Source organism: Danio rerio, chromosome 3 (assembly GCF_052040795.2).
Source record: "Danio rerio strain M-AB ecotype USA chromosome 3, GRCz13ab, whole genome shotgun sequence".
NCBI classification, from domain to species: Eukaryota; Metazoa; Chordata; class Actinopteri; order Cypriniformes; family Danionidae; genus Danio; species Danio rerio.
Genome location: NC_141023.1, coordinates 61,632,653 through 61,704,741, shown reverse-complemented (window position 1 = coordinate 61,704,741; position 72,089 = coordinate 61,632,653). Strand labels below are relative to the sequence as shown.

The 72,089-nt window shown below is 35.8% G+C and overlaps 1 protein-coding gene across 4 annotated transcripts; it reads right to left on the bottom strand.

Annotated features, from left to right (window-relative positions):
• Positions 1-12,060: 12,060 nt before the first annotated feature.
• LOC101884593 (5-hydroxytryptamine receptor 3A-like) lies at positions 12,061-29,131 on the bottom strand. Of its 4 annotated transcripts, none has more exons than XR_015481367.1 (11): positions 28,531-28,642; positions 28,395-28,457; positions 28,178-28,311; positions 27,827-27,871; positions 27,560-27,666; positions 22,413-22,582; positions 22,137-22,264; positions 18,972-19,182; positions 14,078-14,227; positions 13,198-13,996; positions 12,061-12,191 (listed from the first exon to the last, which is right to left on the bottom strand). XR_015481367.1 is itself a non-coding variant. In XM_087245301.1 (11 exons), exons 3-11 carry the CDS (start codon positions 28,447-28,449, stop codon positions 13,674-13,676), a joined length of 1,326 nt encoding a protein of 441 aa, XP_087101427.1. In that variant the 5' UTR covers positions 28,450-28,457; positions 28,531-28,643; positions 28,730-28,790; the 3' UTR covers positions 12,061-13,673. The 4 variants fall into 4 exon arrangements, 3 of the variants coding, with proteins under 3 accessions (XP_087101427.1, XP_087101429.1, XP_087101428.1); XM_087245301.1 differs by adding an exon at positions 28,730-28,790 and having other exon boundaries at positions 12,061-13,999; positions 28,531-28,643; XM_087245303.1 differs by adding an exon at positions 28,730-28,789 and having other exon boundaries at positions 12,061-13,996; positions 28,531-28,643.
• Positions 29,132-72,089: the final 42,958 nt, after the last annotated feature.

Below are 72,089 nucleotides of genomic sequence, written 5' to 3'. Positions count from 1 at the left end.
GGCTAGAATCATGCTAGTCACATGCTAATTCATGCTAGAATCATGCTAGTCACATGCTAATTTATACTAGAATCATGCTAACAACATGCTAATTCATGCTAGAATCATGCTATTCACATGCTAATTCATGCTAGAATCATGCTAGTAACATGCTAATTGATGTTAGAATCATGCTAACAACATGCTAATTCATGCTAGAATCATGCTAGTAACATGCTAATTCATGCTAGAATCATGCTAACAACATGCTAATTCATGCTAGAATCATGCTAGTAACATGCTAATTCATGCTAGAATCATGCTAACAACATGCTAATTCATGCTAGAATCATGCTAGTAACATGCTAATTTGTGCTAGAATCATGCTAGTAACATGCTAATTTATGCTAGAATCATGCTAGTAGCATGCTAATTCATGCTAGAATCATGCTAAAAACATGCTAATTTATGCTAGAATCATGCTAGTAACATGCTAATTCATGCTAAAATCATGCTAGTCACATGCTAATTCATGCTAGAATCATGCTAGTCACATGCTATTTATACTAGAATCATGCTAACAACATGCTAATTCAGGCTAGAATCATGCTAGTCACATGCTAATTCATGCTAGAATCATGCTAGTCACATGCTAATTCATGCTAGAATCATGCTAACAACATGCTAATTCATGCTAGAATCATGCTATTCACATGCTAATTCATGCTAGAATCATGCTAACAACATGCTAATTCATGATAGAATCGTGCTAGTAACATGCTAATTCATGCTAGAATCATGCTAGTAACATGCTAATTCATGCTAGAATCGTGCTAACACCATGCTAATTTATGCTAGAATCATGCTAGTTACATGCTAATTCATGCTAGAATCATGCTAGTAACATGCTAATTCATGCTAGAATCATGCTAGTAACATGCTAAATCATGCTAGAATCATGCTAACAACATGCTAATTCATGCTAGAATCATGCTAATTAATGCTAAAATTATGCTTGTAACATGCTAATTCATGCTAGAATCATGCTAGTAACATGCTAATTCATGCTAGAATCATGCTAGTAACATACTAATTCATGCTAGAATCGTGCTAACAACATGCTATATCATGCTAGAATCATGCTAGTAACATGCTAATTCATGCTAGAATCGTGCTAGTCACATGGTAATTCATGCTAGAATCGTGCTAACAACATGCTAATTCATGCTAGAATCGTGCTAACAACATGCTAATTCATGCTAGAAACGTGCTAGTAACATGCTAATTCATGCTAGAATCATGCTAGTAACATGCCAATTCATGCTAAAATCATGCTAACAACATGCTAATTCATGCTAAAATCATGCTAACAACATTCTAATTCATGCTAAAATCATGCTAGTAACATGCTAATTCATGCTAGAATTATGCTAGCAACATGCTTATTTATGCTAGAATCATGCTAACAACATGCTAATTCATGCTAAAAACATGCTAACAACATGGTAATTCACGCTAGAATCATGCTAACAACATGCTAATTCACGTTAGAATCATGCTAATACCATGGTAATCTATCTATCTATCTATCTATCTATCTATCTATCTATCTATCTATCTATCTATCTATCTATCTATCTATCTATCTATCTATCTATCTATCTATCTATCTATCTATCTATCTTTTCATACTTTTAAAAACTGTTTAAACTAAATTAACTATTACCGTCAGGCTTTCACAAGCCAGCCTCAAAGTTTGTTCTCAAACTTTAAGAATCTAGTTTTTCTATATTATTCTTCTTCTGAGACTAAAAATTAAACTCTATCTCCTCTTAGGCCTTTCAAGCTATGACCATCAAACTCGGGTCAGACCTCCGAACTATTCTGACTCGAGTTGCTATATCCTTTCCGACTGATCCGACTTTCGGTTTCCCGAAAAACGTCCCGGGACCGTCGGAAAAATCCCATAGACGTAACATTGGATCAAACTTTGTGACCTCATAACTCCGCATCAGAATGTCACACAGACTTCTAACTGGGCTCATTTAACTCAGACTATCAAACTGCCAATGACTGATCACCTTTAAACTTTCTGGCCACGCCCTAGCAACCACTTTTGGACCCTAGAAACCGTCCCATAGACTTCCATTGCAAAAGACTCTCATTGACTTTACATGGGATCAAACTTTGTGAGCTCATAACTCTGCATCAGACTGTCCTACAGACTAATGGCTAGGCTCATTTAACTCAGTCTAGCCAGCAGCCAATCACCGATGGCCTTTTAACTTTCTAGCCACACCCTAACAACCAGATACTGCACCCTAGCAACTGTCCCATAGACTGCAATTAAAGAGGTTCAGACTGATATTGTCATGCTGCAGTGTGATAGAGACATGGGGGTTGTGTTTAACTGTTCATACTGGCAAGAAGCTTTGATACATCATCAGTCTAAGCTGTCAATCAACTCCATAGCAACAAAACAGACTAACCTAGCAACGATATGGCACCAGCTATATCTCAGCATCAGAACATCGTAGAGAGGCGGGGGTTGGCTTGTTTGACTCATGCTCTTACACCATCTATCTATCTATCTATCTATCTATCTATCTATCTATCTATCTATCTATCTATCTATCTATCTATCTATCTATCTATCTATCTATCTATTTATCTATCTATCTACCTTTATCTATCTACCTCTACCTATCTACCTTTATCTATCTACCTCTACCTATCTATCTATCTATCTATCTATCTATCTATCTATCTATCTATCTATCTATCTATCTATCTGTCTGTCTGTCTGTCTGTCTGTCTGTCTCTATCTATCTATCTATCTATCTATCTATCTATCTATCTATCTATCTATCTATCTATCTATCTATCTATCTATCTATCTATCTATCTACCTACCTACCTACCTACCTACCTACCTATCTATCTATCTATCTATCTATCTATCTATCTATCTATCTATCTATCTATCTATCTATCTATCTATCTATCTATCTATCTATCTATTCATCATGCTAACAACATGCTAATTCATGCTAGAATCATGCTAGTTACATGCTAATTCATGCTAGAATCATGCTAGTCACATGCTAATTCATGCTAGAATCATGCTAGTCACTTGCTAATTCATGCTGGAATCATGCTAACAACATGCTAATTTATGCTAGAATCATGCTAATTTATGCTAAAATCATGCTAGTAACATGCTAATCCATGCTAGAATCATGCTAACAACATGCTAATTCATGCTAGATTCATGCTAGTAACATGCTAATTCATGCTAGAATCATGCTAGTATCATGCTAATTCATGCTAGCATCGAGCTAACAACATCCTAATTCATGCTAGAATCATGCTAATTCATGCTAGAATTAGCTAACAACATGCTAATTCATGCTAGAATCATGCTAGTAACATGCTAATTCATGCTATAATCATGCTAACAACATGCTAATTCATGCTAGAATTATGCTAGTAACATGCTAATTCATGCTAGAATCATGCTAACAACATGCTAATTCATGCTAGAATCATGCTAACAACATGCTAATTCATGCTAGAATCATGCTAGTGAAATGCTAATTCATGCTAGAATCATGCTAACAACATGCTAATTCATGCTAGAATCATGCTAGTAACATGCTAATTCATGTTAGAATCATGCTAACAACATGCTAATTCATGCTAGAATCATGCTAGTAACATGCTAATTCATGCTAGAAGCATGCTAACAACATGCTAATTTATGCTAGAATCATGCTAGTAGCATGCTAATTCATGCTGGAATCTTGCTAGTAACATGCTAAATCATGCTAGAATCATGCTAACAACATGCTAATTCATGCTAGAATCATGCTAACAACATGCTAATTCATGCTAGAATTGTGCTAATTCATGCTAAAATCATGCTAGTAACATGCTAATTCATGCTAGAATCATGCTAGTAACATGCTAATTCATGCTAGAATCGTGCTAACAACATCCTAATTCATGTTAAAATCATGCTAACAACATGCTAATTATTGCTAAAATCATGCTAGTAACATGCTAATTCATGCTAAAATCATGCTAACAACATGCTATTTCACGTTAAAATCATGGTAATAACATGCTAATCTATCTATCTATCTATCTATCTATCTATCTATCTATCTATCTATCTATCTATCTATCTATCTATCTATCTATCTATCTTTTCATACTTTTTAAAACTGTTTAAACTAAATAAACTATTACCGTCAGGCTTTCACAAGCCAGCCTCAAAGTTTGTTCTCAAACTTTAAGAATCTAGTTATTAGGCTGGCTTGTGTAGCAAGCCAGACTACTGTTATCCTATTAAACTTATTATTATTTTTCTATATTATTCTTCTTCTGAGACTAAAAATTAAACTCTATCTCCTCCTAGGCCATTCAAGCTATGACCATCAAACTTGGGTCAGACCTCCGAACTATTCTGACTCGAGTTGCTATATCTTTTCCGACTGATCCGACTTTCGGTTTTCCGAAAAACGTCCCGGGACCGTCGGAAAAATCCCATAGACGTAACATTGGATCAAACTTTGTGACCTCATAACTCTGCATCAGACTGTCACACAGACTTTTAACTGGACTCATTTAACTCAGACTATCAAACTGCCGATGACTGATCACCTTTAAACTTTCTGGCCACGCCCTAGCAACCACTTTTGGACCCTAGAAACCGTCCCATAGACTTCCATTGCAAAAGACTCTCATTGACTTTACATTGGATCAAACTTTGTGAGCTCATAACTCTGCATCAAACTGTCCTACAGACTAATGGCTGAGCTCATTTAACTCAGTCTAGCCAGCAGCCAATTACTGATGGCCTTTTAACTTTCTAGCCACACCCTAACAACCAAATACTGCACCCTAGCAACTGTCCAATAGACTGCCATTAAAGAGGTTCAGACTGATATTGTCATGCTGCAGTGTGATAGAGACATGGGGGTTGTTTTTAACTGTTCATACTGGCAAGAAGCTTTGATACATCATCAGTCTAAGCTGTCAATCAACTCCATAGCAACAAAACAGACTAACCTAGCAACGATATAACAGCAGCTATATCTCAGCATCAGAACATCATAGAGAGGCGGGGGTTGGCTTGTTTGACTCATGCTCGCACACCATCCATCTATCTATCTATCTATCTATCTATCTATCTATCTATCTATCTATCTATCTATCTATCTATCTATCTATCTATCTATCTATCTATCTATCTATCTATCTATCTACCTTTATCTATCTATCTATCTATCTATCTATCTATCTATCTCTTTCTATCTATCTATCCATCATGCTAACAACATGCTAATTCATGCTAGAATCATGCTAGTTACATGCTAATTCATGCTAGAATCATGCTAACAACATGCTAATTCATGCTAGAATCATGCTAACAACATGCTAATTCATGCTACAATCATGCTAGTAACATGCTAATTCATGTTAGAATCATGCTAACAACATGCTAATTCGTGCTAGAATCATGCTAGTAGCATGCTAATTCAGGTTAGAATCATGCTAACAACATGCTAATTCATGCTAGAATCATGCTAGTAACATGCTAATTCATGTTAGAATCATGCTAACAACATGCTAATTCATGCTAGAATCATGCTAGTCACATGCTAATTCATGCTAGAATCATGCTAGTCAAATGCTAATTCATTCTAGAATCATGCTAACAACATGCTAATTCATGCTAGAATCATGCTAGTAACATGCTAATTCATGCTAGAATCATGCTAGTAACATACTAATTCATGCTAGAATCATGCTAACAACATGCTAATTCATGCTAGAATCATGCTAGTAACATGCTAATTCATGCTAGAATCATGCTAACAACATGCTAATTCATGCTAGAATCATGCTAATTCATGCTAAAATCATGCTAGTAACATGCTAATTCATGTTAAAATCATGCTAGGTACATGCTAATTCATGCTAGTAACATGCTAATTCATGCTAGAATCGTGCTAGTAACATGCTAATTCATACTAGAATCATGCTAGTAACATGCTAATTCATGCTAGAATCATGCTAATAACATGCTAAATCATGCTAGAATCATGCTAACAACATGCTAATTCATGCTAGAATCATGCTAACAACATGCTAATTCATGCTAGAATCATGCTAACATTATGCTAATTCATGCTAGAATCATGCTAACAACATCTATCTATCTATCTATCTATCTATCTATCTATCTATCTATCTATCTATCTATCTATCTATCTATCTATCTATCTATCTTTTCATACTTTTTAAAACTGTTTAAATAAACTATTACCGTCAGGCTTTCACAAGCCAGCCTCAAAGTTTGTTCTCAAACTTTAAGAATCTAGTTATATTTTCTTCTTCTGAGACTAAAAATTAAACTCTATCTCGTCCTAGGCCTTTTAAGCTATGACCATCAAACTCGGGTCAGACCTCCGAACTATTCTAACTCGAGTTGCTATATCCTTTCCGACTGATCCGACTTTCGGTTTTCCGAAAAACGTCCCGGGACCGTCGGAAAAATCCCATAGACGTAACATTGGATCAAACTTTGTGACCTCATAACTCCGCATCAGAATGTCACACAGTCTTCTAACTGGGCTCACTTAACTCAGACTATCAAACTGCCAATGACTGATCACCTTTAAACTTTCTAGCCACGCCTTAGCAACCACTTTTGGACCCTAGAAACCGTCCCATAGACTTCCATTGCAAAAGACTCTCATTGACTTTACATGGGATCAAACTTTGTGAGCTCATAACTCTGCATCAGACTGTCCTACAGACTAATGGCTGAGCTTATTTAACTCAGTCTAGCCAGCAGCCAATTACTGATGGCCTTTTAACTTTCTAGCCACGCCCTAACAACCAGATACTGCACCCTAGCAACTGTCCCATAGACTGCCATTAAAGAGGTTCAGACTGATATTGTCATGCTGCAGTGTGATAGAGACATGGGGGTTGTTTTTAACTGTTCATACTGGCAAGAAGCTTTGATACATCATCAGTCTAAGCTGTCAATCAACTCCATAGCAACAAAACAGACTAACCTAGCAACGATATAACAGCAGCTATATCTCAGCATCAGAACATCGTAGAGAGGCGGGGGTTGGCTTGTTTGACCCATGCTAGCACACCATCTGTCTATTTAATTATCTGTCTATCTATCTATCTATCTATCTATCTATCTATCTATCTATCTATCTATCTATCTATCTATCTATCCATCATGCTAACAACATGCTAATTCATGCTAGAATCATGCTAGTTACATGTTACTAGCATGATTCTAGCATGAATTAGCATGTAACTAGCATGATTCTAGCATGAATTAGCATGTTGTTAGCATGATTCTAGCATGAATTAGCATGCTAATTCATGTTAGAATCATGCTAACAACATGCTAATTCGTGCTAGAATCATGCTAGTAGCATGCTAATTCATGTTAGAATCATGCTAACAACATGCTAATTCATGCTAGAATCATGCTAGTTACATGCTAATTCATGCTAGAATCATGCTAGTCACATGCTAATTCAAGCTAGAATCATGCCAGTCACATGCTAATTCATACTAGAATCATGCTAACAACATGCTAATTCATGCTAGAATCATGCTAGTCACATGCTAATTCATGCTAGAATCATACTAACAACATGCTAATTCATGCTAGAATCATGCTAGTAACATGCTAATTCATGTTAGAATAATGCTAACAACATGCTAATTCGTGCTAGAATCATGCTAGTAGCATGCTAATTCATGTCAGAATCATGCTAACAACATGCTAATTCATGCTAGAATCATGCTAGTAACATGCTAATTCATGCTAGAATCATGCTAACAACATGCTAATGCATGCTAGAATCATGCTTGTCACATGCTAATTCATGCTAGAATCATGCTAGTCAAATGCTAATTCATGCTAGAATCGTGCTACCAACATGCTAATTCATGCTGGAATCATGCTAGTAACATGCTAATTCATGCTAGAATCATGCTAGTAACATACTAATTCATGCTAAAATCATGCTAACAACATGATAATTCATGCTAGAATCATGCTAGTTACATACTAATTCATGCTAGAATCATGCTAACAACATGCTAATTCATGCTAGAATCATGCTAGTAACATGCTAATTCATACTAGAATCTTGCTTTTCAAATGCTAATTCATGCTAGAATCGTGCTAACAACATGCTAATTCATGCTAGAATCATGCTATTAACATGCTAATTTATGCTAGAATCATGCTAGTAACATACTAATTCATGCTAGAATCATGCTAACGACATGATAAGTCATGCTAGAATCATGCTAGTAACATGCTAATTCATGCTAGAATCATGCTAACAACATGCTAATTCATGCTAGAATCGTGCTAACAACATGCTAAAATCATGCTAGTAACATGCTAATTTATGTTATAATCATGCTAGGTACTTGCTAATTCATGCTAGAATCATGCTAGTTACATGCTAATTCATGCTAGAATCGTGCTAGTAACATGCTAATTCATACTAGAATCATGCTAGTGACATGCTAATTCATGCTAGAATCGTGCTAACAACATGCTAAATCATGCTAGAATCATGCTAACAACATGCTAAATCATGCTAGAATCATGCTAACAACATGCTAATTCATGCTAGAATCATACTAACATTATGCTATATCATGCTAGAATCATGCTAACAACATCTATCTATCTATCTATCTATCTATCTATCTATCTATCTATCTATCTATCTATCTATCTATCTATCTATCTATCTATCTTTTCATACTTTTTAAAACTGTTTAAATAAACTATTACCGTCAGGCTTTCACAAGCCAGCCTCAAAGTTTGTTCTCAAACTTTAAGAATCTAGTTATTCTTATCAGACTAAAACAACTTACAATAAATAGACAATCTGCCTTAAAGGGATAGGAAACAGACCTCAACATTTACTCACCACCCTTAAGTGGTTCCAACCCTTTATGAATTTCTTTCTTTCTGTTAAACAAACACAGATTTCCTTAGTAGGAAATACATATGGTAACACTTTATTTTGATGGTCCATTTGAGTACTAGTAGACTGTCTGCTTAATATCTATTGATACTGCTCCTTCAACAGACATTTAACTGCCTATTAGAAACAAGTCAACTTGCTAGTGCCCCAACCCCAACCTAACAGTCTACTTATAATCTAATGAGAATTAGTTGACATGTAGATTCAATATAACTTAAATTCAACAAACATAGCATCAAAATAAAGGGTGACTAAACAAATACTTTGGAAGTCAATGGTCAAAGGTTTCCATCTTTCTTTAAAATATCTTATTTTGTGTTCAACACTGGTATGTAACTCAGACAGGTTTGGAAGGGTGGGTAAATGATGACAGAATATCAGTTGTGGTGTAAACAAACCTTTTAATATACAGTTGTGTCACAATAAATAGTGAATAGTAAAAATATTTTAAATAAAAAAAAACTCTTTCGACATTAAACCTAGGTCCTGACTCTTTATGGTCATTAAAAGTCCAATAGAACTTCTCGTAAAAGAGTAGGGGTGTAACCCCGGTGTCCTGGCCAAATTCCCTCCATCGCCCCTTATGCAACATGGCCTCCCAATCATCCCCAACCACCGAATTGGCTCTATCAGTGTCTCTCCACTCCAGCAATAGCTTGTGTAAGCGCAAGGGATGTAACAATATTGTAAATACCTTCATACCGCAATAGTAATTTTTTTCAATATTACCTTATAGGCGCATGACTCAATAAAACTATATTTCTGAGAAAAGTTTGCCTAGGCGAATGAAGCGAAGGGAAGGTAGCGGGAACTACAATTCCCATCAGCCCAGGCGTGGCCATCATCCTTTGCGGTCTGTTGTCACTACAGATCCAGTAATGCGGAAATGAAATGTGTGCTGATAGTAGCGGGGAAGAAAAAGAGCTAGTAATGATCAAACCTAAAGAGAGTTTAAATCGGATGTGTGGAAGCATTTCGGTTTCTTTCTAAAAAGAGACGAAAAAGGAGAAAAGGTGACAAAGAAAAAAGAGGTATGCAGGCACTGCCAGACTGTGGTGAAATATAAGTCGGGGAATACGACTAAAAACAGTCATGGGGACTGCAGAACACAGCACACTTGTTAGATTGATGCAGACATTGACTTGTACCGCAAAGAGACCTCTATCTCACTCATGGCTTGTCCTCTCAAGTGGTGGAAAGACAATGCACAACGTTACCCACTGCGGTCAACCTTGGCTAAATCATATCTCTCTGTCCCAGAAACCTCAGTCCCAAATTAGAGGGGTTTTTTTTCTGTTGCAGGGGACATGCCCAGAGATCCCAGCTTTTACCTGATTATAGTTATATGATCATTTTCCTTAAAAAACCCATCTCTATCTAAGTGAGTGAGTGATTAAATGTTGAATGTGAAGATTTTTCAACAATACTAAATTGAAACTTAATTTTTTTTATATGGTTTAATGGTTTTTTTTTATTAAAATTGAAAAATTGAAGTTCCTGTTTAGAAACTTACAGATAGATGGCTAATTTCTATGTCATTGATATGTTCAGTGCTAAGATAAATAAACACTTTTGGCACTTTTTTTGAGTCTCTTTATTAGTTTTGTTTTTCCGGTAAATTATTCAGTAAATACCTTACTGTGCCATTCATACCGAGGTATTACCGTACCGTGAAATTCTGATACCGTTCCATCCCTAGTGAGCGCACTGGCACTGTTGTCCTGTGGCTGCTGTCACGTCATCCAAGTGGATGCAGCACATTGGTGGTGGTGTGAAGAGACCCCCACCCCCCCACTCCCCACCACCCCCCAACACTTTTTTAAAAACTTTTTTTTGGTTTTGTCTTACCTGCTTTCTGGAACCATTTTTCACCAGACTCAAACCCTGTTGTCGCTGTCAACTCGGTTATGTGTCTCAAGATTGCTGACATACATGTCGAGCTAACGGGCAAACTGGCAACAGTGGAAAAACTGTCCATACGGAGTTGAGCGAGAAAGGTAACGGCATCATACCGCCCCGTAGCATTTGTTTTAAAGTATTTTTGTTGAATTATACCATAAATCAACTCACTGACGTGATCTTGTCCAACTGGTTGTCAATTTTATTGTGTTTATATGCCTCTGACAATATTATTAATGTTTTTTTTATGACCAGACTGCCTGCCAATAAACTTCTTGCTGACAGCTGAGCCAGCCTGATCTCACGAGAAAACGTAAGTATTTTACGTTTTGCCAGTTTAGTGGCTAACTCGTACGAGTTCAGTCATAGGAAATTGTATGATTTTAAAAAGGAGGCGTGGCACCTAACCCCACCCCTAACCCCAACCGTCAATTGCGGAATGAGCAAATCGTACTAAATTGTAAGAATTAGCTTGTACAAACTCATACAAATTAGCCACTAAATCAAAAAGTTACGAATTGCCTTGAGATTGTGTTGGCTAAGCTTAATCAAGAATCACTGATATTTAGATAACTCGTCATTTCATCTTAATACAACCAGTTAACTGAACCTTTAAACTACAGTGCACAATAATAACTCACCAGTAGAGTTTCAAGAGTTCACACTTAGCTGATGATTGATAATAAAGCCTGTTTGGTATGCTGTTCCAGGAGAGAGCCCTGAGCTTATGAGATCCTCGAGCCCTGGGCTCCCTCCCGTTTGCAGGGCGAGAGGGGAGTTTGAGCTCAGGTAGATCTCGATGATTCCCCACGGCTTATTTGTAGCTAAGTAATGGATAAGCATGACTGAGGAGAGGTGTACTTGATGAGTGCTTGCCTATAAATTTTGTGTGTTCAATTTACCTAGGGTGCAGGTTATTTGGACTGTGGGAGGAAACTGGAGAACCCAGGGAAAACTCCCAACAGAAATGTCGTCTGGGGGTTGGGGGAGTATTGAGATAAGAAGACTCATTTATAGTGAGTTAGGAATCATCTGATTGGATAATTGATCACGAGCTCATGCTGGAACAGCTGAGAACAATCATAAGCACGTGATCCTTTCGAAATTTGTTTATAAATAAACTTCATGAAGTAAAATACTTTTATTTAATCAGTTGTTTTACAGTGCATGCTTTACATTCGTTATGTTACATGTTACAAGTTAGCAGACAAGCAATCCCAAGTCAGAGTTTGGAGAATGTGTGTATATTAAAGGGCACTTATGGTAAAAAATCTACTTTTCAAGCTGTTTGGACAGATCTGTGTGTTGGTATAGTGTATAGACCGTCATACTGGGGTGATATGAACACACCCAGTCCTTTTTTTTTCAATTTAACTACAAAAAAAGGGTCGGCCAATTGGAGCTGTTTCCAAATCGACCCGCCCACCGAATTGATTGACAGCTGCGCGCATTAACATGTTCAGGTAGTCGCGTGTATATGTCAACAAGACCAGGCAGACATACGCAAAGCAACCGGGAATAAAAGGTCTGTTCTGTTCCCTAGGATCAGCAATCATCATCAAATGTGATTAAGAGTAAGTTTCACATGTTTAAAGTGTTTTAAAACAGAGTATGTGTGTAATTAATTACAGCGTTTTACTTCAGCTTTACTTCATCAGCACAGCCGTGTGTCAGAACAATTATAAAAGAAGACGCTTCAATCCCGGTTTGTGGAAGTTAAATCAGGTTTATATTTTACATTAGCATAACAGATATCCACACAGTACTTGAGGTTAGCCTTAGCTAAGCTAAGTGCGCTCTGTCTGTCTGTCTGCCTGCGTGCGTGTGTGCTTGTGTGTGTGTGTGTGTCATCTGCGGTGTGCGTGTGTGTATCTGTGTGTGTGTGTGTGTGTGCGCGCGTTAACTTTGTAACGATATTGTGTGTGACTCATCAATGCAACTTCACAATACTGATTAGTAAAGGTTAGTTCTTACTGTAGTATCTCACAAACGCTACGTGAGACCTTCTTCCTTTAAGTCTGTCTGTTGTCTGACGCAGCTGAGGGAGGAGGCATGTAGAAACAGTTGGCGGGAAAGACTAGGCTTAAAGGCGCAGTACGACAAAACCACCCCCTGCTGGAAATCAGTATAAAACAGCATCTTGTAAAAGGTATAATGAAAAATCTGTTGGGTATTTTGATCTGAACTTTATATACACATTCTAGAGACGCAAAAGACTTATATTAAATCTGAAAAAAGTGGTAACTTAGGTGCCCTTTAAGACAGACAGAAAAAAAGTTAAAATGATTAAAATCCCATTATGTTCATGGACATCACATCACATACCCAGATTCAAATCACCAATATGTAGATAAACAAATGATTTCTTCTTTAAACATAATAATTCATTCATTCTCTTCCCTTCGGCTTAGTCCCTTTATTCATCAGGGGTCGCCACAGCAAAATGAACCGCCAACTTATCCAGCATGTTTTACACAGCGGATGCCCTTCCAGCTGCAACCCAGTACTGGGAAACATCCATCCACACACATACATTATGGCCAATTTAGTTTATTCAATTCAACTGTACCGCATGTCTTTGACCCCTGGAGGAAACCAAAGCAACCAGAGGAAACCCACGTAGAATGAGGAGAGCATGCTGACTCCACATTGAAATACCAACGGACCCAGCCGGGGCTTGAACCAGTGACCTTTTTGCTGTAAGGTGACAGTGCTAACCATTGAGCCATCATGTCACCTTTAAACATAATAATCTGTATCATTAATATTATCATCCATATTTATTAGTCCAGGAATAAAGTCAAACAATTCTTCCTTATTCCAGATATTCAACTTTTGGGGTTTGCAAATATTTGTTGTGGTGATAATGACAACACAGATGATGTAAATTATGTCAATGAACAAAAAAAGCAAGAAACAGATTGCGTCCAAGCGGTCAACAAAGGCTTCGTTGCTGTTTGCCTCTTGTTCCTTTTGGTCCACCCTTTCCAGAAACTGCACTATTTTCTGGATGGAATCCATCTCTGTTTCACTTGGGGTTTTTGTCACAATCGCACCAGCATCTGCTAACGGAGACCATATGACTGAACACAATTCCGAAATGTCTGAACTTTTTTGCGTTCGCATTATTGAGTATTCTTTACCTTCATCTTGATCCAGATGGGTATTTTGTCCTTTCTTTCTCTTTAAACATTTAGAATTTAGGATGCTGTCAGCAGTCGTCAGATGTGTCAGCACTACAGACATCACCATGCTCAGCACCAGATTAACCAGACAGAAGCAGAAGTGATAATCTTTAAAGCAAAAGCCAGATTACAACTTAGTATACATTTGTGTGAAAAAACCCTCAGCAGTGCCTCAGGGTTCAGTACTATGCACAAATCTCCACACTTGCATCAGATATTAATGCAATACCATATTTTCACTAGGCCATTGGGAGAAATCATTGATGCTTGTATGGTTATTGGCTTGTATCACGTAAGAGGAACTTATGAGCTGACCGGCTCACAAGATCCTTATCATTTTTAAACATATCAAAAAAGTTTGGTAGCTGTTGGCTTTAATTTGTGAGGTGTGTGCAGTTGCACAAGTCCACCTGTCAATCCATCTGAAACTGACCAATCAGGAGGGCAAACTAACAGAACAGGGAGTGAGTGAGGTGTTATGGATGATGTATCATGCATGATAGAGTCATCAGGCATGAATGAACACCTTTAGCTCTTAAAGGGACACTGACCCAATCTTAAATTTTTTCAAGTGCAATTGTGGACTTGCAGACTTAGGGTGTACTCACACTAGGCAGTTGTCTTGAACCATGCTTAGGCATGATTGTCCCCGCTTAAGTCATTGATGATGGGGCTGTTTAGTTTAAGAGAAGTGCTCTCGCTCAGTACAATGTAGATTACATTAGTTAAAAATTAAAGTCACCATGTTTCACGCTTACTAAAAGTGGCAGCTGTCCTGCAGTGAGGGGTTAGTTTCTTTAAAGGGCACATAGTTTACCCCTTTTTTATGATATAATATTAATATTCTGGTTCTTCTGAGTGTGCCAGTTTAGGTTCAGTTCAACACACAGTTCAGATGTTTTTATTAAAATGTGTTAAAAAGTGTCATGTTGGGGGCGTTTACACAGTTTGCTGTTTTAGGGGCATGTTGCTTCACAGTTTCAGCTTCCCGCCGAATGAAACAAGGGGGCGGAGCCAAGAGCTCCTACGCTCTGCAACCCAAGCTCATTCTGAAAACATAGCACCGCGGACGTTTCTGGAGAACGCGATTTACGTGGCTGGAGGTACGTAAGGCCGCGTTTAGTTTTTTCCGAGCGAATGCTGCGGGGCGGTGTGGCACCGGATCGAGTCCGGGGAACAGCGGTTCCGGAAATCAGGTAAGACGAAAAACGGAATCCAAAAAATAAGGGCGAGAACGCGGCGGGATCTGAAAACGCGGTCGAAATCGAAGACTTTTGCTTTTTTTTTTTTTTTCTGGACGGCTATTGCGAACTTTCACTCGCGTTTAGGGAAGGAGAAGGAGGAGGAAGAGGAGGGCGGCTGAGTCGGCCGATCCGGCGGCTTTTTGCGCGAGAACGGCGTGGGCGCGAACGGCGCGTGCTCCCGAGAGGCGCCCGAGACGCGAAAAAGCGCGCACAGAGGCCTCTCGCGGATCCGCAAAAACAAAAACCGCTCGAATACGTACCTCCCGTGACGTAAATCGCGTTCTGCAGAAACGTCCGCGGGGCTATGTTTCCACAATGGGCCCGGGTTGACGCTCTGTGTTTACAACAGACAGGCTGACAGACAGAGAGAGAAGCTAAGCTATGCTAGGATGAGCATTCAGCCGTACATGTTCGACCCGGACACAGTCCAAGCAGAGAGTACAAAATCATTTGTGTCTTTGAAACATGAAGTGTCCCGAATCGTCGCGCCCCTCCAGAACTCTAAACACAAGCCTCCACCAGGGCAAACACAATGGCGCCATGCCGAGCCGCTGACCCGAAGCTCCGCCGTGTGCACTGCGACAGAAACCCACGCCGCACACAAGCCGCTGACCTGAAGCTCGGCCACGTGCATCACGACAGAAAACCTAGCCGCGCCGCTGACCCAAAGCTCCACCACGTGCACCGCGACAGAAACCCATACAGCGCTGAGCCGCTGACCAGAAGCTCCACCGCGTGCACCCCGACAGAAACCCACGCCCAGAACCCCAAAATGCACGGCGCCACGCAAAAGGTACAAGCAATAAATCCGATTAGATCGAAAATGTGGAGAATATTGATCTTGTGTTGAGCCCAATGAGCTTTTCATCAAAAAAATAGAGCAAGGGTGTTCCTTTAGTGATATCGCTTTGACTCACATGCTAAAAATGGCAGAAGTGCAACAAGTAACTGAGGATATGATCGTGAAGCGAGGCTGTCAATCAATATTGGTGGGCGGGGGGACCGCTCTCCTACGTAAAGTTGCGGTCGGTCTGAAAACCGCTCCAATTGGTCCACCGTTTTTTGTTGTTAAATTGAAAAAAAAAAAGACTTGGTGTGTTTATATCATCCCAATATGACGGTCTATACACTATACTTGCACACATGTCTGTCCAAACAGCTTGAAAAGTAGATTTTTCACCATAGGTGCCCTTTAATAAACTGTGACAGTTCACCATCATTGAAAAGTAAGAATGATTAAAAAAATCCACATGAAACAGTTCCGTAAAAGTTCCGTTGGGTTTTGAGTTTCGCATTTTGCACTTTAACCCCCTGGGGTTGAAGACCGCGTATACGCGTTCTGACAGGTTTTTACCTCATTAAGCTGAAATGAACCTAAATTACACTTTCAGTTTTGATCGTACAGATAAGATCAATACATCAATCAAATCTGTTAGGTGTCTAGTTTTTAATGTGTACACTCAGCACAACAACAAACGTGTGTGCTTTTGCAAAACAAGGATAATAAACAGTGTAGGCAATCTGTCTTTTCTCTCTCTGTGAACTGTTTTTAGAAATGCGTCAGTAAAATGTGCTGAAACTCCGCGAAAACAAAACACCAAGAGATGAGACACATATCTTTAGAAAGCTTGAAGTGTCTACTTTTAAATGCAGCTATGCATGTTGAAAACAAATACTGTTTGATAAAGTAATCAGTATGAAACCAACGCTATGTCTAGTTGCTCAGTCTGAGCTTATTAGAGGTAATGCGACCACGCCCACGAGGCTTTGATACTACAAATAGCCTGCATGAGAAGCGCGCAACAGTAGACTGTGTCAGGAAAAACACGTCATTAAACTGAACTGAAACTCAGCAAACACTCAACAAAGAAATACCAGAGATGTTTCTAAAGAAAGCGTGATGTCTGCTTTTGCATTACCCATTCAAATCGAAAACAAATAATCCCTTTCATGTAATCTGTATAAAGTAAGGATTGGTCTGGATTCTCCTAAACATCGACAAAGAATTTACTTTCTCCTTAGCGGACGAGCACGACTCTGGTGACATGCGCATGCATTTTGAAGGACGTCAAGACCAGGGGTGGGCAAACTCGGTCCTGGAGGGCCGGTGTCCTGCACAGTTTAGCTCCAACCCTAATCAAACACACCTGCTTATAGATTTCTTGTGATCTTAAAGACACATATTAGCATGTTCAGGTGTGTTTGACTAGTGTTAGAACAAAACTCTGCAGGGACACCGGCCCTCGAGGATCAAGTTTGCCCATCCCTTGTCTAGACCCAGCAAAGGACAGAATTCCTGTCGAGTAAGTCTTTTTTTCTAACCTTTATTTTTTATATGAAATATGTCCTTACATAGTTTCATTGCTATACAAAGTGTATCCTATAACATATAATGATAAACATAGGCCTATATAATGAAAAATGTAATTTTATATGAAATAAGCAATCATATACAAGCATAGCACACCTAAGCCTAACCTAACCTCGCTCTGGCACATCTCTTATAACCGGGCCAGGGCCGGCCAACTTAACCACACCTGGGCTTGATTCGGAGCACTCATTCTTGTCAAACAAACTGGGAAAAAGTGGTCACATGTGTCTGGGAATGGTTTGGATAGCCTAGTGTGAGTACACCCTTAGAGTGGTTTCTGTGTGTCACTTAAGTCCATGAAACCATAGAGTGAATATTAATTCAGAATGGTGCCTGTAAGGTCCTGTTTTTGGCTGCTATGCCACCTCAGTGTACACTTCAAATGAGCCCACACTGAGAGCTCAGAGCAGACTTCTAACCAGTCAGTCAAAGCAGCATTGAATCATGAAAATTAGGACTCAAATAAAAACCACAAGAGATTAATGGACCATTTGAGATTGGGTTGTAAAGAGTTTAACTTTAATTAAAGACTTCTGTTCCAGTTAAAAAAAGGTTTTATGAGCGTTTAAAACTTCCAGGAGTGATATTGGTCCCACTTTATATTAAGTGGCCTTAACTAATATGTACTTACATAGGAATTAATAATTTGTTACAATGTACTTATTGTGTAAATACATGCATTTACTGTGTACTTATGCTTGATTAAACACATGTATGTAAATACATCTGTAATTAACTTTTGTAATTACATTTGTAAATAGACTGTGGACCATCCCTTTCACCTTAACCCACCCTTAAACCTACCCATGCCACCAAACCTGTCCATAACCCAACCTCTATCCCAACTCAAAAGCACCACAAGTGTTCTCAAATACATTATAAACACAGTAAGTACATTGTATTTACTTTTTGATGTGAGTACATAGTAGTTAAGGACACTTAATATAAAGTGGGACCTTGATATTATATTTTCTGTAAACCCTACAGACAAAATCCAGAAGCACGTCATCACAGGATGCATTTGAAATGTATATATAGGCTGACATGGATTTAGTAAACAAATAAATAAATAATACACAAAACAAGTGTTGCTGGTTGCGACTTATTTCACAGCAATTTTTAATATGTTCAACTTGTGGTTGACCACTCGTTCAAATTATGTTTAGGTATACATGAAGGTAATGTTTTTCAGTTACCCATGGCAACAGTGAAAGGTGTTGCCTTGTTTTTTACTTACGGAGGAGAGGGCTGCACGCTCCACCGCTGGACAGACGATCATTGAGGATGAGGAGAAACATGGTGAAGCTCAAGACCAAGGTGACCTTGAGGTTGTTGCGTTCTCCTCCTGTAATGGGCAGAGAAAAGCTCACCAGGTCTGCCAGCATTATTAGTATACTGGGAAGGATCAGGGTCACAACAGCACTGAAAGGATTGATGGATAATGTCACCTGTTAACAGATCAGGGAAAGAATATCTTAATTGAACCTACACACAAACACAGATGGATATCTTTACTGAATTAGAAATAATACTTTGTTGTACTATTTTAATAAAAGGCAGCGTATAACCGTACGTTCACACCGAAAGCGGCGAGAGCGTCAAAATAGCCGGAAGTCATTCATTTTCAATGAGAGCCGGCGGCGATAGGCGACGATAAACGGCGAGGAGCAGCGCGGCGCGTCTTCGCCGGCGTGAGCGTCGAGGAGAGTTGAAATGAAGTCAACTTTATGGTAATGAGCTATGACGCGGTTCGGCGGCAAGCAATCAGAATAAAGACGCCCACCGCTTGATAGCAGTTCAGGGAACACAGACCTGTGAACTTTGGTTCCGACCACAGTTGTTCCCAAGGGTTTGATTATTGCGGTCGCCGGATTTCCAATTATTTACAATGTTTTCTTACAGGAACATACATTAAATAAGTTACTGGCGAGTTACTGATGTTCATCAATGTTATGTAAATTTATCTTTAAAAAGCGGGAATCTCACGCGATGTGACAGTACAAAACAGTACTGCTGCTTCAGGATATTTCAGACATATGGACACATATTGGATAAATAGAGCAAAGCCACACCACACGCAACTTGATCTTCCATTGTTATATGAATTTGATAAGAAGTGTGCAACATTTTCACGCTAGAAACATGTTTTATGCAGGAATGTAACTGATAATGCTGCAACGGCTCCTTTAAGTACGAGATCAATGTAGCGAGTTTTGACGCTCTCACCGCCGAAGCTGAAGGCAGACAGCGTTGTCGCCAGGGCGGCCAGAGCGACCTTGGACGCTCTCGCCGCTTTCGGTGTGAACGTACGGTAAGAAACTTCTAGAGTTAAATAACCCAGTTGGGATTCCTTGCGGAAGTGTTTTTAGACATGCCAAAGATGTCACCAGCTGTAGGGGCACCAATGAGTGGACACAAAGCAAGTAACCCTACGATGCAACAAGTGTGCTCTGACTGTGTACCAGTAGTTTTGGTATAGAAAGTGGGTGCTCTTAGGATGCTAAACACAGCAGACTCCAACATCTGAATAGCAGAAATGAGTGTAGGTTTCAAGTGGTTGTTTCGCGCTGCTGTAAAACTATACACACTACACTATAGACATTACTATCCGTGGATGAAAGAGGAGGGGGGGGTTGTTGTTGATGTAACTCTGGGGGCCCCAAAACAACAAGGGCCCTTAAAATCGTGCTAACCTTCCCCTCTCTAGCAGCACTCGTGACTTTGTATATACTAAAGCAGTGGTTCTCAAACTTTTTTTCATCAAGTACCACCTCAGAAAAAAATAGTCTCTCCAAGTACCACCATAATGAGCAGTATTGAAATACGTAGCGTTGTAGACCAAATTAAGCAACTACAGCTCTGCACAGTTCAAAAACGTGTCAGATTAATTACTATTATTAAGAATATTTATTATTGTCAGCCACTTTAAACATTATAAATAGTCTAAACGTTAGGACTTTACTGTGCTTATATGTAAAAAAAACAAAAAGAAAAAGTAAAAACATCAACATTTAAATTAAAATGTGCTTTAAAAAGTTAAAAATGGTAGGTTACTGTTCTTAAAAAGTAAAAAGAAAACAGCTGTACTGAAATGTAAAGTATTAACATATAGTATATTTGGGCTATACGTTGTCATTTTCAAATACAAATCATTTTGATAAATTTTGAAATATATGTAGCATGTACATATGACATATTTGATTCCTCCGCGTGCCACTAGAAGGAAGCTCGCGTACCACTAGTGATACACGTACCACAGTTTGAGAACCACTGTACTAAAGTGAATAAAATAGCCTTGTTGGTGTTTCAGTGAATTTTGTTCTCAAAAAGCAAAAAGCTTCTAAACTTTAAACCCATTTTTTTTTCCAGTTTCCTTATTTTTATTACATACAGAATTATTTAAAGTATAACACATTGTTATTTACAATAACTGTGTGGTTTTAAATCATAGGTATATACATTAGATGTTGCCTACCCTGTAGTTGTCTGTTGGAACGAATGCGTCAATGGAGCCGCCATTTTGGAACAGGGTAGCGCTCCTTTGAAATAAATGAGGGACCAAAGTACCGTGGAGGACTGTGGCCATCCAAAGCCAGAGATATACACTTATACACATATATCTATGATCGTGAGTTTTCCTGGATGTTCGTATGCAATTTTTTTTTTTTTAAATTACGAAAGTTTTAATTTTACATCACTTTTCTACATTGATGGATCAGTGATTGCACGGGCATTCCTGACAAAAAGCTTGTGTTTGTGTGTAAAGAAATGTTCTATCCACCCTCCCTGTTAAATCTGATCTAATCCGTGTCCTGAAACACACCTCCACTCTTGCTTTCACTTCTCATACTGACGGAGGGAGCGATTCGCTTGTGAACGAAAGCCCCGTTATGAACGACTCGTTCACTGGCCGACAATAATACAAGTTTCTGGCACCGCAGCATGTCGTTGTCATATTTCTTTTGCATTGTTTGCTGATTTAATTCAACAAAACTAGCATAAACTGAATATTTAGTGCGAGTTGGAGCTAATTTGCCGTATGGTGAAGGCAGTAAGTGACTGTATTATCATCAATAATGTGACCTGTTGAACACAAAAGTTCAGAACATACAAAAACAGAAAAAAACTTAATATTACCTATGAAATGTTCTGCCTTTGTGCTTTGTTTTCTTTGTTTGCTCGTTTCTACACCTGTCGACAGCGCTAAATTCCCGCATCTTCACGTAATAACACTGTCTTGACTAGTGCGGTTGAATGACACTTGTCCTGGGAGCACTGTACCAATGTGGCGCGCTATTGACGCATGCTCAGGGTCCCTATGCGATATCTACTGTATATATCTATGATTTTAAATAATACTTTATCTCCTAGAAAAAATAAGGGGATCAAAGTCCATAGTTACCGAGAGATATCTGAGGTACTGAAAATCTGAATCTGTAGTTATTTCCACTTTCAAAGCATTCCATTCACCACTCTGAGTATTCCCGGACATAGATATGTTATTTGAGTGTTGAAGTATGAGCCCATAACCTAAATCAACACATACAAGAATATTTAGTGTGTTTTTTTTTACTTTGTTTCATTATTCAAATATCTTTTAAGGATGTCAAGGAAGAACTTCTCTAGATAAAAACAACAACAGTGGAAATCAATTCACAAAACAAAAAGGTCAACTTACTGCTTTTATTCCATCCGTTGATGGCCACAGGACAATCTCCTGTCACAAAGGGGTAAGTGAAAAGGTTGATGTCACAGCTCACTGCTATGAACAAGATAACAGCATGGTCCACAGTTCCTTCCACCGTCACCAGTACATCTTCTGTTTGTGGCTTCATGGTTACATCTATCCTGGTTGTACAAAAAGAAAACACAACATTGCTTATCTTAGGGTGTACTCATACTAGGTACGCTTGCCTTGAACTTTGCAAGGGAGCAATTGTACCCCCTTCCCTCTCTCCCGATGGCCCACACTCGCATTGCATTTTTTACCTTCTGAAGGCTGATTTATAGTTCTGCATCAATCGCACGCGTATCCTCCGGCACAGCCTGTGTGTAGTTGTGTAACGGAGGCCAGCTAGTGAGTGCTGTGCAGGTAAACCTCACTCCTTTGACCTCTAAAGGTGCTCTGGCGACAGATGCTAGAGGCCATGGTCTTTAGCCTCCTTGTTAGAGCAACCGATTCTCAAGCGGAAGGTCGCCGGTTCGAAACCAGCTTGGAGAGGGTTGAGTGGCGTACGACCGGCGGGGTTACATTGGTGCCGTGACCCAGATGGGAGTGAGGTTTAGGGGGTGAGTGTAACGGAGGCCAGCTAGTGTGTGCTGTGCAGGTAAACCTCACTTCTCTGACCTCTAAAGGTGCTCTAGCGACAGACCCTAGGGGCGATGGTCTTTAGCTTCCTTGGTAGAGCAACCGACTCCCATGCGGAAGGTTGCCAGTTTGATAATAGCTCGGAGCGGGTTGGGTGGCATAGGACCGACAGGGTTACATTGGTGCCGTGACCCGGATGAAAGTGAGGTTTGGGGGGGTAAGTGTAACGGAGGCCAGCTAGTGTGAGCTGTGCAGGTAAACCTCACTCCTCTGACCTCTAAAGGTGCTCTAGTGAAAGATGCTAGTGGCCATGGTCTTTAGCCTCCTTGTTAGAGCAACCGACTCGCCGGTTCGATCCCAGCTCGGAGCGGGTTGGGTGGCGTAGAGTCGGCAGGGTTACAGTTGCATAGTTCTCCCCGTGGCGGTCGCTGATGTGCACCTCTCTAAAAATTTAACTACACGTCACAATGACGTGTAATGCAAGCTCTGTGATTAGTCAGCTTGGTAGCCTAGATGAGTGTTGCGTGAGCCCGATGGAGCGAGTGTTTAGAAGTGTGGAGTCCCATTAAGGAGCTCGAGATGGAAACTGTTGCTTTGTGTTTACCTCATGATAAAAGTTGTTGCGCGTCCGCCGGTTCCCGTCTCAAAACAAGGAAGTTTGAAAAACTTCTAAATTAAGGTAGTGTTAAAAAAAAACAAAACACCAGCTAGTGCCACTCACTGCCAGCTAGTGTCTTAGAAGTGTTATTGCAGAACAACACAAACAGCGAGCAGAAGTATAAATGCACGACAACGCGCAAGTTATGCACCGTGGGTTACATCAATCACTCGAAGCAGAAGTATAAACCAGGCTTGAGCCCGAGCATGCTAACGTCATTGATGATGCTTTAGTTCTGTTGTTTTGTATTATTTTGAGTTGTTCAAGATGTGGTGACATGCAGTTTAATATTTTGCTGAACAGATCCAACACTTTTACCCAAGTGGCAACCTCCCACTTTCCCTCGGAAAGCCAATACGGAAGTAACTAAAGCTGCAATTCATCGACTCGCCTTGGGGGGGCTGGCTCCAGGAAATCCATATGATTTCCAACTGCAATAGTAAACTGGCCATTTTTACAGCTCATAAAAACATGTTTACAGCCTGGTACAAAAGAGTGCATAAAGCTTTGATTACCCCTTTTGACAACTGTGAGGGGGTGAATTTTTTTATAACTCATCTGTTTCGTTTTTATTAAGTTTTATCAATGCTGTGACAGCTAGGTCACATCACCACAGCTGATTCTGGCTGTATACCCGCTGAGCTCGGCATATACATCGTGTTTTTGTTTTGTTTAATTTTTTTTTACACAGTCATTTGCCTTTTGGACTTATTTCCTGCAGTTATCAGATACTATAGCATGCTGTGTGCACAAACCGTTCAAATTGCCTCCATTTGAAATTATATACTTATAAACCATATCTATAAATGTATTCATTTTACTAAATGATCATGTATCATTTAGACCTGTAAAGCACTCCAGAATCTGACAGATTGACCAGCTGTAGGCTATAAAACAGTATCTGAAACGTCATACAGTGTTATGCCTGGATTTCAACAACAGTCTTGCATTTGCTAACACAGACTATATTTGAAGTGTCTGGAAATAATTAGCATTTTCCTCCTGTAGAAAAACGTCATAACAACAATGTTTGCTCAATGTATTACAGCAGTGTTTTTAAAAGCCTAAACACTTTATTGATATAGTTTACAACCAAGCACAAGTTGTCAGAACACAAAACGAGTTGCAGGTAATGAAGTCTTTAGCTTTTCTCCCCAAAAAAAAGTCTGTCTAAAACCAGGTCTAAGCAAAATGCCAGAATGTGTCGGTAGCTCCACTCACGGTCAGCCTCTTTGCCCTTTTTTGGTATCCCACGGTCAATGTGAACCTTGCCTGAGTGCGATTTAGATCACTCACACTTGTCAAACGATCTGGGAAATGGGCTCAAATGTGCCACACAGAACTCCACACAGAAACGCAGAGGCTCGAACCAGCGAACTTCTTGCTGTGAGGCGACAGCACTACCTACTGCGCCACAGCGTCACCCCCTTCTATGGATGAAGGCTGAAATTAAACACACTGAATCTCTCAAAATCTCAACAAAGGCTCATTAAACAACTCCACAAACAGAACCAGCAGCTTCACGTATTACTAACCTGTTTGAATTCATATCTAGCAAACCTACAAAAGTACTAAGTGATGTTTTATAAACAAATTTCGTGAGGAGCACGATCAGTCTTTGACGAGGCTAATTCATCACACACACAATCATTGTATTATCCAATTAGCAAATTGTTATTAGTATTAGCAAACCCCTATAAATAGTCAAACACGTCATACCTCCATTTTCTCTCGACTTCAGCGTCCCTTCACCACCCCAACTCCACACTATTAAACCAGTTACCATTTTAATTCTGTGTGTGGGGGGTGGGGGGAAGTGGATTTTATACTCTTTAAAGTGGGACGTTAATCTATATATTCAAATTGTATGTGTATAATCTGCTTGTAGACTTGCATACCATTAAAACAATTAAGGTGTTATGTAGAGTTAGAAAGGGGAAATGGCAGGAGGAAACAACTAAGGGTCACAAAAAAGGGATGAAAAGAGAGTGGTAAAAAGCCTGAGGTGTCTCAGGAAACATGTCAGAGGTGGAATTTGGGGTCAGGGGTTAAAATAGGAGGGATCTTGTGTGACATATGAAGAACAAAGGAAAAAACTGTTGTAAAAGAGTGTTTAAGCAGGCCAGAACATGAGTGAGATTTTTCAGACAGAGATGCTACTGGGGGTCTCCTGAAAATTCTCCTTTGTTGTCGACAATAAAGTATACTCTTCTGATATTCATAACCTCCAGACTGAGTTTGATTTAGTGAGAGAAAAACCAAAAACCACGACACTAGTCACTGCGCTCGGACCCTATCTCTCTTTATCCTGATAATGGGAATAACACGAGTTAGGGTGTCTTCCCGAACTCAGAGCCCTCTCCCCGGACATCACGCCCAATACGTATATTCTATTCAGTCAAATATCTGTGAGTGTGAACTCGTGAAGTCAGTTATTGACAACAAAGCTTGTTACTTTTACTTTTCAGATCACTATATATTTAGTAGTTGTGTTATGGCAAGAAGGAAAACATATAATTATTGCAAACGTTTTAGCAGTTTTACTTCACTGAATGTTGTCAAGGATTTTAATCTTGTACTGCGATCTTAATGTTTGCATTTCACTTAACTGATAATAAAAATAACATTCTGTATATTGAAGGGGCAGCGGTCGTGTGTTAGGAGCACACTGAATGTCTAAATCCCTTTAGAAACACCAATGCAATCTCACGGCAATTCGTAACTTTTTGATTTAGTGGCTAATTCGTATGAATTTGTACGATCTAATTCTTACAGTTCAGTACGATTTGCACATTCAATTCAAATCAATTCAGCTTTATTTGTATAGCGCTTTTACAATGTAGATTGTGTCAAAGCAGCTTCACATAAATGGTCATAGTAACTGGAACAGTGTGGTTCAGGTTTTAGTGTTTAAGTTCAGTTCAGTTCAGTTTAGCTCAGTTCAGGGTGATTTAGTCATTACTGAGAGTTCAAACACTGAAGAGCAAATTCATCGATGCGTAGCTCTACCAATCCTGAACCATGCGAGGCAGTGGCGACAGCGGAGAGGGAAAAAAAACTTCACCTGATGGGAGTGAAGAAAAAAAACCTTGAGGGAACCAGACTCAGTTGGGCACGACCATTTTAATTTCTCCACTGGCCAAAAGTCTTGTGCAGAGCTTCATTCACCGTGGTTTAGGCTGGAAGATGGCCTCAGCGAAGACTCGTCTGTCCCTGGAGCGTCGCTGGAATCAGACTCATGTTCTCCACTCCCCACGACCATCAGCGCAGCAGCAGCTCAGGATATGGAATCCTTGGGATCATCACGTCGCTGGTGTTGGATCCAATCAGTGACTCCGCATAATCTGAGGACCTCGGGATGAGTATCCCCAGGTGAAACACCACCCAATGATGGTTGGGTGCCACCCCTCCTTTTTAAAATCGTACATTTTCGTACGACTGAACTCGTATGAATTAGCCACTAAACTGACAAAACGTAAAATAGTTACATTTCCTCATAAAATCAGGCTAGAAACACAGACCTCAAGATTCTGCGCATGAATCTCAGCAATGTTGACATGCTTCTTGATGTCTGTGTGTGTTTTGAGTTATTCAGATGTTCAATGTTTTTATAACCTGAACAATAAACAACTGAAGGCTCTCATTTATGGTTATTATTGCAGTTTCATCGACAGCACATCACCATTATTATTTACCGATAAAAAGTAGGTACCCAGCACGCCTCGCAAAATGAAATAAATTGTAAAAATTGAATTGGATGTCACCATTGTTGAGGTTTATATGATGATTCTTGTTGTATTTACTACATGATTTCTTCTTAATGTTAAATTTGAATACTGAATAAAAAGGGTTCACTTACGCATTGTCCAAAACAAGCCCAGGAGTCCAAATTTTGTCAGCTGGCAACAGAACTGCTTTCATGTCAGATATGTTTTTACCCCATGCTAGATCAGGATCTGTCCACCGCTAATGGGAAAAGAAAATATTCTGAAAACATTTTGACCATGGTAAAACCAATAATCTTTTTCAACATGCGTTATAAAATCAGGACTTGTGCTTTATAAACAGTTTCTGATTAGTTTTATTAAATTTGTATTTTTTTTTTACATGAAAGATGTGTTCTTACCATGTTTACTGTAACTCGGCAGCTCATTTGCATTTCCTTTGTATCCTAAACATGATGGCAATGTAGAAAATATTGCACTATTATAAAAAAAATATTAATATAATTTATCTCAAATTTAAATCTGGAAGTGAAACGAATAAGTAATTCTCAAAGATTTGAGTTCACATAATTCCAGTTATACACAAAATACACTTTCAATCCAGTTAAATTTTGATATACGGTAGTTGCGATTATGAACATGAAAATGTTACTGACTGCAAAGTAATTATTTACAATGTAGTTTAAATGGTTAATCATGCTATTTCATATGAATTGGTTTGTTTTTCAAGCATGAAAAAAATCCATACTTACAAAAGACAGAGTCTCATAATTCATCGAAGTGACGTTTACAGTGACAGAAGAGCTGCTTCCCTGTGGTGCACTCTTCATTTTTTTAGCAATGATCAAATTTGCCAAACACCGACTGTCACATGAAGCTGCCAAAGCTGTCAGATCACATAAACACAACTTTCTAAATTCCATGTGACTAATAAATTAAAAGTGATGTACTGAAGGAGACCCAGTTTACCAATTGATACTGAAAAGATGAGGAACGACAATGAGATCCTTCGTTGAAGAACCATTTTACTCCCTAAAATCAAAACAAAAATCTTGTATTTAAAAGTTTATTGTTCCTAAACATTTAAGAAACTGATCGTCTTTACCTGATCCTGTGAATGTGAATGAGTGTTGGGGTCTCCATCTGTCACCTTTTGTAGTTTATCTAAACACGCATCAGTTGGCTTTTTGAAGGCTAGAAGCTCACGTCATATTCACACTAGGACAAACACAAAACAAAGCCAGCTAACATTCAAATTCATCCCAGTTTTTGTGTAAATTTAAGATTACGAGATTATGATAGACCTTCGCTTTGGCTTCAAGGCACTTTCCAATGTTGTCAATAACCTCCAGGCCTTCATTTGCCTCACAATCAAACACAAAACAAGTCTTTAAGCAGACAAATAAAGGGAAAACTGGCAGAACATTCAGAGTCAATTCACATTTGCAAACTCTTTGTTTCCCTGATAATTTAGATGTGCCTAATGCCAGTAAACGCAATAATGGACTTATAAAAGCTGGACAGAGCACAATGGTTAGTCTACATCAGGAGTCAAGAGTTATCCTTGTTAAAAAGTACTCATTATTTAATCACCCTAAAGTCATTGACACTGAGGATAATAAATATTTGAAATAAGCCATTATTTTTGTTTTATATGCACACAAAAGTATTTGCATATCTTGGTAATATTCAGATTGAATCATATGTCATGTTTTCTGCATATGTTTTTGGCTTTTTTGTGCTTTTAACAAGTTAGGAACCCTGCCGTCTATTTAAAATAAAAGGAACGTTCAGATTTTACCAACATCTCTGCCGAAAAATCCAGCTTAAACCAGCCTATAGGCTGGTTGGCTAGTTTTAGCTGGTTGACCAGCCTGGTTTTAGAGGGGTTTAGGCCAACTCCTGGCTGGTTTCCAGCCATTTCCAGCCTGGTCTTAGCTGGTCAGGCTGGAAAATGACCAGCTAAATCCAGCTAAAAGGTCTCCCTTTGCATTGAACTCAGAACTTTTTACATTCAGAGATGTTGTTTATGTTCACACAGCTACATTACACATCAACTAAAGTTTAAAATATGATATCATAGTGGACCACCCCTTTAAGAGTTTGTCTGTACTCTTGCAGTCATCTTTATCAAGGTGTTTCCCTCGAAGCATACCAGCTCGGATATTAGGCATGACTAATGGGGTAACAAAGTATTCTCTGGAATGGCAAGTAACTTCTCGTTGGGCTGATTTACACTCATTAGCTTGAAGAAAGATAACATCGGGTTTAACTCCTAAAGTGATCCACTTCTTGATCTGATCTATCAGCTGAGGGTGAATCTGCTGAAATGCCTTGTTCAGAGGAATTATCATGTCCAATGTGCTGTGTATATATATATATATATATATATATTCTCTGCAATGCAACTTTGTAACCCTTCCAGTCCTTTCTTACTTAACAGGAGTTGAATGCTTTACATCCAACAGTTCTGTGAGGCTTCTTTCTAAAACCTTTTCAGATCTTCTGCAATAAAAATAATTATATCTTCTTTTATAGTCTTAAAAACTAGAGCAATTAGTGGTGTTGCTGATCTTTTTTGTTCTTGGTTTCTGATCTCTGTGATGAAATTTGCTACAGAGTTAACTAGCTTTAAAATTTGAATGGCAGGAGCGCGAGGTATAATACAACCCAGGTCTCTGGTGTCAGAGTTTAACCGATGAGCTACAGAAGGTTAATGAACCCAACAGTGAGACGCTTCCACAGTGGATTTAAAAAAATAATAATAAAAATAAATAAATAATAATAATAAAAATAATAATTATATATATATATATATATATATATATATATATATATATATATATATATATATATATATATATATATATATATATATATATATATAAAATAGATTTTTTTAAAAATTCCAAACGAAATCCAAACTTGAACATAAAACTTGTTATGGATGAACAAAAAGACCAACAGGCCAAACATCTGTCACAACCACGAGTCAAATAATCTCCCAAAATAAAAACTAAATATAGGCAAGATGTTAACCATTCAAACATTTTAAAAAGATAAAGAAGAAAATCAGAGCAGAAGTACAAAAGACAAGGGCTAAGATCAACAATAACCCAGAATAGAAACACAGAAATTAGTCCGTTTAAATACACACGACATGAAAGGACACAGGTGAAAACAATCACGCAGATTACTGAGCTCAAAAGAAAAGATAGGGAGAAATGAGGACATATAGTGGTGAAACAAAATCATAACATGTAAAACTAAAATAAAAATGGCAGATCCTGACTATGAACCTTGTTTTGCAGACTGTTCTCCAGTCTTGTTTTACTCTTTTCTTCATTTTTCACTTTTTATTTTTAATAAAATTTTTCATTTTTCATCCAAATTCAACAGTAATGACATGACACTGTATTAAATGATGAAGATGGTCCAGGATCAACACTAGTGAATTTACTGTATTAAATGATGATGATGATGATGATGGTCCAGGATCAACACTAGTGAATTTACTGTATTAAATGATGATGATGGTCCAGGATCAACACTAGTGAATTTACTGTATTAAAATGATGAAGATGGTCCAGGATCAACACTAGTGAATTTACTGTATTAAATGATGAAGATGGTCCAGGATCAACACTAGTGAATTTACTGTATTAAATGATGAAGATGGTCCAGGATCAACACTAGTGAATTTACTGTATTAATTGATGATGATGGACCAGGATCAACACTAGTGAATTTACTGTATTAAATGATGATGATGGTCCAGGATCAACACTAGTGAATTTACTGTATTAATTGATGATGATGGTCCAGGATCAACACTAGTTAATTTACTGTGTTAAATGATGATGATGGTCCAGGATCAACACTAGTGAATTTACTGTATTAAATGATGAAGATGGTCCAGGATCAAAACTAGTGAATTTACTGTATTAAATGATGAAGATGGTCCAGGATCAACACTAGTGAATTTACTGTATTAAATGATGAAGATGGTCCAGGATCAACACTAGTGAATTTACTGTATTAAATGATGAAGATGGTCCAGGATCAACACTAGTGAATTTACTGTATTAAATGATGAAGATGGTCCAGGATCAACACTAGTGAATTTACTGTATTAAATGATGATGATGGTCCAGGATCAACACTAGTGAATTTACTGTATTAAATGATGAAGATGGTCCAGGATCAACACTAGTGAATTTACTGTATTAAATGATGATGATGGTCCAGGATCAACACTAGTGAATTTACTGTATTAATTGATGATGATGGTCCAGGATCAACACTAGTTAATTTACTGTGTTAAATGATGATGATGGTCCAGGATCAACACTAGTGAATTTACTGTATTAAATGATGAAGATGGTCCAGGATCAAAACTAGTGAATTTACTGTATTAAATGATGAAGATGGTCCAGGATCAACACTAGTGAATTTACTGTATTAAATGATGAAGATGGTCCAGGATCAACACTAGTGAATTTACTGTATTAAATGATGATGATGGTCAAGGATCAACACTAGTGAATTTACTGTATTAAATGATGATGATGGTCAAGGATCAACACTAGTGAATTTACTGTATTAAATGATGATGATGGTCCAGGATCAACAATAGTTAATTTACTGTATTAAATGATGATGATGGTCCAGGATCAACACTAGTGAATTTACTGTATTAAATGAAGATGATGGTCCAGGATCAACAATAGTGAATTTACTGTATTACATGATGATGATGGTCCAGGATTAACACTAGTGAATTTACTGTATTAAAATGATGAAGATGATGGTCCAGGATCAACACTAGTGAATTTACTGTATTAAATGATGATGATGGTTCAGGATCAACACTAGTGAATTTACTGTATTAAATGATGAAGATGGTCCAGGATCAACACTAGTGAATTTACTGTATTAAATGATGATGATGGTCCAGGATCAACACTAGTGAATTTACTGTATTAAATGATGAAGATGGTCCAGGATCAACACTAGTGAATTTACTGTATTAAATGATGAAGATGGTCCAGGATCAACACTAGTGAATTTACTGTATTAAAATGATGAAGATGGTCCAGGATCAACACTAGTGAATTTACTGTATTAAATGATGATGATGGTCCAGGATCAACAATAGTGAATTTACTGTATTAAATGATGATGATGATGGTCCAGGATCAACACTAGTGAATTTACTGTATTAAATTATGATGATGGTCCAGGATCAACAATAGTGAATTTACTGTATTAAATGATGAAGATGGTGCAGAATCAACACTAGTGAATTTACTGTATTTCACTAGTGTTGATCCTGGACCATCATCATCATTTTAATATAGTAAATACACTAGTGTTGATCCTGGACCATCATCATCATTTAATACAGTAAATTCACTAGTGTTGATCCTGGACCATCTTCATCATTTAATACAGTAAATTCACTAGTGTTGATCCTGGACCATCATCATCATCATTAAATACAGTAAATTCACTAGTGTTGATCCTGGACCATCTTCATCATTTAATACAGTAAATTCACTATTGTTGATCCTGGACCATCATCATCATCATTTAATACAGTAAATTCACTATTGTTGATCCTGGACCATCATCATCATCATTTAATACAGTAAATTCACTAGTGTTGATCCTGGACCATCTTCATCATTTAATACAGTAAATTCACTAGTTTTGATCCTGGACCATCATCATCATTTAATACAGTAAATTCACTAGTGTTGATCCTGGACCATCTTCATCATTTAATACAGTAAATTCACTAGTGTTCATCCTGAACCATCATCATCATTTAATACAGTAAATTCACTAGTGTTGATCCTGGACCATCATCTTCATCATTTAATACAGTAAATTCACTAGTGTTGATCCTGGACCATCATCATCATCATTTAATACAGTAAATTCACTAGTGTTGATCCTGGACCATTATCATCATTTAATACAGTAAATTCACTAGTGTTGATCCTGGACCATCATCATCATTTAATACAGTAAATTCACTAGTGTTGATCCTGGACCATCATCATCATTTAATACAGTAAATTCACTAGTGTTGATCCTGGACCATCATCATCATTTAATACAGTAAATTCACTAGTGTTGATCCTGGACCATCTTCATCATTTAATACAGTAAATTCACTAGTGTTGATCCTGGACCATCATCATCATTTAATACAGTAAATTCACTAGTGTTGATCCTGGACCATCATCATCTGTATTAAAATGATGATGATGGTCCAGGATCAACAATAGTGAATTTACTGTATTAAATGATGATGATGGTCCAGGATCAACACTAGTGAATTTACTGTATTAAATGATGATGATGGTCCAGGATCAACACTAGTGAATTTACTGTATTAAATGATGATGATGGTCCAGGATCAACACTAGTGAATTTACTGTATTAAATGATGAAGATGGTCCAGGATCAAAACTAGTGAATTTACTGTATTAAATGATGATGATGGTCCAGGATCAACAATAGTGAATTTACTGTATTAAATGATGATGATGGTCCAGGATCAACACTAGTGAATTTACTGTATTAAATGATGATGATGGTCCAGGATCAACACTAGTGAATTTACTGTAATAAATGATGAAGATGATGATGATGGTCCAGGATCAACACTAGTGAATTTACTGTATTAAATGATGATGATGGTCCAGGATCAACACTAGTGAATTTACTGTATTAAATGATGATGAAGGTCCAGGATCAACAATAGTGAATTTACTGTATTAAATGATGATGATGGTCCAGGATCAACACTAGTGAATTTACTGTATTAAATGATGATGATGGTCCAGGATCAACACTAGTGAATTTACTGTATTAAATGATGAAGATGGTCCAGTATCAACACTAGTGAATTTACTGTATTAAATGATGAAGATGGTCCAGGATCAAAACTAGTGAATTTACTGTATTAAATGATGATGATGGTCCAGGATCAACAATAGTGAATTTACTGTATTAAATGATGATGATGGTCCAGGATCAACACTAGTGAATTTACTGTATTAAATGATGATGATGGTCCAGGATCAACACTAGTGAATTTACTGTAATAAATGATGAAGATGATGATGATGGTCCAGGATCAACACTAGTGAATTTACTGTATTAAATGATGATGATGGTCCAGGATCAACACTAGTGAATTTACTGTATTACATGATGATGATGGTCCAGGATCAACAATAGTGAATTTACTGTATTAAATGATGAAGATGATGGTCCAGGATCAACACTAGTGAATTTACTGTATTAAATGATGATGATGATGGTCCAGGATCAACACTAGTGAATTTACTGTATTAAATGATGATGATGATGGTCCAGGATCAACACTAGTTAATTTACTGTATTAAATGATGATGATGATGGTCCAGGATCAACACTAGTGAATTTACTGTATTAAATGATGAAGATGGTCCAGGATCAACACTAGTGAATTTACTGTATTAAATTAAGAAGATGGTCCAGGATCAACACTAGTGAATTTACTGTATTAAATGATGATGATGGTCCAGGATCAACAATAGTGAATTTACTGTATTAAATGATGAAGATGATGGTCCAGGATCAACAATAGTGAATTTACTGTATTAAATGATGATGATGGTCCAGGATCAACACTAGTGAATTTACTGTATTAAATGATGATGATGGTCCAGGATCAACAATAGTGAATTTACTGTATTAAATGATGAAGATGATGGTCCAGGATCAACAATAGTGAATTTACTGTATTAAATGATGATGATGGTCCAGGATCAACACTAGTGAATTTACTTTATTACATGATGAAGATGGCCCAGGATCAACACTAGTGAATTTACTGTATCAAATGATGAAGATGGCCCAGGATCAACACTAGTGAATTTACTGTATCAAATGATGATGATGGTCCAGGATCAACACTAGTGAATTTACTTTATTACATGATGATGATGGTCCAGGATCAACACTAGTGAATTTACTGTATTAAATGATGATTATGGTCCAGGATCAACACTAGTGAATTTACTGTATTAAATGATGAAGATGGTCCAGGATCAACACTAGTGAATTTACTGTATTAAATGATGATGATGGTCCAGGATCAACACTAGTGAATTTACTGTATTAAATGATGATGATGGTCAAGGATCAACACTAGTGAATTTACTGTATTAAATGATGAAGATGATGGTCCAGGATCAACACTAGTGATTTTACTGTAATAAATGATGAAGATGATGATGATGGTCCAGGATCAACACTAGTGAATTTACTGTATTAAATGAAGATGATGGTCCAGGATCAACACTAGTGAATTTACTGTAATAAATGATGAAGATGATGATGATGGTCCAGGATCAACACTAGTGAATTTACTGTATTAAATGATGATGATGGTCCAGGATTAACACTAGTGAATTTACTGTATTACATGATGATGATGGTCCAGGATCAACACTAGTGAATTTACTGTATTAAATGATGATGATGGTCCAGGATCAACACTAGTGAATTTACTGTATTAAATGATGATGATGATGGTCCAGGATCAACACTAGTGAATTTACTGTATTAAATGATGATGATGATGGTCCAGGATCAACACTAGTGAATTTACTGTATTAAATGATGAAGATGGTCCAGGATCAACAATAGTGAATTTACTGTATTAAATGATGAAGATGGTCCAGGATCAACACTAGTGAATTTACTGTATTAAATGATGATGATGATGGTCCAGGATCAACACTAGTGAATTTACTGTATTAAATGATGATGATGGTCCAGGGTCAACAATAGTGAATTTACTGTATTAAATGATGATGATGGTCCAGGGTCAACACTAGTGAATTTACTGTATTAAATGATGAAGATGGTCCAGGATCAACACTAGTGAATTTACTGTATTAAATGATGATGATGGTCCAGGATCAACACTAGTGAATTTACTGTATTAAATGATGAAGATGGTCCAGAAATAACACTAGTGAATTTACTGTATTTAATGATGAAGATGGTCCAGAATCAACACTAGTGAATTTACTGTATTAAATGATGAAGATGGTCCAGAAATAACACTAGTGAATTTACTGTATTTAATGATGAAGATGGTCCAGAATCAACACTAGTGAATTTACTGTATTAAATGATGATGATGGTCCAGGATCAACACTAGTGAATTTACTGTATTAAATGATGAAGATGGTCCAGGATCAACAATAGTGAATTTACTGTATTAAATGATGATGATGGTCCAGGATCAACACTAGTGAATTTACTGTATTAAATGATGAAGATGGTCCAGGATCAACACTAGTGAATTTACTGTATTAAATGTTGATGATGGTCCAGGATCAACACTAGTGAATTTACTGTATTAAAATGATGATGATGGTCCAGGATCAACACTAGTGAATTTACTGTATTAAATGATGATGATGGTCCAGGATAAACACTAGTGAATTTACTGTATTAAAATGATGAAGATGGTCCAGGATCAACACTAGTGAATTTACTGTAATAAATGATGATGATGGTCCAGGATCAACACTAGTGAATTTATTGTATTAAATGAAGATGATGGTCCAGGATCAACACTAGTGAATTTACTGTATTATATGATGATGATGTCCAGGATCAACACTAGTGAATTTACTGTATTAAATGTTGATGATGGTCCAGGATCAACACTAGTGAATTTACTGTATTAAATGATGAAGATGATGGTCCAGGATCAACCCTAGTGAATTTACTGTATTAAATGATGAAGATGGTCCAGGATCAACACTAGTGAATTTACTGTATTAAATGATGAAGATGGTCCAGGATCAACACTAGTGAATTTACTGTATTAAATGATGAAGATGATGGTCCAGCATCAACACTAGTGAATTTACTGTATTAAATGATGATGATGGTCCAGGATCAACACTAGTGAATTTACTGTATTAAATGATGAAGATGATGGTCCAGGATCAACACTAGTGAATTTACTGTATTAAATGATGATGATGGTCCAGGATCAACACTAGTGAATTTACTGTATTAAATGATGATGATGGTCCAGGATCAACACTAGTGAATTTACTGTATTAAATGATGATGATGGTCCAGGATCAACACTAGTGAATTTACTGTATTAAAATGATGATGATGGTCCAGGATCAACACTAGTGAATTTACTGTAATAAATGATGAAGATGGTCCAGGATCAACACTAGTGAATTTACTGTATTAAATGATGAAGATGATGGTCCAGGATCAACACTAGTGAATTTACTGTATTAAATGATGATGATGGTCCAGGATCAACACTAGTGAATTTACTGTATTAAATGATGATGATGGTCCAGGATCAACACTAGTGAATTTACTGTATTAAATGATGATGATGGTCCAGGATCAACACTAGTGAAATTACTGTATTAAATGATGATGATGGTCCAGGATCAACAATAGTGAATTTATTGTATTAAATGATGATGATGGTCCAGGATCAACACTTGTGAATTTACTGTATTAAATGATGATGATGGTCCAGGATCAACACTAGTGAATTTACTGTATTAAATGATGAAGATGGTCCAGGATCAACACTAGTGAATTTACTGTATTAAATGATGATGATGGTCTAGGATCAACACTAGTGAATTTACTGTATTAAATGATGATGATGGTCCAGGATCAACACTAGTGAATTTACTGTATTAAATAATGAAGATGGTCCAGGATAAACACTAGTGAATTTACTGTATTAAATGAAGATAATGGTCCAGGATCAACACTAGTGAATTTACTGTATTAAATGATGATGATGGTCAAGGATCAACACTAGTGAATTTACTGTATTAAATGAAGATAATGGTCCAGGATCAACACTAGTGAATTTACTGTATTAAATGAAGATAATGGTCCAGGATCAACACTAGTGAATTTACTGTATTAAATGATGATGATGGTCAAGGATCAACACTAGTGAATTTACTGTAATAAATGATGAAGATGGTCCAGGATCAACACTAGTGAATTTACTGTATTAAATGATGAAGATGATGGTCCAGGATCAACACTAGTGAATTTACTGTATTAAATGATGATGATGGTCCAGGATCAACACTAGTGAATTTACTGTATTAAATGATGATGATGGTCCAGGATCAACACTAGTGAATTTACTGTATTAAATGATGATGATGGTCCAGGATCAACACTAGTGAATTTACTGTATTATATGATGATGATGGTCCAGGATCAACACTAGTGAATTTACTGTATTAAATGATGAAGATGGTCCAGGATCAACACTAGTGAATTTACTGTATTAAATGATGAAGATGGTCCAGGATCAACACTAGTGAATTTACTGTATTAAATGATGAAGATGGTCCAGGATCAACAATAGTGAATTTACTGTATTAAATGATGAAGATGGTCCAGGATCAACACTAGTGAATTTACTGTATTAAATGACGAAGATGGTCCAGGATCAACACTAGTGAATTTACTGTATTAAATGATGAAGATGGTCCAGGATCAAAACTAGTGAATTTACTGTATTAAATGATGATGATGGTCCAGGATCAACAATAGTGAATTTACTGTATTAAATGATGATGATGGTCCAGGATCAACACTAGTGAATTTACTGTATTAAATGATGATGATGGTCCAGGATCAACACTAGTGAATTTACTGTAATAAATGATGAAGATGATGATGATGGTCCAGGATCAACACTAGTGAATTTACTGTAATAAATGATGAAGATGATGATGATGGTCCAGGATCAACACTAGTGAATTTACTGTCTTAAATGATGATGATGGTCCAGGATCAACACTAGTGAATTTACTGTATTACATGATGATGATGGTCCAGGATCAACAATAGTGAATTTACTGTATTAAATAATGAAGATGATGGTCCAGGATCAACACTAGTGAATTTACTGTATTAAATGATGATGATGATGGTCCAGGATCAACACTAGTGAATTTACTGTATTAAATGATGATGATGATGGTCCAGGATCAACACTAGTGAATTTACTGTATTAAATGATGATGATGATGGTCCAGGATCAACACTAGTTAATTTACTGTATTAAATGATGATGATGATGGTCCAGGATCAACACTAGTGAATTTACTGTATTAAATGATGAAGATGGTCCAGGATCAACACTAGTGAATTTACTGTATTAAATTAAGAAGATGGTCCAGGATCAACACTAGTGAATTTACTGTATTAAATGATGATGATGGTCCAGGATCAACACTAGTGAATTTACTGTATTAAATGATGATGATGGTCCAGGATCAACAATAGTGAATTTACTGTATTAAATGATGAAGATGATGGTCCAGGATCAACAATAGTGAATTTACTGTATTAAATGATGATGATGGTCCAGGATCAACACTAGTGAATTTACTGTATTACATGATGAAGATGGCCCAGGATCAACACTAGTGAATTTACTGTATCAAATGATGATGATGATCCAGGATCAACACTAGTGAATTTACTGTATTAAATGATGATGATGGTCCAGGATCAACACTAGTGAATTTACTGTATTACATGATGATGATGGTCCAGGATCAACACTAGTGAATTTACTGTATTAAATGATGATTATGGTCCAGGATCAACACTAGTGAATTTACTGTATTAAATGATGAAGATGGTCCAGGATCAACACTAGTGAATTTACTGTATTAAATGATGATGATGGTCCAGGATCAACACTAGTGAATTTACTGTATTAAATGATGATGATGGTCCAGGATCAACACTAGTGAATTTACTGTATTAAATGATGAAGATGATGGTCCAGGATCAACACTAGTGAATTTACTGTATTAAATGATGATGATGATGGTCCAGGATCAACACTAGTGAATTTACTGTATTAAAATGATGAAGATGGTCCAGGATCAACAATAGTGAATTTACTGTATTAAATGATGAAGATGATGATGATGGTCCAGGATCAACACTAGTGAATTTACTGTATTAAATGATGATGATGGTCCAGGATCAACACTAGTGAATTTACTGTATTACATGATGATGATGGTCCAGGATCAACAATAGTGAATTTACTGTATTAAATGATGAAGATGATGGTCCAGGATCAACACTAGTGAATTTACTGTATTAAATGATGATGATGATGGTCCAGGATCAACACTAGTGAATTTACTGTATTAAATGATGATGATGATGGTCCAGGATCAACAATAGTGAATTTACTGTATTAAATGATGAAGATGATGGTCCAGGATCAACAATAGTGAATTTACTGTATTAAATGATGATGATGGTCCAGGATCAACACTAGTGAATTTACTGTATTACATGATGAAGATGGTCCAGGATCAACACTAGTGAATTTACTGTATTAAATGATGATGATGGTCCAGGATCAACACTAGTGAATTTACTTTATTACATGATGATGATGGTCCAGGATCAACACTAGTGAATTTACTGTATCAAATGATGATGATGGTCCAGGATCAACACTAGTGAATTTACTGTATTAAATGATGATGATGGTCCAGGATCAACACTAGTGAATTTACTGTATTAAATGATGAAGATGATGGTCCAGGATCAACACTAGTGAATTTACTGTATTAAATGATGAAGATGATGGTCCAGGATCAACACTAGTGAATTTACTGTATTAAATGATGATGATGATGGTCCAGGATCAACACTAGTGAATTTACTGTATTAAATGATGATGATGGTCCAGGATCAACACTAGTGAATTTACTGTATTAAATGATGAAGATGATGGTCCAGGATCAACACTAGTGAATTTACTGTATTAAATGATGAAGATGATGGTCCAGGATCAACACTAGTGAATTTACTGTATTAAAGGATGATGATGGTCCAGGATCAACAATAGTGAATTTACTGTATTAAATGATGAAGATGATGGTCCAGGATCAACACTAGTGAATTTACTGTATTAAATGATGATGATGATGGTCCAGGATCAACACTAGTGAATTTACTGTATTAAATGATGATGATGGTCCAGGATCAACACTAGTGAATTTACTGTATTAAATGATGAAGATGATGGTCCAGGATCAACACTAGTGAATTTACTGTATTAAATGATGAAGATGATGGTCCAGGATCAACACTAGTGAATTTACTGTATTAAATGATGATGATGGTCCAGGATCAACACTAGTGAATTTACTGTATTACATGATGATGATGGTCCAGGATCAACAATAGTGAATTTACTGTATTAAATGATGAAGATGATGGTCCAGGATCAACACTAGTGAATTTACTGTATTAAATGATGATGATGATGGTCCAGGATCAACACTAGTGAATTTACTGTATTAAATGATGATGATGATGGTCCAGGATCAACAATAGTGAATTTACTGTATTAAATGATGAAGATGATGGTCCAGGATCAACAATAGTGAATTTACTGTATTAAATGATGATGATGGTCCAGGATCAACACTAGTGAATTTACTGTATTACATGATGAAGATGGTCCAGGATCAACACTAGTGAATTTACTGTATCAAATGATGATGATGGTCCAGGATCAACACTAGTGAATTTACTGTATTAAATGATGATGATGGTCCAGGATCAACACTAGTGAATTTACTGTATTAAATGATGATGATGGTCCAGGATCAACACTAGTGAATTTACTGTATTAAATGATGATGATGGTCCAGGATCAACACTAGTGAATTTACTGTATTAAATGATGAAGATGATGGTCCAGGATCAACACTAGTGAATTTACTGTATTAAATGATGATGATGATGGTCCAGGATCAACACTAGTGAATTTACTGTATTAAATGATGATGATGGTCCAGGATCAACACTAGTGAATTTACTGTATTAAATGATGAAGATGATGGTCCAGGATCAACACTAGTGAATTTACTGTATTAAATGATGAAGATGATGGTCCAGGATCAACAATAGTGAATTTACTGTATTAAAGGATGAAGATGATGGTCCAGGATCAACAATAGTGAATTTACTGTATTAAATGATGATGATGGTCCAGGATCAACACTAGTGAATTTACTGTATTAAATGATGATGATGATGGTCCAGGATCAACACTAGTGAATTTACTGTATTAAATGATGATGATGGTCCAGGATCAACACTAGTGAATTTACTGTATTAAATGATGATGATGGTCCAGGATCAACACTAGTGAATTTACTGTATTAAATGATGAAGATGATGGTCCAGGATCAATAATAGTGAATTTACTGTATTAAATGATGAAGATGATGGTCCAGGATCAACACTAGTGAGTTTACTGTATTAAATGATGATGATGGTCCAGGATCAACACTAGTGAATTTACTGTATTAAATGATGATGATGATGGTCCAGGATCAACACTAGTGAATTTACTGTATTAAATGATGAAGATGGTCCAGGATCAACAATAGTGAATTTACTGTATTAAATGATGAAGATGATGGTCCAGGATCAACACTAGTGAATTTACTGTATTAAATGATGATGATGGTTCAGGATCAACACTAGTGAATTTACTGTATTAAATGATGATGATGGTCCAGGATCAACACTAGTGAATTTACTGTATTAAATGATGAAGATGGTCCAGGATCAACACTAGTGAATTTACTGTATTAAATGATGATGATGGTCCAGGATCAACACTAGTGAATTTACTATATTAAATGATGATGATGGTCCAGGATCAACACTAGTGAATTTACTGTATTAAAATGATGAAGATGGTCCAGGATCAACAATAGTGAATTTACTGTATTAAATGATGATGATGATGGTCCAGGATCAACACTAGTGAATTTACTGTAATAAATGATGAAGATGATGATGATGGTCCAGGATCAACACTAGTGAATTTACTGTATTAAATGATGAAGATGGTCCAGGATCAACACTAGTGAATTTACTGTATTAAATGATGATGGTCCAGGATCAACACTAGTGAATTTACTGTATTAAATGATGATGATGGTCCAGGATCAACAATAGTGAATTTACTGTATTAAATGATGATGATGGTCCAGGATCAACACTAGTGAATTTACTGTATTAAATGATGATGATGATGGTCCAGGATCAACACTAGTGAATTTACTGTATTAAATGATGATGATGATGGTCCAGGATCAACACTAGTGAGTTTACTGTATTAAATGATGATGATGGTCCAGGATCAACACTAGTGAATTTACTGTATTAAATGATGATGATGGTCCAGGATCAACACTAGTGAATTTACTGTATTAAATGATGATGATGATGGTCCAGGATCAACACTAGTGAATTTACTGTATTAAATGATGATGATGGTCCAGGATCAACACTAGTGAATTTACTGTATTAAATGATGATGATGGTCCAGGATCAACACTAGTGAATTTACTATATTAATTGATGATGATGATGGTCCAGGATCAACACTAGTGAATTTACTGTATTAAATGATGATGATGGTCCAGGATCAACACTAGTGAATTTACTGTATTAAATGATGATGATGGTCCAGGATCAACACTAGTGAATTTACTGTATTAAATGATGATGATGGTCCAGGATCAACACTAGTGAGTTTACTGTATTAAATGATGATGATGGTCCAGGATCAACACTAGTGAATTTACTGTATTAAATGATGATGATGGTCCAGGATCAACAATAGTGAATTTACTGTATTACATGATGATGATGGTCCAGGATCAACAATAGTGAATTTACTGTATTAAATGATGATGATGGTCCAGGATCAACACTAGTGAGTTTACTGTATTAAATGATGAAGATGGTCCAGGATCAACACTAGTGAATTTACTGTATTAAATGCTGATGATGGTCCAGGATCAACACTAGTGAATTTACTGTATTAAATGATGATGATGGTCCAGGATCAACACTAGTGAATTTACTATATTAATTGATGATGATGATGGTCCAGGATCAACACTAGTGAATTTACTGTATTAAATGATGATGATGGTCCAGGATCAACAATAGTGAATTTACTGTATTAAATGATGATGATGGTCCAGGATCAACACTAGTGAGTTTACTGTATTAAATGATGATGATGGTCCAGGATCAACACTAGTGAATTTACTGTATTAAATGATGATGATGGTCCAGGATCAACAATAGTGAATTTACTGTATTACATGATGATGATGGTCCAGGATCAACAATAGTGAATTTACTGTATTAAATGATGATGATGGTCCAGGATCAACACTAGTGAATTTACTGTATTAAATGATGATGATGGTCCAGGATCAACACTAGTGAGTTTACTGTATTAAATGATGATGATGGTCCAGGATCAACACTAGTGAATTTACTGTATTAAATGATGATGATGGTCCAGGATCAACAATAGTGAATTTACTGTATTACATGATGATGATGGTCCAGGATCAACAATAGTGAATTTACTGTATTAAATGATGATGATGGTCCAGGATCAACACTAGTGAATTTACTGTATTAAATGCTGATGATGGTCCAGGATCAACACTAGTGAATTTACTGTATTAAATGATGATGATGGTCCAGGATCAACACTAGTGAATTTACTGTATTAAATGATGATGATGGTCCAGGATCAACAATAGTGAATTTACTGTATTAAATGATGATGATGGTCCAGGATCAACACTAGTGAATTTACTGTATTAAATGATGAAGATGATGGTCCAGGATCAACACTAGTGAATTTACTGTATTAAATGATGATGATGGTCCAGGATCAACACTAGTGAGTTTACTGTATTAAATGATGATGATGGTCCAGGATCAACACTAGTGAATTTACTGTATTAAATGATGATGATGGTCCAGGATCAACAATAGTGAATTTACTGTATTACATGATGATGATGGTCCAGGATCAACAATAGTGAATTTACTGTATTAAATGATGATGATGGTCCAGGATCAACACTAGTGAATTTACTGTATTAAATGATGAAGATGATGGTCCAGGATCAACACTAGTGAATTTACTGTATTAAATGATGATGATGGTCCAGGATCAACACTAGTGAATTTACTGTATTAAATGATGATGATGATGGTCCAGGATCAACACTAGTGAATTTACTGTATTAAATGATGATGATGGTCCAGGATCAACACTAGTGAATTTACTGTATTAAATGATGAAGATGGTCCAGGATCAACACTAGTGAATTTACTGTATTAAATGATGAAGATGGTCCAGGATCAACACTCGTGAATTTACTGTATTAAATGATGAAGATGGTCCAGGATCAACACTAGTGAATTTACTGTATTAAATGCTGATGATGGTCCAGGATCAACACTAGTGAATTTAATGTATTAAATGATGAAGATGATGGTCCAGGATCAACACTAGTGAATTTACTGTATTAAATGATGAAGATGGTCCAGGATCAACACTAGTGAATTTACTGTATTAAATGATGAAGATGATGGTCCAGGATCAACACTAGTGAATTTACTGTATTAAATGCTGATGATGGTCCAGGATCAACACTAGTGAATTTATTGTATTAAATGATGATGATGGTCCAGGATCAACACTAGTGAATTTACTGTATTAAAATGATGAAGATGGCCCAGGATCAACACTAGTGAATTTACTGTATTAAATGATGATGATGGTCCAGGATCAACACTAGTGAATTTACTGTATTAAATGATGATGATGGTCCAGGATCAACAATAGTGAATTTACTGTATTAAATGATGATGATGGTCCAGGATCAACACTAGTGAATTTACTGTATTAAATGTTGAAGATGATGGTCCAGGATCAACACTAGTGAATTTACTATATTAAATGATGATGATGGTCCAGGATCAACACTAGTGAATTTACTGTATTAAAATGATGAAGATGGTCCAGGATCAACAATAGTGAATTTACTGTATTAAATGATGATGATGGTCCAGGATCAACACTAGTGAATTTACTATATTAAATGATGATGATGGTCCAGGATCAACAATAGTGAATTTACTGTATTAAATGATGATGATGGTCCAGGATCAACACTAGTGAATTTACTGTATTAAATGATGAAGATGGTCCAGGATCAACAATAGTGAATTTACTGTATTAAATGATGAAGATGATGGTCGACGATCAACACTAGTGAATTTACTGTATTAAATGATGATGATGGTCCAGGATCAACACTAGTGAATTTACTGTATTAAAATGATGAAGATGGTCCAGGATCAACACTAGTGAATTTACTGTATTAAATGATGATGATGGTCCAGGATCAACACTAGTGAATTTACTGTATTAAATTAAGATGATGGTCCAGGATCAACACTAGTGAATTTACTGTAATAAATGATGAAGATGATGATGATGGTCCAGGATCAACACTAGTGAATTTACTGTATTAAAATGATGAAGATGGTCCACGATCAACACTAGTGAATTTACTGTATTAAAATGATGAAGATGGTCCAGGATCAACACTAGTGAATTTACTGTATTAAATGATGATGATGGTCCAGGATCAACACTAGTGAATTTACTGTATTAAATTAAGATGATGGTCCAGGATCAACACTAGTGAATTTACTGTAATAAATGATGAAGATGATGATGATGGTCCAGGATCAACAATAGTGAATTTACTGTATTAAATGATGATGATGGTCCAGGATCAACACTAGTGAATTTACTGTATTAAATGATGATGATGGTCCAGGATCAACACTAGTGAATTTACTGTATTAAATGATGATGATGGTCCAGGATCAACACTAGTGAATTTACTGTATTAAATGATGATGATGGTCCAGGATCAACACTAGTGAATTTACTGTATTAAATGATGAAGATGGTCCAGGGTCAACACTAGTGAATTTACTGTATTAAATGATGATGATGGTCCAGGATCAACACTATTGAATTTACTGTATTAAAATGATGAAGATGGTCCAGGATCAACACTAGTGAATTTACTGTATTAAATGATGATGATGGTCCAGGATCAACACTAGTGAATTTACTGTATTAAATGATGATGATGGTCCAGGATCAACACTAGTGAATTTACTGTATTAAATGATGATGATGGTCCAGGATCAACACTAGTGAATTTACTATATTAATTGATGATGATGATGGTCCAGGATCAACACTAGTGAATTTACTGTATTAAATGATGATGATGGTCCAGGATCAACAATAGTGAATTTACTGTATTAAATGATGACGATGGTCCAGGATCAACACTAGTGAATTTACTGTATTAAATGATGATGATGGTCCAGGATCAACACTAGTGAGTTTACTGTATTAAATGATGATGATGGTCCAGGATCAACACTAGTAAATTTACTGTATTAAATGATGATGATGGTCCAGGATCAACAATAGTGAATTTACTGTATTAAATGATGATGATGGTCCAGGATCAACAATAGTGAATTTACTGTATTACATGATGATGATGGTCCAGGATCAACAATAGTGAATTTACTGTATTAAATGATGATGATGGTCCAGGATCAACACTAGTGAATTTACTGTATTAAATGCTGATGATGGTCCAGGATCAACACTAGTGAATTTACTGTATTAAATGATGATGATGGTCCAGGATCAACACTAGTGAATTTACTATATTAATTGATGATGATGATGGTCCAGGATCAACACTAGTGAATTTACTGTATTAAATGATGATGATGGTCCAGGATCAACACTAGTGAATTTACTGTATTAAATGCTGATGATGGTCCAGGATCAACACTAGTGAATTTACTGTATTAAATGATGATGATGGTCCAGGATCAACACTAGTGAATTTACTATATTAATTGATGATGATGATGGTCCAGGATCAACACTAGTGAATTTACTGTATTAAATGATGATGATGGTCCAGGATCAACACTAGTGAATTTACTGTATTAAATGATTATGATGGTCCAGGATCAACACTAGTGAGTTTACTGTATTAAATGATGATGATGGTCCAGGATCAACACTAGTGAATTTACTGTATTAAATGATGATGATGGTCCAGGATCAACACTAGTGAATTTACTGTATTAAATGATGAAGATGATGGTCCAGGATCAACACTAGTGAATTTACTGTATTAAAATGATGATGATGGTCCAGGATCAACACTAGTGAATTTACTGTATTAAATGATGATGATGGTCCAGGATCAACACTAGTGAATTTACTGTATTAAATGATGAAGATGGTCCAGGATCAACACTAGTGAATTTAATGTATTAAATGATGAAGATGATGGTCCAGGATCAACACTAGTGAATTTACTGTATTAAATGATGAAGATGGTCCAGGATTAACACTAGTGAATTTACTGTATTAAATGATGAAGATGATGGTCCAGGATCAACACTAGTGAATTTACTGTATTAAATGATGATGATGGTCCAGGATCAACACTAGTGAATTTACTGTATTAAATGATGATGATGGTCCAGGATCAACACTAGTGAATTTACTGTATTAAATGATGAAGATGGTCCAGGATCAACACTAGTGAATTTACTGTATTAAATGCTGATGATGGTCCAGGATCAACACTAGTGAATTTATTGTATTAAATGATGATGATGGTCCAGGATCAACACTAGTGAATTTACTGTATTAAAATGATGAAGATGGCCCAGGATCAACACTAGTGAATTTACTGTATTAAATGATGATGATGGTCCAGGATCAACACTAGTGAATTTACTGTATTAAATGATGATGATGGTCCAGGATCAACAATAGTGAATTTACTGTATTAAATGATGATGATGGTCCAGGATCAACACTAGTGAATTTACTGTATTAAATGATGATGATGGTCCAGGATCAACACTAGTGAATTTACTGTTTAAATGATGATGGTCCAGGATCAACACTAGTGAATTTACTGTATTAAATGATGAAGATGGTCCAGGATCAACACTCGTGAATTTACTGTATTAAATGTTGAAGATGATGGTCCAGGATCAACACTAGTGAATTTACTATATTAAATGATGATGATGGTCCAGGATCAACACTAGTGAATTTACTGTATTAAAATGATGAAGATGGTCCAGGATCAACAATAGTGAATTTACTGTATTAAATGATGATGATGGTCCAGGATCAACACTAGTGAATTTACTATATTAAATGATGATGATGGTCCAGGATCAACAATAGTGAATTTACTGTATTAAATGATGATGATGGTCCAGGATCAACACTAGTGAATTTACTGTATTAAATGATGAAGATGGTCCAGGATCAACAATAGTGAATTTACTGTATTAAATGATGATGATGGTCCAGGATCAACACTAGTGAATTTACTGTATTAAATGATGAAGATGGTCCAGGGTCAACACTAGTGAATTTACTGTATTAAATGATGATGATGGTCCAGGATCAACACTAGTGAATTTACTGTAATAAATGATGATGATGGTCCAGGATCAACACTAGTGAATTTACTGTATTAAAATGATGAAGATGGTCCAGGATCAACACTAGTGAATTTACTGTATTAAATGATGATGATGGTCCAGGATCAACACTAGTGAATTTACTGTATTAAAATGATGAAGATGGTCCAGGATCAACACTAGTGAATTTACTGTATTAAATGATGATGATGGTCCAGGATCAACACTAGTGAATTTACTGTATTAAAATGATGAAGATGGTCCAGGATCAACACTAGTGAATTTACTGTATTAAATTAAGATGATGGTCCAGGATCAACACTAGTGAATTTACTGTAATAAATGATGAAGATGATGATGATGGTCCAGGATCAACACTAGTGAATTTACTGTATTAAAATGATGAAGATGGTCCAGGATCAACAATAGTGAATTTACTGTATTAAATGATGATGATGGTCCAGGATCAACACTAGTGAATTTACCATATTAAATGATGATGATGGTCCAGGATCAACACTAGTGAATTTACTGTATTAAATGATGATGATGGTCCAGGATCAACACTAGTGAATTTACTGTATTAAATGATGAATATGGTCCAGGATCAACACTAGTGAATTTACTGTATTAAATGATGATGATGGTCCAGGATCAACACTAGTGAATTTACTGTATTAAATGATGATGATGGTCCAGGATCAACACTAGTGAATTTACTGTATTAAATGATGAAGATGGTCCAGGGTCAACACTAGTGAATTTACTGTATTAAATGATGATGATGGTCCAGGATCAACACTAGTGAATTTACTGTAATAAATGATGATGATGGTCCAGGATCAACACTATTGAATTTACTGTATTAAAATGATGAAGATGGTCCAGGATCAACACTAGTGAATTTACTGTATTAAATGATGATGATGGTCCAGGATCAACACTAGTGAATTTACTGTATTAAATGAAGATGATGGTCCAGGATCAACACTAGTGAATTTACTGTATTAAATGATGATGATGGTCCAGGATCAACACTAGTGAATTTACTGTATTAAATGATGAAGATGGTCCGGGATCAACACTAGTGAATTTACTGTATTAAAATTATGAAGATGGTCCAGGATCAACACTAGTGAATTTACTGTATTAAATGATGATGATGGTCCAGGATCAACACTAGTGAATTTACTGTATTAAATGATGATGATGGTCCAGGATCAACACTAGTGAATTTACTGTATTAAAATTATGAAGATGGTCCAGGATCAACACTAGTGAATTTACTGTATTAAATGATGATGATGGTCCAGGATCAACACTAGTGAATTTACTGTATTAAATGAAGATGATGGTCCAGGATCAACACTAGTGAATTTACTGTATTAAATGATGATGATGGTCCAGGATCAACACTAGTGAATTTACTGTATTAAATGATGATGATGGTCCAGGATCAACACTAGTGAATTTACTGTATTAAAATGATGATGATGGTCCAGGATCAACACTAGTGAATTTACTGTATTAAATGATGATGATGGTCCAGGATCAACACTAGTGAATTTACTGTATTAAATGATGAAGATGGTCCAGGATCAACACTAGTGAATTTACTGTATTAAATGATGAAGATGGTCCAGGATCAACACTAGTGAATTTACTGTATTAAATGATGAAGATGGTCCAGGATCAACACTAGTGAATTTACTGTATTAAATGCTGATGATGGTCCAGGATCAACACTAGTGAATTTACTATATTAATTGATGATGATGATGGTCCAGGATCAACACTAGTGAATTTACTGTATTAAATGATGATGATGGTCCAGGATCAACACTAGTGAATTTACTGTATTAAATGATGATGATGGTCCAGGATCAACACTAGTGAATTTACTGTATTAAATGATGATGATGGTCCAGGATCAACACTAGTGAATTTACTATATTAATTGATGATGATGATGGTCCAGGATCAACACTAGTGAATTTACTGTATTAAATGATGATGATGGTCCAGGATCAACAATAGTGAATTTACTGTATTAAATGATGACGATGGTCCAGGATCAACACTAGTGAATTTACTGTATTAAATGATGATGATGGTCCAGGATCAACACTAGTGAGTTTACTGTATTAAATGATGATGATGGTCCAGGATCAACACTAGTAAATTTACTGTATTAAATGATGATGATGGTCCAGGATCAACAATAGTGAATTTACTGTATTAAATGATGATGATGGTCCAGGATCAACAATAGTGAATTTACTGTATTACATGATGATGATGGTCCAGGATCAACAATAGTGAATTTACTGTATTAAATGATGATGATGGTCCAGGATCAACACTAGTGAATTTACTGTATTAAATGCTGATGATGGTCCAGGATCAACACTAGTGAATTTACTGTATTAAATGATGATGATGGTCCAGGATCAACACTAGTGAATTTACTATATTAATTGATGATGATGATGGTCCAGGATCAACACTAGTGAATTTACTGTATTAAATGATGATGATGGTCCAGGATCAACACTAGTGAATTTACTGTATTAAATGATGATGATGGTCCAGGATCAACACTAGTGAGTTTACTGTATTAAATGATGATGATGGTCCAGGATCAACACTAGTGAATTTACTGTATTAAATGATGATGATGGTCCAGGATCAACAATAGTGAATTTACTGTATTAAATGATGATGATGGTCCAGGATCAACACTAGTGAATTTACTGTATTAAATGATGAAGATGATGGTCCAGGATCAACACTAGTGAATTTACTGTATTAAAATGATGATGATGGTCCAGGATCAACACTAGTGAATTTACTGTATTAAATGATGATGATGGTCCAGGATCAACACTAGTGAATTTAATGTATTAAATGATGAAGATGATGGTCCAGGATCAACACTAGTGAATTTACTGTATTAAATGATGAAGATGGTCCAGGATTAACACTAGTGAATTTACTGTATTAAATGATGAAGATGATGGTCCAGGATCAACACTAGTGAATTTACTGTATTAAATGATGAAGATGGTCCAGGATCAACACTAGTGAATTTACTGTATTACATGATGATGATGGTCCAGGATCAACAATAGTGAATTTACTGTATTAAATGATGATGATGGTCCAGGATCAACACTAGTGAATTTACTGTATTAAATGATGAAGATGGTCCAGGATCAACACTAGTGAATTTATTGTATTAAATGATGATGATGGTCCAGGATCAACACTAGTGAATTTACTGTATTAAATGCTGATGATGGTCCAGGATCAACACTAGTGAATTTATTGTATTAAATGATGATGATGGTCCAGGATCAACACTAGTGAATTTACTGTATTAAAATGATGAAGATGGCCCAGGATCAACACTAGTGAATTTACTGTATTAAATGATGATGATGGTCCAGGATCAACACTAGTGAATTTACTGTATTAAATGATGATGATGGTCCAGGATCAACAATAGTGAATTTACTGTATTAAATGATGATGATGGTCCAGGATCAACACTAGTGAATTTACTGTATTAAATGATGATGATGGTCCAGGATCAACAATAGTGAATTTACTGTATTAAATGATGATGATGGTCCAGGATCAACACTAGTGAATTTACTGTATTAAATGATGATGATGGTCCAGGATCAACACTAGTGAATTTACTGTTTAAATGATGATGGTCCAGGATCAACACTAGTGAATTTACTGTATTAAATGATGAAGATGGTCCAGGATCAACACTCGTGAATTTACTGTATTAAATGTTGAAGATGATGGTCCAGGATCAACACTAGTGAATTTACTATATTAAATGATGATGATGGTCCAGGATCAACACTAGTGAATTTACTATATTAAATGATGATGATGGTCCAGGATCAACACTAGTGAATTTACTGTATTAAAATGATGAAGATGGTCCAGGATCAACAATAGTGAATTTACTGTATTAAATGATGATGATGGTCCAGGATCAACACTAGTGAATTTACTATATTAAATGATGATGATGGTCCAGGATCAACAATAGTGAATTTACTGTATTAAATGATGATGATGGTCCAGGATCAACACTAGTGAATTTACTGTATTAAATGATGAAGATGGTCCAGGATCAACAATAGTGAATTTACTGTATTAAATGATGAAGATGATGGTCGACGATCAACACTAGTGAATTTACTGTGTTAAATGATGATGATGGTCCAGGATCAACACTAGTGAATTTACTGTATTAAATGATGAAGATGGTCCAGGGTCAACACTAGTGATTTTACTGTATTAAATGATGATGATGGTCCAGGATCAACACTAGTGAATTTACTGTAATAAATGATGATGATGGTCCAGGATCAACACTAGTGAATTTACTGTATTAAAATGATGAAGATGGTCCAGGATCAACACTAGTGAATTTACTGTATTAAATGATGATGATGGTCCAGGATCAACACTAGTGAATTTACTGTATTAAAATGATGAAGATGGTCCAGGATCAACACTAGTGAATTTACTGTATTAAATGATGATGATGGTCCAGGATCAACACTAGTGAATTTACTGTATTAAAATGATGAAGATGGTCCAGGATCAACACTAGTGAATTTACTGTATTAAATTAAGATGATGGTCCAGGATCAACACTAGTGAATTTACTGTAATAAATGATGAAGATGATGATGATGGTCCAGGATCAACACTAGTGAATTTACTGTATTAAAATGATGAAGATGGTCCAGGATCAACAATAGTGAATTTACTGTATTAAATGATGATGATGGTCCAGGATCAACACTAGTGAATTTACCATATTAAATGATGATGATGGTCCAGGATCAACACTAGTGAATTTACTGTATTAAATGATGATGATGGTCCAGGATCAACACTAGTGAATTTACTGTATTAAATGATGAATATGGTCCAGGATCAACACTAGTGAATTTACTGTATTAAATGATGATGATGGTCCAGGATCAACACTAGTGAATTTACTGTATTAAATGATGATGATGGTCCAGGATCAACACTAGTGAATTTACTGTATTAAATGATGAAGATGGTCCAGGGTCAACACTAGTGAATTTACTGTATTAAATGATGATGATGGTCCAGGATCAACACTAGTGAATTTACTGTAATAAATGATGATGATGGTCCAGGATCAACACTATTGAATTTACTGTATTAAAATGATGAAGATGGTCCAGGATCAACACTAGTGAATTTACTGTATTAAATGATGATGATGGTCCAGGATCAACACTAGTGAATTTACTGTATTAAATGAAGATGATGGTCCAGGATCAACACTAGTGAATTTACTGTAATAAATGATGAAGATGATGATGATGGTCCAGGATCAACACTAGTGAATTTACTGTATTAAATGAAGATGATGGTCCAGGATCAACACTAGTGAATTTACTGTATTAAATGATGATGATGGTCCAGGATCAACACTAGTGAATTTACTGTATTAAATGATGAAGATGGTCCGGGATCAACACTAGTGAATTTACTGTATTAAAATTATGAAGATGGTCCAGGATCAACACTAGTGAATTTACTGTATTAAATGATGATGATGGTCCAGGATCAACACTAGTGAATTTACTGTATTAAATGATGATGATGGTCCAGGATCAACACTAGTGAATTTACTGTATTAAAATTATGAAGATGGTCCAGGATCAACACTAGTGAATTTACTGTATTAAATGATGATGATGGTCCAGGATCAACACTAGTGAATTTACTGTATTAAATGAAGATGATGGTCCAGGATCAACACTAGTGAATTTACTGTATTAAATGATGATGATGGTCCAGGATCAACACTAGTGAATTTACTGTATTAAATGATGATGATGGTCCAGGATCAACACTAGTGAATTTACTGTATTAAAAGATGAATATGGTCCAGGATCAACACTAGTGAATTTACTGTATTAAATGATGATGATGGTCCAGGATCAACACTAGTGAATTTACTGTATTAAATGATGATGATGGTCCAGGATCAACACTAGTGAATTTACTGTATTAAAATGATGATGATGGTCCAGGATCAACACTAGTGAATTTACTGTATTAAATGATGATGATGGTCCAGGATCAACACTAGTGAATTTACTGTATTAAATGATGAAGATGGTCCAGGATCAACACTAGTGAATTTACTGTATTAAATGATGAAGATGGTCCAGGATCAACACTAGTGAATTTACTGTATTAAATGAAGATGATGGTCCAGGATCAACACTAGTGAATTTACTGTAATAAATGATGAAGATGATGATGATGGTCCAGGATCAACACTAGTGAATTTACTGTATTAAATGAAGATGATGGTCCAGGATCAACACTAGTGAATTTACTGTATTAAATGATGAAGATGGTCCGGGATCAACACTAGTGAATTTACTGTATTAAATGATGATGATGGTCCAGGATCAACACTAGTGAATTTACTGTATTAAATGATGATGATGGTCCAGGATCAACACTAGTGAATTTACTGTATTAAATGATGATGATGATGGTCCAGGATCAACACTAGTGAATTTACTGTATTAAATGATGAAGATGGTCCAGGATCAACACTAGTGAATTTACTGTATTAAATTAAGAAGATGGTCCAGGATCAACACTAGTGAATTTACTGTATTAAATGATAAAGATGGTCCAGGATCAACACTAGTGAATTTACTGTATTAAATGATGATGATGGTCCAGGATCAACACTAGTGAATTTACTGTATTAAATGATGATGATGGTCCAGGATCAACACTAGTGAATTTACTGTATTAAAATGATGAAGATGGTCCAGGATCAACAATAGTGAATTTACTGTATTAAATGATGAAGATGGTCCAGGATCAACACTAGTGAATTTACTGTATTAAAATGATGAAGATGGTCCAGGATCAACAATAGTGAATTTACTGTATTAAATGATGATGATGATGATGATGGTCCAGGATCAACACTAGTGAATTTACTGTATTAAATGATGATGGTCCAGGATCAACACTAGTGAATTTACTGTATTAAAATGATGAAGATGGTCCAGGATCAACACTAGTGAATTTACTGTATTAAATGATGATGATGGTCCAGGATCAACACTAGTGAATTTACTGTATTAAATGATGATGATGATGGTCCAGGATCAACACTAGTGAGTTTACTGTATTAAATGATGATGATGGTCCAGGATCAACAATAGTGAATTTACTGTAATAAATGATGAAGATGATGGTCCAGGATCAACACTAGTGAATTTACTGTATTACATGATGATGATGGTCCAGGATCAACAATAGTGAATTTACTGTATTAAATGATGAAGATGATGGTCCAGGATCAACACTAGTGAACTTACTGTATTAAATGATGATGATGGTCCAGGATCAACACTAGTGATTTTACTGTATTAAATGATGATGATGGTCCAGGATCAACAATAGTGAATTTACTGTATTAAATGATGAAGATGATGGTCCAGGATCAACACTAGTGAATTTACTGTATTAAATGATGATGATGGTCCAGGATCAACACTAGTGAATTTACTGTATTAAATGATGATGATGGTCCAGGAACAACACTAGTGAATTTACTGTATTAAAATGATGAAGATGGTCCAGGATCAACACTAGTGAATTTACTGTATTAAATGATGATGATGGTCCAGGATCAACACTAGTGAATTTACTGTATTAAAATGATGAAGATGGTCCAGGATCAACACTAGTGAATTTACTGTATTAAAATGATGAAGATGGTCCAGGATCAACACTAGTGAATTTACTGTATTAAATGATGATGATGGTCCAGGATCAACACTAGTGAATTTACTGTATTAAATGAAGATGATGGTCCAGGATCAACACTAGTGAATTTACTGTATTAAATGATGATGATGGTCCAGGATCAACACTAGTGAATTTACTATATTAAATGATGATGATGGTCCAGGATCAACACTAGTGAATTTACTGTATTAAATGAAGATGATGGTCCAGGATCAACACTAGTGAATTTACTGTATTAAATGATGATGATGGTCCAGGATCAACACTAGTGAATTTACTGTATTAAATGATGATGATGGTCCAGGATCAACACTAGTGAATTTACTGTATTAAAAGATGAATATGGTCCAGGATCAACACTAGTGAATTTACTGTATTAAATGATGATGATGGTCCAGGATCAACACTAGTGAATTTACTGTATTAAATGAAGATGATGGTCCAGGATCAACACTAGTGAATTTACTGTAATAAATGATGAAGATGATGATGATGGTCCAGGATCAACACTAGTGAATTTACTGTATTAAATGATGAAGATGGTCCAGGGTCAACACTAGTGAATTTACTGTATTAAATGATGATGATGGTCCAGGATCAACACTAGTGAATTTACTGTATTAAAATGATGAAGATGGTCCAGGATCAACACTAGTGAATTTACTGTATTAAATGATGATGATGGTCCAGGATCAACACTAGTGAATTTACTGTATTAAATGAAGATGATGGTCCAGGATCAACACTAGTGAATTTACTGTAATAAATGATGAAGATGATGATGATGGTCCAGGATCAACACTAGTGAATTTACTGTATTAAATGAAGATGATGGTCCAGGATCAACACTAGTGAATTTACTGTATTAAATGATGATGATGGTCCAGGATCAACACTAGTGAATTTACTGTATTAAATGATGATGATGGTCCAGGATCAACACTAGTGAATTTACTGTATTAAATGATGAAGATGGTCCAGGATCAACACTAGTGAATTTACTGTATTAAATGATGAAGATGATGGTCCAGGATCAACACTAGTGAATTTACTGTATTAAATGATGAAGATGGTCCAGGATCAACACTAGTGAATTTACTGTATTACATGATGATGATGGTCCAGGATCAACAATAGTGAATTTACTGTATTAAATGATGATGATGGTCCAGGATCAACACTAGTGAATTTACTGTATTAAATGATGAAGATGGTCCAGGATCAACAATAGTGAATTTATTGTATTAAATGATGATGATGGTCCAGGATCAACACTAGTGAATTTACTGTATTAAATGCTGATGATGGTCCAGGATCAACACTAGTGAATTTATTGTATTAAATGATGATGATGGTCCAGGATCAACACTAGTGAATTTACTGTATTAAAATGATGAAGATGGCCCAGGATCAACACTAGTGAATTTACTGTATTAAATGATGATGATGGTCCAGGATCAACACTAGTGAATTTACTGTATTAAATGATGATGATGGTCCAGGATCAACACTAGTGAATTTACTGTTTAAATGATGATGGTCCAGGATCAACACTAGTGAATTTACTGTATTAAATGATGAAGATGGTCCAGGATCAACACTCGTGAATTTACTGTATTAAATGTTGAAGATGGTCCAGGATCAACACTAGTGAATTTACTGTATTAAATGATGATGATGGTCCAGGATCAACACTAGTGAATTTACTGTATTAAAATGATGAAGATGGTCCAGGATCAACACTAGTGAATTTACTATATTAAATGATGATGATGGTCCAGGATCAACACTAGTGAATTTACTATATTAAATGATGATGATGGTCCAGGATCAACACTAGTGAATTTACTATATTAAATGATGATGATGATGGTCCAGGATCAACACTAGTGAATTTACTGTATTAAAATGATGAAGATGGTCCAGGATCAACAATAGTGAATTTACTGTATTAAATGATGATGATGGTCCAGGATCAACACTAGTGAATTTACTATATTAAATGATGATGATGGTCCAGGATCAACAATAGTGAATTTACTGTATTAAATGATGATGATGGTCCAGGATCAACACTAGTGAATTTACTGTATTAAATGATGAAGATGGTCCAGGATCAACAATAGTGAATTTACTGTATTAAATGATGAAGATGATGGTCGACGATCAACACTAGTGAATTTACTGTGTTAAATGATGATGATGGTCCAGGATCAACACTAGTGAATTTACTGTATTAAAATGATGAAGATGGTCCAGGATCAACACTAGTGAATTTACTGTATTAAATGATGATGATGGTCCAGGATCAACACTAGTGAATTTACTGTATTAAAATGATGAAGATGGTCCAGGATCAACACTAGTGAATTTACTGTATTAAATGATGATGATGGTCCAGGATCAACACTAGTGAATTTACTGTATTAAAATGATGAAGATGGTCCAGGATCAACACTAGTGAATTTACTGTATTAAATGATGATGATGGTCCAGGATCAACACTAGTGAATTTACTATATTAAATGATGATGATGGTCCAGGATCAACACTAGTGAATTTACCATATTAAATGATGATGATGGTCCAGTATCAACACTAGTGAATTCACTGTATTAAATGATGATGATGGTCCAGGATCAACACTAGTGAATTTACTGTATTAAATGATGATGATGGTCCAGGATCAACACTAGTGAATTTACTGTATTAAATGATGATGATGGTCCAGGATCAACACTAGTGAATTTACTGTATTAAATGATGAATATGGTCCAGGATCAACACTAGTGAATTTACTGTATTAAATGATGATGATGGTCCAGGATCAACACTAGTGAATTTACTGTATTAAATGATGAAGATGGTCCAGGGTCAACACTAGTGAATTTACTGTATTAAATGATGATGATGGTCCAGGATCAACACTAGTGAATTTACTGTAATAAATGATGATGATGGTCCAGGATCAACACTATTGAATTTACTGTATTAAAATGATGAAGATGGTCCAGGATCAACACTAGTGAATTTACTATATTAAATGATGATGATGGTCCAGGATCAACACTAGTGAATTTACTGTATTAAATGAAGATGATGGTCCAGGATCAACACTAGTGAATTTACTGTAATAAATGATGAAGATGATGAAGATGGTCCAGGATCAACACTAGTGAATTTACTATATTAAATGATGATGATGGTCCAGGATCAACACTAGTGAATTTACTGTATTAAATGATGATGATGGTCCAGGATCAACACTAGTGAATTTACTGTATTAAATGAAGATGATGGTCCAGGATCAACACTAGTGAATTTACTGTATTAAATGATGATGATGGTCCAGGATCAACACTAGTGAATTTACTGTATTAAATGATGAAGATGGTCCGGGATCAACACTAGTGAATTTACTGTATTAAATGATGATGATGGTCCAGGATCAACACTAGTGAATTTACTGTATTAAAATTATGAAGATGGTCCAGGATCAACACTAGTGAATTTACTGTATTAAATGATGATGATGGTCCAGGATCAACAATAGTGAATTTACTGTATTAAATGATGATGATGGTCCAGGATCAACAATAGTGAATTTACTGTATTAAATGATGATGATGGTCCAGGATCAACACTAGTGAATTTACTGTATTAAAATGATGAAGATGGTCCAGGATCAACACTAGTGAATTTACTGTATTAAAATGATGAAGATGGTCCAGGATCAACACTAGTGAATTTACTGTATTAAATGATGATGATGGTCCAGGATCAACACTAGTGAATTTACTGTATTAAATGAAGATGATGGTCCAGGATCAACACTAGTGAATTTACTGTATTAAATGATGATGATGGTCCAGGATCAACACTAGTGAATTTACTATATTAAATGATGATGATGGTCCAGGATCAACACTAGTGAATTTACTGTATTAAATGAAGATGATGGTCCAGGATCAACACTAGTGAATTTACTGTATTAAATGATGATGATGGTCCAGGATCAACACTAGTGAATTTACTGTATTAAATGATGATGATGGTCCAGGATCAACACTAGTGAATTTACTGTATTAAAAGATGAATATGGTCCAGGATCAACACTAGTGAATTTACTGTATTAAATGATGATGATGGTCCAGGATCAACACTAGTGAATTTACTGTATTAAATGATGAAGATGGTCCAGGGTCAACACTAGTGAATTTACTGTATTAAATGATGATGATGGTCCAGGATCAACACTAGTGAATTTACTGTATTAAAATGATGAAGATGGTCCAGGATCAACACTAGTGAATTTACTGTATTAAATGATGATGATGGTCCAGGATCAACACTAGTGAATTTACTGTATTAAATGAAGATGATGGTCCAGGATCAACACTAGTGAATTTACTGTATTAAATGATGATGATGGTCCAGGATCAACACTAGTAAATTTACTGTATTAAATGATGAAGATGGTCCGGGATCAACACTAGTGAATTTACTGTATTAAATGATGATGATGGTCCAGGATCAACACTAGTGAATTTACTGTATTAAATGATGATGATGGTCCAGGATCAACACTAGTGAATTTACTGTATTAAATGATGATGATGATGGTCCAGGATCAACACTAGTGAATTTACTGTATTAAATGATGAAGATGGTCCAGGATCAACACTAGTGAATTTACTGTATTAAATTAAGAAGATGGTCCAGGATCAAAACTAGTGAATTTACTGTATTAGATGACGATGATGGTCCAGGATCAACACTAGTGAATTTACTGTATTAAATGATGATGATGGTCCAGGATCAACACTAGTGAATTTACTGTATTAAATGATGATGATGGTCCAGGATCAACACTAGTGAATTTACTGTATTAAAATGATGAAGATGGTCCAGGATCAACACTAGTGAATTTACTGTATTAAATGATGATGATGGTCCAGGATCAACACTAGTAAATTTACTGTATTAAATGATGAAGATGGTCCGGGATCAAAACTAGTGAATTTACTGTATTAAATGATGATGATGGTCCAGGATCAACACTAGTGAATTTACTGTATTAAATGATGATGATGGTCCAGGATCAACACTAGTGAATTTACTGTATTAAATGATGATGATGATGGTCCAGGATCAACACTAGTGAATTTACTGTATTAAAATGATGAAGATGGTCCAGGATCAACACTAGTGAATTTACTGTATTAAATTAAGAAGATGGTCCAGGATCAAAACTAGTGAATTTACTGTATTAGATGACGATGATGGTCCAGGATCAACACTAGTGAATTTACTGTATTAAATGATGATGATGGTCCAGGATCAACACTAGTGAATTTACTGTATTAAATGATGATGATGGTCCAGGATCAACACTAGTGAATTTACTGTATTAAATGATGATGATGGTCCAGGATCAACACTAGTGAATTTACTGTATTAAAATGATGAAGATGGTCCAGGATCAACACTAGTGAATTTACTGTATTAAAATGATGAAGATGGTCCAGGATCAACACTAGTGAATTTACTGTATTAAATGATGAAGATGGTCCAGGATCAACACTAGTGAATTTACTGTATTAAATGATGATGATGGTCCAGGATCAACACTAGTGAATTTACTGTATTAAAATGATGAAGTTGGTCCAGGATCAACAATAGTGAATTTACTGTATTAAATGATGATGATGATGATGATGGTCCAGGATCAACACTAGTGAATTTACTGTATTAAATGATGATGGTCCAGGATCAACACTAGTGAATTTACTGTATTAAAATGATGAAGATGGTCCAGGATCAACACTAGTGAATTTACTGTATTAAATGATGATGATGGTCCAGGATCAACACTAGTGAATTTACTGTATTAAATGATGATGATGATGGTCCAGGATCAACACTAGTGAGTTTACTGTATTAAATGATGATGATGGTCCAGGATCAACAATAGTGAATTTACTGTATTAAATGATGAAGATGATGGTCCAGGATCAACACTAGTGAATTTACTGTATTACATGATGATGATGGTCCAGGATCAACAATAGTGAATTTACTGTATTAAATGATGAAGATGATGGTCCAGGATCAACACTAGTGAACTTACTGTATTAAATGATGATGATGGTCCAGGATCAACACTAGTGAATTTACTGTATTAAATGATGATGATGGTCCAGGATCAACACTAGTGAATTTACTGTATTAAATTAAGAAGATGGTCCAGGATCAACACTAGTGAATTTACTGTAATAAATGATGATGATGGTCCAGGATCAACACTAGTGAATTTACTGTATTAAAATGATGAAGATGGTCCAGGAACAACACTAGTGAATTTACTGTATTAAATGATGATGATGGTCCAGGAACAACACTAGTGAATTTACTGTAATAAATGATGATGATGGTCCAGGATCAACACTAGTGAATTTACTGTATTAAATGATGATGATGGTCCAGGATCAACACTAGTGAATTTACTGTATTAAAATGATGAAGATGGTCCAAGATCAACACTAGTGAATTTACTGTATTAAAATGATGAAGATGGTCCAGGATCAACACTAGTGAATTTACTGTATTAAATGATGATGATGGTCCAGGATCAACACTAGTGAATTTACTGTATTAAAATGATGAAGATGGTCCAAGATCAACACTAGTGAATTTACTGTATTAAAATGATGAAGATGGTCCAGGATCAACACTAGTGAATTTACTGTATTAAAATGATGAAGATGGTCCAAGATCAACACTAGTGAATTTACTGTATTAAAATGATGAAGATGGTCCAGGATCAACACTAGTGAATTTACTGTATTAAATGATGATGATGGTCCAGGATCAACACTAGTGAATTTACTGTATTAAAATGATGAAGATGGTCCAAGATCAACACTAGTGAATTTACTGTATTAAAATGATGAAGATGGTCCAGGATCAACACTAGTGAATTTACTGTATTAAATGATGATGATGGTCCAGGATCAACACTAGTGAATTTACTGTATTAAATGAAGATGATGGTCCAGGATCAACACTAGTGAATTTACTGTATTAAATGATGATGATGGTCCAGGATCAACACTAGTGAATTTACTGTATTAAATGATGATGATGGTCCAGGATCAACACTAGTGAATTTACTGTATTAAATGATGAAGATGGTCCAGGGTCAACACTAGTGAATTTACTGTATTAAATGATGATGATGGTCCAGGATCAACACTAGTGAATTTACTGTATTAAAATGATGAAGATGGTCCAGGATCAACACTAGTGAATTTACTGTATTAAATGATGATGATGGTCCAGGATCAACACTAGTGAATTTACTGTATTAAATGAAGATGATGGTCCAGGATCAACACTAGTGAATTTACTGTAATAAATGATGAAGATGATGATGATGGTCCAGGATCAACACTAGTGAATTTACTGTATTAAATGAAGATGATGGTCCGGGATCAACACTAGTGAATTTACTGTATTAAATGATGATGATGGTCCAGGATCAACACTAGTGAATTTACTGTATTAAATGATGATGATGGTCCAGGATCAACACTAGTGAATTTACTGTATTAAATGATGATGATGATGGTCCAGGATCAACACTAGTGAATTTACTGTATTAAATGATGATGATGGTCCAGGATCAACACTAGTGAATTTACTGTATTAAATGATGATGATGATGGTCCAGGATCAACACTAGTGAATTTACTGTATTAAATGATAAAGATGGTCCAGGATCAACACTAGTGAATTTACTGTATTAAATGATGATGATGGTCCAGGATCAACACTAGTGAATTTACTGTATTAAATGATGATGATGGTCCAGGATCAACATTAGTGAATTTACTGTATTAAATGATGATGATGATGGTCCAGGATCAACACTAGTGAATTTACTGTATTAAATGATGAAGATGGTCCAGGATCAACACTAGTGAATTTACTGTATTAAATTAAGAAGATGGTCCAGGATCAAAACTAGTGAATTTACTGTATTAGATGACGATGATGGTCCAGGATCAACACTAGTGAATTTACTGTATTAAATGATGATGATGGTCCAGGATCAACACTAGTGAATTTACTGTATTAAATGTTGAAGATGATGGTCCAGGATCAACACTAGTGAATTTACTGTATTAAAATGATGAAGATGGTCCAGGATCAACAATAGTGAATTTACTGTATTAAATGATGAAGATGGTCCAGGATCAACACTAGTGAATTTACTGTATTAAAATGATGAAGATGGTCCAGGATCAACAATAGTGAATTTACTGTATTAAATGATGAAGATGGTCCAGGATCAACACTAGTGAATTTACTGTATTAAATGATGATGATGGTCCAGGATCAACACTAGTGAATTTACTGTATTAAAATGATGAAGATGGTCCAGGATCAACAATAGTGAATTTACTGTATTAAATGATGATGATGATGATGATGGTCCAGGATCAACACTAGTGAATTTACTGTATTAAATGATGATGGTCCAGGATCAACACTAGTGAATTTACTGTATTAAAATGATGAAGATGGTCCAGGATCAACACTAGTGAATTTACTGTATTAAATGATGATGATGGTCCAGGATCAACACTAGTGAATTTACTGTATTAAATGATGATGATGATGGTCCAGGATCAACACTAGTGAGTTTACTGTATTAAATGATGATGATGGTCCAGGATCAACAATAGTGAATTTACTGTATTAAATGATGAAGATGATGGTGCAGGATCAACACTAGTGAACTTACTGTATTAAATGATGATGATGGTCCAGGATCAACACTAGTGATTTTACTGTATTAAATGATGATGATGGTCCAGGATCAACAATAGTGAATTTACTGTATTAAATGATGAAGATGATGGTCCAGGATCAACACTAGTGAATTTACTGTATTAAATGATGATGATGGTCCAGGATCAACAATAGTGAATTTACTGTATTAAATGATGATGATGGTCCAGGAACAACACTAGTGAATTTACTGTATTAAATGATGAAGATGATGGTCCAGGATCAACACTAGTGAATTTACTGTATTAAATGATGAAGATGGTCCAGGATCAACACTAGTGAATTTACTGTATTAAATGATGATGATGGTCCAGGATCAACACTAGTGAATTTACTATAATAATTGATGATGATGATGGTCCAGGATCAACACTAGTGAATTTACTGTATTAAATGATGATGATGGTCCAGGATCAACACTAGTGAATTTACTGTATTAAATGATGATGACGGTCCAGGATCAACAATAGTGAATTTACTGTATTAAATGATGATGATGGTCCAGGAACAACACTAGTGAATTTACTGTATTAAATGATGAAGATGATGGTCCAGGATCAACACTAGTGAATTTACTGTATTAAATGATGAAGATGGTCCAGGATCAACAATAGTGAATTTACTGTATTAAATGATGATGATGGTCCAGGATCAACACTAGTGAATTTACTGTATTAAATGATGATGATGGTCCAGGATCAACACTAGTGAATTTACTGTATAAAATGATGATGATGGTCCAGGATCAACAATAGTGAATTTACTGTATTAAATGATGAAGATGATGGTCCAGGATCAACACTAGTGAATTTACTGTATTAAATGATGATGGTCCAGGATCAACACTAGTGAATTTACTGTATTAAATGATGAAGATGGTCCAGGATCAACACTAGTGAATTTAATGTACTAAATGATGAAGATGATGGTCCAGGATCAACACTAGTGAATTTACTGTATTAAATGATGAAGATGGTCCAGGATCAACACTAGTGAATTTACTGTATTAAATGATGGTGATGGTCCAGGATCAACACTAGTGAATTTACTGTATTAAATGATGAAGATGATGGTCCAGGATCAACACTAGTGAATTTACTGTATTAAATGGTGATGATGGTCCAGGATCAACACTAGTGAATTTACTGTATTAAATGATGATGATGGTCCAGGATCAACACTAGTGAATTTACTGTATTAAATGATGATGATGGTCCAGGATCAACACTAGTGAATTTACTGTAATAAATGATGATGATGGTCCAGGATCAACACTAGTGAATTTACTGTATTAAAATGATGATGATGGTCCAGGATCAACACTAGTGAATTTACTGTAATAAATGATGATGATGATCCAGGATCAACACTAGTGAATTTACTGTAATAAATGATGAAGATGGTCCAGGATCAACACTAGTGAATTTACTGTAATAAATGATGATGATGGTCCAGGATCAACACTAGTGAATTTACTGTATTAAATGATGATGATGGTCCAGGATCAACAATAGTGAATTTACTGTATTAAATGATGAAGATGGTCCAGGATCAACACTAGTGAATTTACTGTATTAAATGATGATGATGATGGTCCAGGATCAACACTAGTGAATTTACTGTATTAAATGATGATGATGGTCCAGGATCAACACTAGTGAATTTACTGTATTAAATGATGATGATGGTCCAGGATCAACACTAGTGAATTTACTGTATTAAAATGATGATGATGGTCCAGGATCAACACTAGTGAATTTACTGTATTAAATGATGATGATGGTCCAGGATAAACACTAGTGAATTTACTGTATTAAAATGATGAAGATGGTCCAGGATCAACACTAGTGAATTTACTGTATTAAATGATGAAGATGGTCCAGCAATAACACTAGTGAATTTACTGTATTTAATGATGAAGATGGTCCAGAATCAACACTAGTGAATTTACTGTATTAAATGATGATGATGGTCCAGGATCAACACTAGTGAATTTACTGTATTAAATGATGATGATGATGGTCCAGGATCAACACTAGTGAATTTACTGTATTAAATGATGAAGATGGTCCAGGATCAACTATAGTGAATTTACTGTATTAAATGATGATGATGGTCCAGGATCAACTATAGTGAATTTACTGTATTAAATGATGATGATGGTCCAGGATCAACACTAGTGAATTTACTGTATTAAATGATGAAGATGGTCCAGGATCAACACTAGTGAATTTACTGTATTAAATGATGATGATGTCCAGGATAAACACTAGTGAATTTACTGTATTAAAATGATGAAGATGGTCCAGGATCAACACTAGTGAATTTACTGTAATAAATGATGATGATGGTCCAGGATCAACACTAGTGAATTTATTGTATTAAATGAAGATGATGGTCCAGGATCAACACTAGTGAATTTACTGTATTAAATGATGATGATGGTCCAGGATCAACACTAGTGAATTTACTGTATTACATGTTGATGATGGTCCAGGATCAACACTAGTGAATTTACTGTATTAAATGATGATGATGGTCCAGGATCAACACTAGTGAATTTACTGTATTAAATGTTGATGATGGTCCAGGATCAACACTAGTGAATTCACTGTATTAAATGATGATGATGGTCCAGGATCAACACTAGTTAATTTACTGTATTAAATGATGATGATGGTCCAGGATCAACACTAGTGAATTTACTGTATTAAATGATGAAGATGATGGTCCAGGATCAACACTAGTGAATTTACTGTATTAAATGATGATGATGGTCCAGGATCAACACTAGTGAATTTACTGTATTAAATGATGAAGATGATGGTCCAGGATCAACACTAGTAAATTTACTGTATTAAATGATGAAGATGGTCCAGGATCAACACTAGTGAATTTACTGTATTAAATGATGAAGATGGTCCAGGATCAACACTAGTGAATTTACTGTATTAAATGATGAAGATGATGGTCCAGGATCAACACTAGTGAATTTACTGTATTAAATGATGAAGATGGTCCAGGATCAACACTAGTGAATTTACTGTATTAAAGGATGATGATGGTCCAGGATCAACACTAGTGAATTTACTGTATTAAATGATGATGATGGTCCAGGATCAACACTAGTGAATTTACTGTATTAAATAATGAAGATGATGGTCCAGGATCAACACTAGTGAATTTACTGTATTAAATGGTGATGATGGTCCAGGATCAACACTAGTGAATTTACTGTATTAAATGATGATGATGGTCCAGGATCAACACTAGTGAATTTACTGTATTAAATGATGATGATGGTCCAGGATCAACACTAGTGAATTTACTGTATTAAATGATGATGATGGTCCAGGATCAACACTAGTGAATTTACTGTATTAAAATGATGATGATGGTCCAGGATCAACACTAGTGAATTTACTGTAATAAATGATGATGATGATCCAGGATCAACACTAGTGAATTTACTGTAATAAATGATGAAGATGGTCCAGGATCAACACTAGTGAAATTACTGTAATAAATGATGATGATGGTCCAGGATCAACACTAGTGAATTTACTGTATTAAATGATGATGATGGTCCAGGATCAACAATAGTGAATTTACTGTATTAAATGATGAAGATGGTCCAGGATCAACACTAGTGAATTTACTGTATTAAATGATGATGATGGTCCAGGATCAACAATAGTGAATTTACTGTATTAAATGATGATGATGGTCCAGGATCAACACTAGTGAATTTACTGTATTAAATGATGATGATGGTCCAGGATCAACACTAGTGAATTTACTGTATTAAATGATGATGATGGTCCAGGATCAACACTAGTGAATTTACTGTATTAAAATGATGATGATGGTCCAGGATCAACACTAGTGAATTTACTGTATTAAATGATGATGATGGTCCAGGATAAACACTAGTGAATTTACTGTATTAAAATGATGAAGATGGTCCAGGATCAACACTAGTGAATTTACTGTAATAAATGATGATGATGGTCCAGGATCAACACTAGTGAATTTATTGTATTAAATGAAGATGATGGTCCAGGATCAACACTAGTGAATTTACTGTATTAAATGATGATGATGGTCCAGGATCAACACTAGTGAATTTACTGTATTCAATGTTGATGATGGTCCAGGATCAACACTAGTGAATTTACTGTATTTAATGATGATGATGGTCCAGGATCAACACTAGTGAATTTACTGTATTAAATGTTGATGATGGTCCAGGATCAACACTAGTGAATTTACTGTATTAAATGATGATGATGGTCCAGGATCAACACTAGTTAATTTACTGTATTAAATGTTGATGATGGTCCAGGATCAACACTAGTGAATTTACTGTGTGTAATGATGATGATGGTCCAGGATCAACCCTAGTGAATTTACTGTATTAAATGATGAAGATGGTCCAGGATCAACACTAGTGAATTTACTGTATTAAATGATGAAGATGGTCCAGGATCAACATTAGTGAATTTACTGTATTAAATGATGATGATGATGGTCCAGGATCAACACTAGTGAATTTACTGTATTAAATGATGATGATGGTCCAGGATCAACACTAGTGAATTTACTGTATTAAAATGATGATGATGGTCCAGGATCAACACTAGTGAATTTACTGTAATAAATGATGAAGACGGTCCAGGATCAACACTAGTGAATTTACTGTAATAAATGAAGATGATGGTCCAGGATCAACACTAGTGAATTTACTGTATTAAAATGATGATGATGGTCCAGGATCAACACTAGTGAATTTACTGTAATAAATGATGAAGATGGTCCAGGATCAACACTAGTGAATTTACTATATTAAATGATGATGATCGTCCAGGATCAACACTAGTGAATTTACTGTATTAAATGATGATGATGGTCCAGGATCAACACTAGTGAATTTACAGTATTAAATGATGAAGATGGTCCAGGATCAAAACTAGTGAATTTACTGTATTAAATGATGATGATGGTCCAGGATCAACACTAGTGAATTTACTGTATTAAATGATGAAGATGGTCCGGGATCAAAACTAGTCAATTTACTGTATTAAATGATGATGATGGTCCAGGATCAACACTAGTGAATTTACTGTATTAAATGATGAAGATGGTCCAGGATCAACACTAGTGAATTTACTGTATTAAATGATGAAGATGGTCCAGGATCAACACTAGTGAATTTACTGTATTAAATGACGAAGATGGTCCAGGATCAAAACTAGTGAATTTACTGTATTAAATGATGATGATGGTCCAGGATCAACAATAGTGAATTTACTGTATTAAATGATGATGATGGTCCAGGATCAACACTAGTGAATTTACTGTAATAAATGATGAAGATGATGATGATGGTCCAGGATCAACACT

Coding starts and splice junctions, on each gene's coding strand:
- LOC101884593 (XM_087245302.1), bottom strand. CDS start 28,449: ATGGTTCTTCAACGAAGGATCTCATTGTCGTTCCTCATCTTTTCAGTA. Junction 27,667..27,826: donor GCCGAGTTACAGTAAACATG/GTAAGAACACAT, acceptor TTTTCCCATTAG/CGGTGGACAGATCCTGATCT. Junction 19,183..22,136: donor AGTACCTCAGATATCTCTCG/GTAACTATGGAC, acceptor ATCTGTTAACAG/GTGACATTATCCATCAATCC.